Below are 60,817 nucleotides of genomic sequence, written 5' to 3'. Positions count from 1 at the left end.
GCAAAGAAATATTTTGTCACATCAGCCCCACCAGGAAAAATTTTCACCAGCCGCCACTGGCTCCTGTCAAAGAAAAATATCAAAATTGAATTGAAAGGATAACAATGAGCAGCAGAGCTGAGTAACAAGCCAGGTAGGGGCTCTTCTTACAGTCATATAAAAAAGTTAGAACCTCCTGTTTTAATTCTGTGTTTTTGTCTGAAGGCATATAAACCTCAGATAAACAACATATAACTTTTTTCCACAGTGCAATTTTAAAAGAAATTTTAAAAGAAATTAAGGCAAAAAGAAAAACAAAACAAAACAGTTGGCACTACGAAGTACCACCTTACTGCTAAGTTGCTGCTAATCATCAACCCTTGTTTAATTGATCATTAGCAGGTGTGCAGACAGGTTTTACAACCATAGGACCTAGGGACCTTGCAGATCACAAGCTCCTCTGTATTCCAGAGTATTCTAGAGGCAAATGTGAGGCCAACTGTTTAAGAGCTAAGGCTTGGTTGAAATTGGGTCATATAACAGCACAATGGTCTGAAACAAACCAGTAAATCTACATCAGAATGAAAAAAATTAAATAATCAAGGTTTTTGCATGGCCTAGTCCAGACCTCAACCTAATTGAAATGCTGTGGCGGGACCTTAAGAGAGCTGTGCATTAGCAAATGCCCCCCCAAAAACGTAAATGAACTGTAGCAATGTTGTGACAAAGAATGGGCCAGAATTCTTCCAAAGGGGTTACTTGGTATTGTCCACATGTTTTTTGTTCCCTTTGTTAAATGAATAATGGTACAGTAAAAAAAGTAATCTGTTGTTCATCTGAGGTTGTATTTGCATAATGCTAAACCTTGTTACAATTAGATGTTTATGTTGTTTTTACACATTAAAAAATAGAATTAAAATGAGGAACTAATAGAGGGAAAATCTAATTAGCTTGGTCAAGCCACAGCTCATACAAATTAGAAAAAGCACAAAAAGCAGTATTTTAAAAAAATAATTTTGGTTGGTATACACACACTGAAGATCTATCTGAATGTCAAAAAATGAGTAAAAAGTGCATTTGTATGGTGCCCTTTAAGGTATTGTGAGGCATTGTGACCTTGCACAGCTGTTAAAAAATATCTGGCAATAAAATTTATTGAATTCTTAGAGTTTGATTATGTTAGTCTGGAGCAGAACATGTGATAAAAGATTAGGATAGGAAAAAAAGAATAAAAATGTTAATGAACAGAAGAATATCCTTAAGCTCACGTTGAAACATATGTTTCAAATACTGTATATGCTATATATATATATGTATATATACCATACTTTTATGCAACCCCATCTTCTGCATGAACCCAGATCCTGCTGATTTATAACTTAAGTGCGATCTAATAATTGGTTTTAAATGCGGGTCTATCATTCAAGGATCTCCATTGTATAATCTGACCTGAAGAACATGTTATTGCACAGTCTGTTGTAGAAATCAGCCAACTGATCAACTGACATCATCTCACACAGTGTGACAAGCAATAATCTTACAAGACTTCTGTGATTACACAGTGCAAAATTGGCGTGACTCATGAAGACAGCATACTGCATATTTTTTACCGAGGCTCTCAGCATATTTGCAAAGCAAATATTTCTGTTTTTGCAACAAAAACACTGACCTGGAAAATATGGTACATGATGTTTTCTCTTTTAAAAGCATGACTCTAATGTTCGCCTGTGTGCAAGTAGGAAGAATGTCAAGCAGGTTAAATATATGTTTGCATTGTTGTTGATTTTATCGTGGTCAAAAAGTTGAAGCGGATATGAAGCTTGTAGGGAGGTGGAAATAGATCCTGGGTGGGATTCAAAGCCATTGCAATTCAGTTAATTTGGAATCCGATATTAAGCTTAAAGAATTTTGTGTATGCAAATGATGTTTTTTTCCCTTCCCCCCATCTGCAACCAGTTTACTCCACCTTCAATCAATAGCGTTAACCAATCAACAGATAAACGAATGATGTTGATATTATTTTCACTCGAAAATTCATGCTTTAAATGAACCATGTCTGCACGCTCAACAAGTGGCACTTAAACTGTCAGGATCAGTCCACTCTCGATTAGTTACATGGCGGGTCGGATGATGCTTTATGGCCAATGATGACAGCTGAACACTCATAGATTTTTCCCATCTTAAAACAGGATATATGGATGCTGAGACTTGTCTCTATCCCCACCCTCTGTCGCTCCACCGCCTACGCAAACACATGCCACTTGTTTTTTTCCCTGTCCACCCTGCGAGCCGGCCACCTGCTCTAGAACATGCTGCACAGCTGCCAGCCTGCAACAACAAATGAACACGAGCGTGAACTAGGAAAAGAGGGAGAGAAAGCAAATGAGATGTCTTCCTCATGACTGCTGTCGCTTCTGTCTTTTCAGAGGAACTAAAGATGACATGAATAGTGCAAAGCAAGACAATTTAATTTAAAGAATGATTCAATTACATAAATGTACTATACTACTATTCCCCATATGACATTACTATTATTCTCTTTTGTCACAGATTTCTTGCATGAAATAGAGGCTTTGGTTATACAATATGTAGTAAATAATAGCTTAGCCAATGTTACCACAAATGTTTAATGTTATGAGCTAACACAGTTCACTAGAAAAATGCTAAGCTAATTGTATTTTGTAATAGAAAGCAGACCTATTCCCATCATTAGAATGTTCTATGATGATGGTATTATTATAATAATAATTATTATTATTACTATTATATTATACTATATATATACTCAGCAAAAAAAGAAACGTCCCTTTTTCAGGACTGTGTATTTCAACAATAATGTTGTAAAAATGCAAATAACTTTACAGATCTTCATTGTAAAGGGTTTAAACAATGTTTTCCATGCATGTTCAATTAACCATAATCAATTAATTAACATGCACCTGTGGAATGGTTGTTAAGACCTTAACAGCTTACAGAAAGTAGGCATTTAAGGTCACAGTTCTAAAAACGCAGGACACTAAAGAGACTTGTCTACCGACTGCTCATCTGCGTGAACGTGCATTAGGCATGCTGCAGGGAGGCATGAGGACTGCTGATGTGGCTAGAGCAATAAATTGCCATGTCCGCACTGTGAGATGCCTAAGACAGCGCTACAGGGAGACAGGAAGGACAGCCGATCATCCTCGCAGTGGAAGACCACGTGTAACAACACCTGCACAGGATCGGTACATCCGAATATCACACCTGCGTGACAGGTACAGGATGGCCACAACAACTGCCCGAGTCACACCAGGAACACACAATCCCTCCATCAGTGCTCAGACTGTCCGCAATAGGCAGTCCATGAGGAGGAGATGCACTGCAGTACTTCAAGCAGCTGGTGGCCACACCACATACTGTAGCTGGTGGCCACACCACATACTGACTGGTACTTTTGATTTGATTTGAGCCTCCCTTCATTCAGGGACACACTGTGAAACATTTTTAGTTTTTGTCTTATGGTGTTGACTCTTTTAGTGTTCATACAAATATTTACACATTAATTTTACATATATATATATAAAAGAATAAAATTTCATTTTACAAACAAATTTGAAGGAAGTCGTTCGTCATTCTGCCTATGAATATAACATATGACACTTAGGGTTGCCTTTTGTGATGATAATTTTTAACGGACAAATTAAACAGAAAGCTTGCCCGACAGAGAGAGAGAGAGACAGAGATGTGTGTGTTATATTAACAAAGAGGGCCATAAATTGGACAGCATGGCAGAAGTCACCCTGGTGATGTGACTCGTGGCAGTGTGCAAGTGTGTGTGTGTGTGTGTGTGTGTGTGTGTAGGTCTGCGTGTTTGTGTGCATGCACATGCTTGTGTTTATTTGACAGCTGCGATTCTCTCTCTGAATGTGAGTCTTTTGTCACTGGCCTTTGTAGTGTACCAGCAGGTCTGTCACTGAGCAACAGCTTGAGTGTGACCCAGGCATGCGCCACACACACTCACACATTCTCAGTGACCTGACTGTGCCTGTACTGTTCCTCCATGATAACAATGCCAAAGGCCTCCATCCATCCTCCCCCACTTCTCTTGCTCTCCTGCTGTTCATTATACCCGAAGCTCATCAGTGCGTGTCTGTGTGTGTCCATGTGTGTGTGTGTTATATGTGTACCTGCTGTTCTTTCGACCACTTCAGTATGAAGCAAAAGGTCCGGGGTCAATGAGGTCAGCCGGCAGACGCCTGGTTAAACCTCCAGAGTAAAGCCATCTACGCAGACATACACACACGCATACACACACACACCCGGCACGTTGCCATGTCCAGACAGATAAACAGAAAGATTATATATGGCCAGATGGAAACTGAAAATTGCTCATCATCTGTTAGCATAATGCAGGCCACAGCCCCATCAATCAAACACAGACATATATTTACATTTATATTACGCCTCCTATATATGCAAAGTAAAGCAGAAATGGGACAGTTCTTTTTTTAACAATGGAATAAAATTGTGCAAACAACTGCATTAAAAAAGAACAAAAACTCCTAGTATTATCTTTTTGTAAGTTGTAAATAGGTGTGGAAGTTGATGGCTGTGCCATGTCCTAGAACACATCATAGGAATATAAAAGTTATTATACTTATGACCAGAAAATCTGTGTGAGTCCTGAGTGGATGCAAAATAACAGGAAAGGAAATATAGCAAGTGCAAAGAAACACCTTGGTAAGATAGTCAAACTGGATCATCATTAGCAAAAAAAAAAAGTGTAATAAAAATTATATATATATATATATATATATATATATATATATACACACACACACACACACACACATATATATATATATATATATATATATATATATATATATACAATATATATATACTGAACAAAAATATAAACGCAACACTTTTGTTTTTGCTCCCATTTTTTATGAGATGAACTCAAAGATCTGAAACATTTTCTACATACACAAAATAACCATATCTTTCAAATATTGTTCACAAATCTGTCAAAATCTGTGACAGTGAGCACTTCTCCTTTGCCGAGATAATCCGTCCCACCTCACAGGTGTGCCATATCAAGATGCTGATTAGACAGCATGATTATTGCACAGGTGTGCCTTAGACTGGCCACCTGTAAAAGGCCACTTTGAAAGGTTCAGTTGAATCACACAGCACAATGCCACAGATGTCGCAAGTTTTGAGGGAGCATGCAATTGGCATGCTGACAGCAGGGATGTCCCCCAGAGCTGTTGCTCGTGAATTGAATGTTCATTTCAAAGGTGTTTTAGAGGATTTGGCAGTACATCCAACCAGCCTCACAACCGCAGACCACGTGTAACCACACCAGCCCAGGTCCTCCACATTCAGCAGGTTCACCTCCATAATCATTTGAGACCAGCCACTCGGATAGCTGCTGAAACAATCGGAGTGCGTAACCAAAGAATTTCTGCACAAACTGTCAGAAACAGTCTCAGGGAAGCTTATCTGCATGCTCGTCGTCCTCATTGGGGTCTCGACTTGACTCCAGTTCTTCATCGTAACGGATTTTGACAGATTTGTGAAAAATATTTGAAAGATATGGTTATTTTTTTTTATGTAGAAAACCTTTCAGATCTTTGAGTTCCTCTCATTAAAAATGGGAGCAAAAACAAAAGTGTTGCGTTTTTATTTTTGTTCAGTATATCTATATACTGTATATATATGAAATACATATAATAAATAAAATTATACATTATAAGGGTACAAAAAAGAAAAATATCTGGAATTTTCATTTTTATCTGCTGCTCAACTACGTTACAAGTTTATCTCAGTACATCGTGTGTGTGTGTGTTTGTGTGTGTGTGTGTGTGTGTGTGTAAGTAAATGTCAGACAGAAACATTATACAGGATCCACATAGTTCCTCTTCCATATGGGAACTCAGTAGAAGCCAGGATTAGATACAACAGTTGACCAACTGGCTATTGTTTTTTTGGAGATAAGCTCTCGGTATGGGTTCAACAGCCAATTAGGAGTCTTTTACAGTCTTTGTAGTGACATCTACAGGGCACCATAACAAAGCAACCATGCAAGCAGTACAGAAGGGTATATTTTTCATACAGTTTAGTTATAATAAAAACATAACATTTTATGTTTCAATCTCATCTATTGTTAACCCTGATAGAATCTTTTAACACCTAGTGGTAATTGGATATTTTTAGGATTAGAATGAAATTGATTGAACCCTAATCGCTCTTCATAGACCAATATGTTAATAGAGTTTATATCAAAATGAAGGTCAAACAGTCCAAAATTCAGTTTACTGCTAAACAGTAATAACAAAGGTCAAATATCACTGGGGAATAAAATCAGAAGCAAATGAGTCAAGCAGCTTCAAAGACAGTAATCTAAGACTAAATCATGTCATAAACAGGGATGACATAAAAAGAGAATTTATAATACAGCCTATCTAACAGGCAGATTAAATAGAATAAAATATAAACTAAAAAATAATAGAAATTAATACATTGACATAAATAGAAACTAAATGACATAATTTTTTTAACAGGCCTGCAATTCTTTTTGCACCTTGGACAAAGACCTCTTGTGATCATCAGGACAAGAGCAATTAGTTACTGTAGCTCTTTAATCCTTTTGCAACATTGTATCCTTATTATGCATCACTGTTCAGTGGTAGTCGCCATCATCATCATTGTCATATTTTCATTTTCTTGATTTCCATGTTTTATTTGGTTAAATACAGATTATTTTAAGGAAGTGTTAGTCCTCAAAAGATTATCACAGTCCAATCTTGGAAAGCCATTGTCCCTCAGACCTAATCCTAAATAATCTCATAAGGTCACTGTTAGCTAGCAATGCACTGTCAAGAATATAGTTATTCTATTAAAAGCCAACATACAGCTCTAGAAACAAAATAAGAGACCACTGCGATTTACTCCAGAAAACTTCTGTAATGTCATCAAAAGAAAGATGGATGGTCACAAGCCATCAAGCAAAGCTAAACTATTTGCTTTTTTGCAAAAAGAGTGGTATAAAGTTACTCAATAGCAATGTGAGGAACTGGTGGAGAGCATGCCATAACGCATGTAAGCTGTAATTGCAAATTTGGGTTATTTTACCAAATATTGATTTCTTAATGTTATTTAGCCAAAACATTAACACAATTTGTTTACAAATTATTTGCATTTTGTTTTATTTGAGTTATTAGTAATTAGCAAATACTGCTTGACCTTGAAATTTTTAATTGTGCTGTGATGTCATTTCATTTAAATATACACTCTAAATAACAATAGTTATATTTTAAATTTAGGATAAATTTTGTCAGAAGTTCACAAAAAAATGAAACAAAACTTCATATAAGTGCGAATTTGATGCAATTTCACACAATTTTGTTATAATAGATAAATTCCTCTTCACTTGTGTTTGTGGATAAGTATGCAGTTTATTATCAATGATATGTTGGTTGAGCTTAAATATTTAAAAAATACAGCAAAATCATGCTTTAATGGTGATCATGCTTTAATGGTGAATAGTGAGTCAGTTAATATTGAGTCAAACAGAAAGTAGGGGTAACAATTTAGATTTTTTTTTTTTTGCACAGTCCTTTTTTTCTTTTTTACAAAGAATGACAAAAACTTTACAGAATTATCAGGCTGCTCCATCAGTTTTAGTTGCACTACAGTAAATGACGATACTCATGCATCCCATGTCTTTTGTACACACAGTCTGTACATAACAGGGTGCTCGAACAACATCCAGATAGCATAATGTCCTATTTTACAGAACATGGCAGAATTTACCTGAAACACATTTACACCACTTGTGAGACCTAGTATTGCACATAACGTATATTAACTTCACTAATCATAGATGGTTAGATAGATAGAGTACTTTATTAATCCCAAAGGGAAATTGTATCGTTCCAGCAGGCAGTTCACATAAAATACAACATTTAGGCAGCAAACAAGAATTGCAAAAATTGCAATGAACAAAAAGTTACAATTATAAATATAAATGTTAAATAAATTAATACTGTATTGTTGGCCGAACTTCTTCAAACTGCACCAAAGAGGTGAAGAGGCCGTTTTTTGGACTTCTTGTTCGTTTGGTAAGTATTTATTGAGTATTTATTAATTTAATAAAATATGATTTAGTTAGCCTACAGGTATTTTAGACTGTTAACGTTATATACGTGAGCCCGGTGTGTTTCCGGTTATCGTTATACTAAGGCACCCTGACATGAGGTGAGCTTGGCTAACATTAGGTACACTGTACAGGAGCTAGGGAGCTAAACATTATTAACCGTATCTAGCTTTTTCAGCACTTTGCTCTGACTTCCACAACAGTACACGCAGCCAACTTGCCCGCCCACGTTCTATGTCGCGAACAAATTGCCCGCCACCTTACAATTAACATTACCCTACTCTTGTAATGGGATAATGGAGGAACAGCGCTGCCGTTATTTGTTTGGAGGAGATAAGAAAATAGATCATTTTCTTTCTAAGATTTTTAAATCCGATTATCTTTCACTGGACATATTCCCCGGACTTCTTACCCTCCGTCATCGGCCTCTCGGACTTCATTAACCCCCATGAGAACGAACCATACACATACCGTATATTATATGTAGTTTGTAAATATTGTTTATATCTTTGTTTGGTTGTGGTGCACCTTTTTTGTTAACTTTTATTTATTTTGTATAATACACGTTTGCTTTATCTACTTTAGCTCACCGGCCTTTAACGCAACACCAACACAAAGATAAAAGACCTCTCAATTTTTGTAGCCACAGTTAATATAAAATTAGCTGGTCGTTACACGGTAAAACCGACGCCATCTTTTCTATGTATTGACGGGTCTCCAGAGCCGTCGTTCAGTTATGGTAATGGGCGTTTTTTGTTTTCCGACACACGCTGTAGCGGTAGACCAGTCATAAATCACCGTGCAATCTGACCAGAATCTGTTTAGACAGACAGAATCTTTGAACTGCTTCACACAAATCGTTTGTGAATCATTTAGAAATGAAATTAAAATTAAATCTATTTTTAAAGAAAACTAAAGTGTTTTTCGATCTTGCATACATGTAAACCTGTTTTAAGAGACTCATTAAGCAATATTAGCAACCTTAAAATGGCATAATAGGAGCACTTTAAGGAATATAAAAATGCCCGTGTTAGTTTGGCTTCACAGTAGCTAGTGCTCATCTACAAGTGTTCTATCGGTTCACTTATCTGCATGAAAACCGAATTGGGTAAATACCGGGTCACTTCAAAACATGTAGTTACTCCTGAGAATAGCAAAGTAAAACCCTTAAAAAATATAAAACCCTTTTTAATATAAAACAATGCATTGCTTTAAAACATCATTAGACTTCCAGAAACAGTGTTTTGACACAACAATGCAGCAACTTTAGGAGTGATGGTCTGGTCTGTGCTCTTAACATTGAATTCCAAAACGACTGGACTCACATGTTGAGAAACAAACTCTTGTTGCCATAGAGACTCTTTATTTGTGTCTGATGCATTGGAAAAAGTTGACTTAAAAAGTCAAATCTTTGCTAAATTTATAAAATGGTTATGATGGTCTCTAGGTATTTTATTGACATTTTAAGCAAAATCGAACTGTATTCTACTGTTTTATGCAGTTTACTGTTTTAACTTTGACTGGTTTTAGTCAAATACATTTTTTATACATTTAAAATATTTTTTAATACATTTAAAACATTTTTTAAAGCAATGTTTGTGTGTTATAATTGTCTGAGTTTTTTTTGACCAACCTGTTTTTATAGAAAAACAATCACTTTAACATACTGCATCTATGGGAGACAATATACCTTTTTGAATAGATGAAAAGCTGGACTAAGCTAACCCTAAAGAAATTTTATTAATTGAGCTCACAAACAATACTACTTGTGCTAACTTGAATATTTGTGTTACTAGTTGAGTTAACTTAATATTTTGAACTCTGTACACAATGTGTCAACTAAACAGCAATGTAAAATATTTAGTTTGGCCAAAAAAAAATTAAAACTTAAAAAAGCTGTGCAACTTGTTACTAAACTTTTTTATGTTGAGAAGGCCTGTTTTTTTGTTTTTATTTTTTTTTACAGTGCAGGTGGGAATGAAAATGTACATAAAGTGCCCAAGGTGCCCCAGCAAGTAGTAAAGAATGAACCAGCAAGTATGCAATATACAAATACTAATAAAAAAGGATTATGATAGGAATGGGTAAAGAATGAAGGATGTTACCATAGTGCCATTAGAACAATATGTATATGAACATATTTATTGTGATGTTAGAGAAGGATATCCCTCTCCTGACACAGAGTTATTGTAAAGTCTAATTGCAGTTGGCAGAAAAGACTTCCTGTACCGTTCTTTGTCACAGCGGAGCTAAAGCATTGTCTTACTAAAAGTGCTCTGCTGTTTAGCCAGTATGTTGTGGAGGGGATGTGAAGTGTTCTCCATGATGGTTAACAGTTTGTTTAACATCTTTTCCACCACAATCAGCTCCAAACATTCCAAGGGAATGGCCAGTGTTGAGCTAGCCTTCCTGATGAGTTTATTGATTTTTTAGAGTCACTGATTCTGATGCTACTGCCCCAGCAGATGGAAGCAAAGAATATTGCACTTGCCACAACATACTGGTAAAAGATTTGCAACATTTTGCTGCAGAAATTAAAGGACCTGAGTTTTCTCAAGAAGTAGAGACTGCTCTGTCCTTTTCTGTAGACAGAATCTGTGTTGCATTTCCAAGAAAATTCAATGTGAATTCCAAGATATCTGTAGTTCTCCACCTCCTTGCCCAGAATGTGGACTATGCTTGGGGTAGACTTGGTCCTCCTGAGATTCACCTCCTTGGTCTTAGTCACATTCAGGATGAGATGGTTCTTCTCACACCAATTCACAAAGCTGTCCACTAGGTCTCTGTAATTATTATTACTATTAACGCATTCCACAACTGCAAAATCATTCGAGAACTTTTGCAAGTGACAGGTTTCTGAGTTGTACTGGAAGTCTGAAGTGTCAAATGTAAAAAGGAAAGGATAGAGGTGCTCCGGCACTGCTGATCACTTTTTCTGACATACATTCCTGCAAACTGTGGTCTGTCCAGTTGGTGATCCAGGAGGTTGTGGAGAAGTCGATATGCATCTTCTCCAGCTTCTTTTGTAGCAGTGTAGGTTAAATTGTGTTGAAGGCACTGAAGAAATCAAAGAACATATTTCTCATGGTGCTACCTGCTTTGAGAATTATGTTCTTTGATTTCTCCAAAACTATAATAGTTGACATATTTATATTTACATTTACTTTTAGCCATTTGGCAGACGCTCTTATCCAGAGCGACTTACAAAAAGTGCTTTTAAGTTTATATCACTAGATACATACTTACACTGGGTTAACTAGGTTATTAACTTAGTGCCATTAGGCCATTAGTCAAACACAACTGAGAAGAGGTTTTTTTTTTTTTTTTTTGGAGTTGTGATTAGTCCAAGTACTGCAGAAACAGATACGTCTTGAGTCGTTGTTTAAAGATAGTCAAAGTCTCTGCTGTATGGACATCTATAGGAAGTTCGTTCCACCACCTAGGTGCCAGAACAGAAAAGAGTCTGGATGAATGCCGCCCTTGATCCCTAAGAGATGGTGGGATGAGGCGAGCAGTGCTGGAGGATCGGAGGGAACTTGGTGCAGTGCTTGGTGTGATTAAAGCAGAGAGGTAAGTGGGTACTGGGCCATTTTTAGCTTTATAGGCAAGCATCAGCATTTGGAATTTGATGCGGGCAGCTACAGAAAGTCAGTGCAGGGAGCGGAGGAGTGGGGTGGTGTGGGAAAACTTGGGACGGTTAGTTGCCGAGGACGAATCGTGGACAGAGGCAGGCCTGCCAGGAGTAAGTGGCAGTAGTCCAGTCTTGAAATATCAAGGGACTGCACAAGCACCTGAGTAGCCTGTAAAGAAAGAAATGGGCGGATTCGTCTGATATTGTGAAGAAGAAATCTACAAGATTGAGTTAGGTTAGCGATGTGTGGGGAAAATGAAAAAATGATTGTCCATGGTTACCCCAAGATTGCAGGTGGTGGCTGAAAGAGTGATTTGGTTGTTGTCTAGTAATATCACAAGGTCTTGACCTGGGGATGAGTCACAAGGGATGAACAACAGTTCGGTTTTACACAGATTGAGCTTCAGCTAATGAGCTGCCATCCAGGATGAGATGTCTGCCAGACATGCTAAGATCTGGGTGGAAACCTGAGTGTCAGAGGGAGGAAAGGAGAAAGTAAGTTGGGTCATCTGCATAACAATGGTATGAAAATCCGTGCGATGTTATGACCTTACCAAGAGGGAGAACAGAAGAGGACAAAGTACTGAGCCCTGCGGGACACCAGTAGAGAGTCTACATAGGGCAGATGTATATCCCCTCCATGTTATCTTCTAGGTAAGAAGCAAACCATTGCCACGCTGTTCCACAAATTCCAAGGCTAGTAAGAATAGATAATAGAATCTTGTGGTTCACCGTGTCAAATGCAGCTGACAGGTCCAGGAGGATAAGGACAGATGACAGTTAATCAGATCTAGCAACATAGAGATTCTCAGTGACTGACAGAGGGGCAGTCTCTCTGGAATGTGTCACTTTGAATCCAGATTGGTTGGGATCATTAAGGTTGTTCTGTGAGAGATAAAGAGACATTTGGTTATAAAAAGTCCTTTCAAGAATTTTGGAAATAATAGAGAGAAGTGATACTGGGTGATAGTTGTTAACTTCTGATGGGTCCAGGCAGGGTTTCTTGAGGATGGGAATAACCCTTGCCTTCTTAAAAGCAGCAGGAACATGACCAGATGATATGGAATGGTTGATGATGGTTGTGGTAAAGGGAAGGAGGTCTCGTGAGGTGGCCTGAAGCATTGTGGAAGGGATTAGGTCTAATGAACAGGTGATGGGGTTAGATGACGAGATGATCTGCTGAATCTCATCAGATGACAGGTTGGAGAATTCTGCTAAGGGAGGGAAAGAAAGGTCCTGAGGTTCTGCTGTAGGAGTTTGGTTGGGAACGAAGGACTGGCGGATTGCTGCAATTTTCCCATCGTAGAATGAGTCAAAATCGTCAGCAGTCAGAGAGGAAGGGGCAGGAGGAGTCGGTGGGTTGAGAAGTGAGGACATGTTATGGAGTTTGCCAGGATCATGTGCAAAGGCTTCCAGCTTTTCTCTGTACAAGGTAGTTTTGGAAGAAGTCACATCACATGAGAATTTGAAGAGAAGAGTCTGGTAAGAGACGAGGATCTTCTCTCTGCAGTTCTTAATTCTCTCCTGTTGTTGCGTAGTACATCAGATAGCCAAGGAGCAGGACAAGTCGTCTTCCTTGGTTAAGATGACAGCGGACAAAGGAGATCTATGGATAAGAAGAGAGAGGAGAGGAAAGTTTCAGTCGCAGTCTTTAGTGGTAGAGAGGAGAAGGAGTCTGGGTCTGGGAGGGATGATAGGGTGCATGAAGACACAGAGGAAGGGAATACAGAGTGAAGGTTTCTGCGGGTAAAAGAGACATTTTGGTAGTGAGGTTTACATAGAATAGGGAGGGTTATGGTGAAGGATACCAGGTAATGATCAGATTTATGAAGAGGAATAGTAGTGATATCTGTGACTGGGGAAAGGCAAAAACGAGGTTGAGAGAATTCCATGCCTTGAATGCCAGCTGTTTAGAGTTAAAGAGAAGGAGTTAAGGAGAGGGAGAAGGAAAGAGGATTGGAGTTCGTCAGATGGAAGGTTGAAATCTCATAGAACAGTGAGAGGAGTGTTAGCAAAAGGAGAAAGACTAAGAAGCATGTCCATTTCATCTAGAAAGTTTCCCAGAGACCCAGGAGGGCGGTAAATACCTTAACTGAATGAAATTCAAGTGTGGAAAAACTGAGGATAGGCGGATAGGCGAGAAGGACCATCTCTTAGACAACAGGAGACCCGTACCACCACCTCTGCCAGTTTCTCGTGGAGAGTGAGGGAATACATAGGCATGTGGTATTTACAGTACATCATGTTATATATCTTTAACTTAGTGTTGAGAACACCTTCCCAATATTCCATGTAAGGATTTAGATTTCTTTGTTTTTCATGTATCCTCAATACAACTTCATTAGCTTTCACTATTAGCAAGCACCTTTGTTGTCCGTAAAAAGTGATAACTATGACCGCAATGTAATGAAATCAAGATATCAAATAGATGAGGCATGGCATAGCACCCTATTTTTCATAAAAGCAATGTTAATTTTTCGTGTTAATTCCTGACTTCTATTTGGACTTAACCTCATTTTGGCAAATTTTTCTGACATGCACAATTGTCTGTAACAAAGGTTTCATTTTAGCTCAAGCTATTTTAACGCTTACAACGTTCACGTTTTGAGCAGAGTACTACCAGATCGAGCGTTGTGACAATTAACCAATAGCATCACTTGTTTTTGTCACATAATGAAATCAATAATAATGATAGCAATATTTAGTTTTTCATCTCTGTTCATATAGTTTTGTTATAAATAGTTGTAACTTCAACTCATCAAAACATTTCTGTAATAAGTTTGTCTCACCTAAATAATTACTATTAATAGTATTTAAATATTTTTCTGTTAAGAACATGGGACATTCTATTGGAATATTGGAGAAGCTAATAATAATACTTTGAAAGTCCTATTTATTAAAACCAAGGTTTGTGGAACTGTTTCTTTTCTAATCATTATTTAGGTGAGACAAAATTATTCCAGAAATGTTTTGACAAGTCAAACTCTATTTTAAGTTACAACTAATTTAAATAGATAAGAAAACCTAAATGTTTTTATTATTATTATTATTATTATTATTATTATTATGTTAAGTAGTTGGGCTGTAGGCATGGCATATAAGCAGATGTGAAGACTTTAATGACAAATATAAAAAAAACTAAACAGGAACAGGAACAAAACACCAAACAGCAAAGAAAACAGTAATCAGAAGAGGAGATCAACATTAACAAGACCGGCAACAAACAGAACAGGAAACCACTGGATGCCGAGCAGGAAATATACAGTTGCAAGACAGCCAAATAACTGAAACTTAGGTTATATATATAGACAAAACTAAACAAGGTTCAGATGAGGCCAATTAGAATAACGTGACTGAGGTACATTCTGGGAACTGAAGGCTGTGACAATGTTAACTCCATGCATTACCCTTGACATTATTATTACTATTATAAATTAACATAACATTGAATGTTTAAGGAATGTACATAAGGCAGCCATTTGGATAAACATTTTTTTACAAAAAGTGAGATTTTCTTTTCTTATTATAAGAATATAAATGATCATAACTAATATTACCATACCTAATCATAACTTCTTGATGTTCTAGTAATTGGCAAAACATTCAGCATGATCAGAAAATATTCATTAACATAATAACATGAACAAAATATGTTAATTATACATGTTAATTATGCAACATTCTGATATGTAAAATACTGTTCCCCATACAATCAAAATCTCTACATAAGGCAGTAAAAAAACAAAAAACTAATTATTACTCAATGAAAAAAAATGGTGCCATGTTACCTTTAAGTTTAGACCCAGCTACAACTAATTCATGCTTTGATAGTTTGTAAAGCTGTCTTAGGTTGTACTCGATTTTTGATGATGACTATGGACACCCACTTAAGTTAAATCCCTATTTTAAGACAATTCAAATCAGAACATTTGGGTGAATGGAAGTTAAGACATCTTTAGTAAAAGCAGTTTGACTAATGTTTTAATCATTTTAGAAAAGCTACTGAATTCAAGTCATAACTGCGGGCAGCTATGGAGAGAACTGTACTGTATTCTTCACACTGACAAATATAAGGGTGTTAATTTTTTTCTTAAATTCCTAATAGGATAAAACCAATGCATACAAAAAAATATGATCAAATCAAAGTGTGTCCTCACCCTCTATGCAAATAGACCTACATTGTGTGGGAGTGCAGATTTCCTTTGGAGTGATTATGTTGTGAATGTCATTTGTCAGGTAAAATGCTGAAATGTCAAATTAAACAAATGTAATGTGAAAGACCACCGCTTGATGCAGGCATATGAGAGTTTATAACATATCAAGGACTGTACATTATTTTCAACTAATAGTAAATTCCTAGTAATTTCTTAAACTAAGTGTTGAGTTAAAGTTTTATTTTCTTTCGTATTTCTTTTTTTAAATAATATTTATTCCTTATATATAGTTTTTATTTTCTTTTTAAGGTCACTGGCGGTCGTACAAGCATTTCACTGCATATCGTACTGTGTACTGTATGACTGTGTATGTGACAAATAAAAATTTGAATTTGAGAATAAAGCTAAATCAAATGATGATGTGATGAGATAAAAAGCTGCTTGTGTGCTAATAGCTCCTTCTTGTGGAGAAAATTAATCCTCCGCGATGTAAGTAAATGAGTTATAAAAGCAATTTCATAATTTCATATGGTTATGGTTATTAAGACTATATAATGCACGAGGGTAAGTCAAAAATTATTTGCGCTCTGGCTCTAAAATTTATTTTAATTAACATTTAGAAAAGACAAATACATCATTTTTCAATATAATATATTTGCTTTTGAATAAACCCTGTTCATTTGTCAACAAACATTCGTAATTTCTCATTAAGGCTGAGTTGCAAGCCACAAATGCACTTCTGCCTTCATTTCTTCATCAGCAGTCAATCTTCGTCCAAACAGGTGAAAGTTACAGTGCATCCGGAAAGTATTCACAGCGCATCACTTTTTCCACACTTTGTTGTCACAACCTTATATTAAAATGAAGTAAATTCATTTTTTTCCTCAGAATTCTACACACAACACCCCATAATGACAACATGAAAAAAGTTTACTTGAGATTTTTGCAAATTTATTAAAAGTAAAAAAAGTGAGAAAGCACATGTACATAAGTATTCACAGCCTTTGCCATGGAGCTCAAGATAGAGCTCAGGCGCATCCTGTTTCCCCTGATCATCCTTGAGATGTTTCTGCAGCTTTTGAAGGGCCCTAGTCAGGGAGGTGATCAAGAACCCGATGGTCACTCTGTCAGAGCTCCAGAGGTCCTCTGTGGAGAGGACTTTCAGAAGGACAACCATCTCTGCAGCAATCCACCAATCAGGTCTATATGGTAGAGTGGCCAGATGGAAGCCACTCCTTAGTAAAAGGCACATGGCACACCCGCCTGGAGTTTGAATAAAGGCACCTGAAGGACTCTTAGACCATAAGAAACAAAATTCTCAGGTCTGATAAAAATCTCTGGCCACTTTGCCATATAGGCCTGATTGGCGGATTGCTGCAGAGTTGTGTGCAGAATTCCGAGGGATTTTTTTTTAATCCATTTTAGAATAAGGCTGTGACATACAGTAACAAAATGTGAAACAAGTGATGTTCTGTGAATACTTTCCGGATGCACTGTAGATAGAGCAAGATCAGAACTACAGGGAGGATGCTTTAATAACCTCAAAAAGAAGTTATGGAGAAGTGTCAACAGTGTGCGCAGAAGTGTGCGGCAGCGCCTTGTCAATGCAACGCACTTGGATAGCAGTCCTGTGCATTTAATCAGAATTTTAGGTTTCAGCTCTTTAATAAATAAATAGCTTATTAACTTGTGATAATGTTCCAATACTGACCCTTAATTATCAGCATTCAGACCACAAAAATAAACCACTGCATGCTGTTTATTTCCTGAGCAAATCACTAATGCGGCATCCATTGTTGCTCCCACCGCAGTTACAAATGAACTGATGTAGTACATTCACACCTGCACAGCAGTAACTGGGGAGTCACATTTCACAATACTAGTACAATGTAATCAGTGGCGGCTGGTGCAAAATTTGGGTCGCAAACAAAATTTTAATAATCGCCAGTAAATAGAAATAAGAAGTGCTGAAAAAGCACCGAGTTTCACTTGACCGCTGCTTATTTAGAAAAAGAGGTCGATCTGGTCCAAGATCTTTAACTTTTTTTTCTTTCGACCGCCTTGTGAAGGATTATTTTAACAAAGAAATTACAAAATTTCCCCCTGAAGCTGGCTTCCACGTCAATCACTATTCAATAGACTTGTTGAGAATGGTCCAATCACATGAGCCCAAATATACAAAAACAATATTGATTCGCTAAGAACAAAAGTGGGAGGGTTCAAGGCGCACAGTGCTGCGCTCCAAGGATGATTTGTAAAAAATCTAATTAGAGCTCAGCCTTAAATCACATGCTTTTCAAAAATGTACGTGCCTAAATAGACACTCGTTTGTCCGGCGCCCCGCGTACATGAACACAAATGAACGTAATACAGTTTGGATTTTTTTTTTGTAAATAAATTATATTAAGAAATACAGAGCGGAATGTTGTGACTAAATGACTTTATTTCATTCTTAAAATAAATAATAATTATGTTAAATAAAGTAGCATTTTTCTTTGCCTAACTTCAAGGTGGCGGCGCCCCTGCGCCCCTTATTGACCAGCCGCCACTGAATATAATGTGCAAAATTTGCACGGCAAATAGTTGTTAAGTTGGGTTAAAAATAACCCATGCGTTTCATACATGATTGATCCGTCTCTGTCACTATACCACTGTCCATTAGGGGACGACAAAGACCAAAAAAGACCTTAAAACTGAGCAATGAAGCCGCTTAAAGTTTTTAAACACAACTTTATGAAGCCCAACCATAATGTACTACAGTTAGCTACAATATTCCCCCAAAGTTTTTAAAGTTTTTGAACAATGTTGTAAAGTTTCATGTTTTTGCTCATGATGGCTAATAATTATTGATTGGTATCAATTACATGTTTACACATAAGCTAGTAAATTACACAAGGCTGATATTCATCACAGCTATTTTAAGTGATTTTTAACAATGGTTGTCTGAATAGACACTGATAAATAAAATGGCAGTTTTATTTATTTATACACATTTATTTAGATTCTAAATGAAATGGCTTTACTCGTAATAAGCTTGTAAGATGTGAAATAATAATAAATAGTACCTCAAACATGAGGGTATGATGGATGAAAATAATAATACTAAACCACTGGGGGGGGGGGGGGGGGAATATAGACAAATTTTAATTAATTTAGCTTATAACTGCTAGCATATAAACAGTTATAAATGTTAGTATAGATGGATGATTACCTTAATGTACTGTACTCACTGACACACAGCATACCTCCAAATAAAACAATCATCCAGTCACATCTGGAACATGAACAATCTCATTACCACACATTTTTAAGTCTTAAGTATATATATAGCCTATAGTAAGATACACTTTAGTAAGTTGTGGTCACAGCGTATGATCTCGTTCCCATATCTTACCTACCGTATCGTAAGTTATTGCCACAACATTGTATCTTCATCCCATACCTTATAAGGTTGTGGCCACAGTATACTGTACTTTCTCATTCCTACACCTAAGTAAGTAGCGGTCACATCACGACATACTATTTCATTCCCACACATTTCTAAGTCAGGACTACAACATAGTATCTCGTTTCCACACCTAAGTAGGTCATGGCCACTAAATAGTATTTCATTCGCTCACCTTAACAAGTCGTGGCCACAATATACTATCTTGTTCCCACTCCTTATTAAGTCGTGGCCACAATATAGTATCTCGTTCCCACACTTTAGTAAGTCCCCCCCAATGTCACCAGTAGGGCTCGGTGAGTTATATAACACTAGAAGATCAACAGGTATCAGTCACAGATCCAGAAAGAAAGGAATAAATACAGAAAGAATGAAAGAAAGAAAGTTCCACTCAGTTACAGCCAGTTAATCCGAACTCAAACGAGGGGAAAGTGTGTGTGTGTGTGTGTGTGAGAGAGAGAGAGAGAGAGAGAGAGGAGCAGTTGGAGGAGGTGGAGTGGGGGTTGTTTGTTCCTGCTCTCTCTCTCTCTCTCTCTCTCCACCCCTATCTCTTTACGGGACTCTGGCAGGCCGGTATTCCAGGAATGTGTGGAACATGGCGGCCGCAGCGAAGGCTCCGAAAAGCGGACTGCTCGAGGTTCGCCTGGCCGCGGAGCGCTGGAGCCGGGTGTTAGCGACACTCAGCGGGGACACGCTCACTCTGAGCCCGGGGGATGTGAGCGCTGAGGCGGCTAAAAGCGCGCCGGCCACCGGTGGCACTGTGAATGGAGAGCCGGGCAACCTGAGCTCTCCTGCTGTCCCGGACTCCATCAGCAACGTGAAGAGAACCGTGCGAGTTACCAAGCAGGACGTGGGAGGACTCGGCATCAGCATTAAAGGTAGCAGATAAGTCACACTTATTTAACTCCTACAATCAAAACCTACTTAATTTCAATCAAACAGAAGAGCATAAAAGTTTATGCACATACATTACTTTTTTTTTTCCAGCTACAGTAATTGACATATAAAGTGCTGAAAAAAGTTACAATCTATACAAATCAATATTATTTTCCTTCTGTATGTTTGTTATCTGCATGTTTTTAACCTAATCACTGTGGACACTAGATTAGAGAGCTGATTAGACTGACTTATGTTAATGAAGAAGGTCGAATAAAGCTTAACACTAGTTAAAACGTATGAAACGAGCCGTAACAGAATCATAATAGCTTTTGTTAGATTGTCATTCTTATAATGGAATGACAAAAACTACTTATGCACACTGATTCCTACTGCAGAATTACCCAGATGTCCAAATCAGCACTCTCTCAAGTCCTCTTGATTTTAAGTAAAGATCACAAAAGTCATTCAGTTCTGTCTGTACTCATAGATGTTTGAGAATCAGCAAGCATTAAGAGCTCGCTCTTTTACACCCACAATGGGAACAGCCTCATTCAGTAGATTTATTGATAACATCTTTAAGCGGGTAGTTTAATGGCTGAGTTATTGGCATATTAGAGCAGCTATGTAGTCCAGCTTGTTGTAGTCCTGGCTATAAAATTGGTTTCTTTCTCAACCCACATACTTGTACGCTCTGTGCATGAATGAGCAGACTGCATAGACTGATAACATAATCCCTCCCCTCACACACACTTAGGAATTATATATGTGTGTCTCCCCTCATACACCCACCGGCACGTAGGAGTTGTATGTCTATATTTAATGCAGCGCCTTGAGTAGGTCTCAGGATTGCAGCTGTTTCAGTCACGTCTGAAAAAAGAAAGAGTAACTCCAAGTACTTGAAGAATTGTTCAGTTTTGTTAGTTGTTGTCCGGTCTTACATAAACACTATGAGTCAGACTGTCCACTATATTAAGTTCAGATCTTATCAGTTATTAATGAAGTGGCCTGTCCTCTGAGAGCAGTCGTTTGTGTCAGTAATTGAGGAGGTCACAGTGAGGGTTGAGGCACAGTGTGTACAAGGGGGATGGGAGTTGCACCCCAATGCCAACAGCTGACATGAGAATTACCCATAATGCTCAGCGTTGTCACTGGCTGGAAATGAAAGCAATGAGACGAGACCAAGGAGGAGTGGTTGGATTGGTGCTATTTATTTTAGGTATAGAGAGAGTGAGAGAGAGAGAGAAAGAGAGAGAGGGAGAAATGACCTTGCATTGAGTCCAAAGTGCAGCTGTATTTTTATATTTACTGTAGTGCCAAATGTAAGTAGATCTGCTGTTATTTTTCTTATGGAAACCCCAAGTGTGACCAAGAAAGATTTCTATGATCTTTATTTTCCACTCACAAGTATTTCCATTGGGTTGTAAAAGGCCTACCTTTGCCAGCGCTCAGTGATTCTGGGTTGCACTTTCTTTATGTGTTGTTAAATTATGGTGTGTTTTCCAGTGCTAACCAGGCAGAGGCTTATTAGATGTTCATTGCTTTTTTTCGCTGCCTTTTTGCAGACCTCACCAGGGAGTAACTTAGCAGAATAAAAAGTTACGTAACTGACTCAGATATTTGGGCAAACCATGACTCTTTTAATCCAGCTCTGCCTCGTGCTTTTCTCTCAATGACAGATTCTTAATCTGCCATTTCATGCATGTCATGTAATTTTCCTTAAGACCAAATGAAGAAAATAAGCTAAGAATTTACCTCTGCTCTTCATCAGCAGGTTAAATGTCAACCTTTCTTCATATTACATATATAAATTACTAGTATGTCCCTGTTCTTCTCCTTTAAGGTCCGAGTACATTATAAAAAAGTTATGCAGCAGTGCAGAAGAATATCACTAGTACAAAAATACAAAAGACTGTTCATATTTCCATTAATGGATGGAGATAATCCTTGTTTATAGCAAATTTTTAAGATATTACACTCGACAGCATAGAATACACTAGGATGATATGGTACATATACCATAAATCAGGAACATATTTGTAGATGAATTAAGGCAAAATTTTAGCATAAATAGATCATGTAAGGTCACAGTATGTTGAAAGTAGCATGATTTCTTAGCACACTGGTTTTCACAGAGGCGAATTAATGATTGGTAGAATGGCAGTGGCACAGTTCCAAACCTCCATCAGTTTTGGTATTAAGCCAATGGTATTTAGGGCAATGACAAACCACATAGAAGGTTGAAGCAGTCCTTGAAGGTCAAAGACCTTCAATAGGAGGCAGTAGTTATGACCAAAAAGGTTTACCTAAGATTATAGTACAATAAAAGTGCTTTATTTCTTAAGCACTTAGGCTTTCGTTTATGTTTAAGATCATTGTGGATCAGTCAGAAGGGTTAAAACCAGTGGCGGCTGCTAGCTTTGAAACAGGGGAAGCTCATATTAGGCCTATATCATAAAATTCATTACGTTTTTTGCACTTTTCATGCCTTTTGTATGGCCTGTCAAAGTTACCCAGATCCTCAAAACCCACGTTTGACCAAACACATCCCATTCCCTGAGAAGGTTTTGTCAAGAGGCATGGCCAACAGTACATTTTCTTTGTCACAGGACTTTCAGTCAGCCAGTTCACCTTGTCATACCAGGAGAGCTGAAAAGACCTGTTATTTTTTCCTGATTTTTGCACCAGATCAATCTTGGGCATTGGTCTGCCCTGCCGTTTAATTCTGAGTCTCTCCTCGTAAGGAAGACTACTAAATGGTTTTGCCAAAAGCAGGTCAACAATATTAGCACCGTCTGCGTCTGCCATTATGCACAGCTTGCTAGCTGGCTCGTTTCCCCTTCTACGAGCTACTTTAATTATATGAACGAACTAACTTTACAATGCTGAAACAAGGAGCAAAGTCAGAAACGCTAAAAATATGTTTTTTTTTTCGTACCACTTCACCTGCAAATCCGCATGGGACTAAACTCGAATCTCTGTAGACATGCTGTCAATCAAAAAAGGGGTTCCACCCTTTAAACAGCTCCTCCAGCTCGTTTCTCTGAAAGCGACGATTTTGGTGCATTTATCCAATTACCGTTCAGCTTTTCTGCAGTGAAAAAAGCTCCACTGTGCTTGCCCACAGAGCTCCAGTGAAGCTGGGCTTCAGGAGGGTTTAACGCGCTGTGCTGCACGGAAATGTATGACAAGAAAATCGCATCAAACAATCTACAATAAATATCTAATTCTGAACGAGCTAGTCATGAAGTTGAACGCGTTCTAGCACACTTTTATTAAAACCAATATAAATACGACAGTGCATATATGAGCATTTATTCTTCTGACAGTAGAAGGAAGCAGAGTCTTAGAGCAGCCGCCACTGGTTAAAACATATGATGACAGTTGCACATTTTCAAACTTCCAACTATATTAATGCTACCCAGATAAAGCCAGATGTTGTGTCGAAATATTTTTTGTGATATCATCTTTACATTATATTACCAAACCTTCCACAAGAGCTTTAGTTAATGTTCACATAAGAATGAAGAAAACATGATTTCTGTGACAAATGTGGCGTGGTCGTGAGGTGCCAAGCGGCTTGGTTTATGTACAAGGGTGAGTGAAAAATGATTTGCACTCGGGCTGTATAATTTGTTTTAATTAATATTTAAAAATGACAATTAGATAATTGTCAACATAATCTCTTTGCTTTTGAATACACTTTGTCCATTTGACAGCAAGCTTTAGCATTTCCTCATTAAAAATGTTTTACGCTAAGCTGTGAGCTATGAATGCACCACTGTCTTCTAAACTTATTTAGGAGTGAATTTTTGTTCTTGTATGGCTGTTTTATGGGACCAAACAGAATGTTCCAATACTGGCCCCTGAAAATCCCAGAAAACTGTAAGCATCAATTTTCCATCTGATGTGGAACTTTTTCTTGGTCGGCGATTGAGAATGTTTCCATTCCATACCATGCTGTTTACTCTCAGGCTCGTAGTGATGAATCCATGTCTCATCACAGGGTTTGCAGATATCCGAACGCTTTCAATTTGGCTTTACCGTGTGTTGTTTCAGCACAAGATCCACCCACGGACCACAAAAAACGAATCACTGCAGGCTGCTCTTCTTTCTTGCAAAGCACAAGTGGAGCATCCATTGTTGCTTACACCGCAGCTACAAATGAACTGATGTAATGTGTTCACACCTGCAGAGCAGTGACTGGGGAACCAGTATCCTTAAATGGAAAGTGCAGAAGTACATTAAAACAGAAGTTTTAATGTAACTGTAGTGTGGATAATTTTTGACTCACTCTCATATTTCAAAAATTCAACATATAACAGTAACAATAGAAAACATCCTGTGAATGATGGAGCTGAAAACTGTTGAAAAACTAACTGTTGGGAGGGAAATAATTCTGTAGTAGGAAGTCTGTAGTAACTCAAATAAGCACCCGGTAATCGTGGTGAACAGAAACGTATCTTAGCATGTACAACACATGAACCCTTGAAGTGGATGACAGATGGGGATTCTGAAATGGTCTTCAGCTGTTATAGTCTATCTACTTGATTGCTGAGATGCTTTTCTGCTCGCCATGGTCGTAAAGATTGCTTATTTGAGTTACTACATCCTTTGTGACAGCTGACTATTGCCCTCTGAGGTTTCCTGTTCAAGGCAGAACTGTTTTTTTTGTACACACCTATCTCTGGAGTGGTGTGTGCAAGAAGATCAGCAGTTTCTTATATACTCAAATTAGCCCATCTGGCACCAACAACCATGTCACACACAAAGTCACAAAATCTTTTTCTTCTTCTTTTTCTGCTGTTTGATGTGTGAGATACGTGAAGCTCTTGCTCTTTATCTGCATGTTTATATACAGTTGGAACCTTGGATTGCGAGTTATGTGGTTTGCGAGTGTTCCACAAGACGAGCCAAGATTTTTAATAAATTTAGCCTTGAAAAACGAGCAAGTCTTGGTTTACGAGTACTGAGTATCATGTATCACGCATGCGCTTCTTGTTTTGACGCTGAGCGTCACATGGTCACAACTCAGCCAAAGGGTTTTCTCTCTCTTGCGCTGCGGAATTGTGGGTAATCGTCTCCCCTGCTGATTCTAAGCGCGTGTCTCTGGTATAATCAGCATCTTTGCACGTATGTACTGTTTATTATAACACTGTCAACACGTGTGTGCGTGTAAAACATTTTTTGTTTATAAGTGCGTGTGTACAACGCGCATATACTGTTTCTTATAACACTTGTATGCACGTGTAAAGCAAAAGAAAGTCTAATTAGAGACTGTCTTAATTTTTTTTTAAAGGTAAAGTGCAGGTTAATTTGTTTTATTTTTACTTAAAATTTTGCATTAAATATTTCCATGTATTTATTTTTTTGGGCTGTGGAACGAATCCTTTGAGTTTCCATTATTCTTATACGAAAATTTGCTCTCATTTACGAGTGTTTTGGAATACGAGCCCGCCTCTGAAACGAATTATGCCCATAATCCAAAGTTCCACTGTACCTTGTCCTGCTGCCACATGCCTGGCTGCTTAATGACCTGCAAAAATAAGCAGGTATACAGGTGCTCCTATTAAAGTAACCATTATGTCTGAGGTATACCAAAACCATTAACTAAATCACACTATTTCACCCACAGTGTGTCACTCTCAATGTAATTATGATGCTTTAAACTGTAAAAGCTTAATTTATTTGTTTAAAATATTAAACTCTTAACAGGAACCAAAATGATGGAATATATTGTAATCCGATGTACAGTATTTTTTTCAACATTAAGCACATTTTCTCAAGTATCTTTGTTGCTTGAGTGTGTAAAATGTGTAATGTAGTGTTTCATAGGGCAAGATCAAGGGCATTACTTTGCTTCCTTTAGCTTCTCCAGATGGATGTCTGATATTCAGAAACCCTTGAGACCAGTTGCAATGGCTACCCAGTGTTCAGTGAAAATGATTTAGAGGCACTTCCTTTTGAAGATATACTGCAGGCATAACCTTCCTGTACAAAAGAAGATATATGTGTTTTGGAGCATGCTCCAGTGCAAGGATCGAGCCAAGTATAATTCTTATTGTCAGAGCGTTCAGCGTAATTCACAAAGAGGTAGAGGACATCTGATCTAGGACAGCGGTCAGTGTAATGAAATTACGTATTCTGAGCTGTATTTTTCACCTTACAGAACATACGAAGATCAGCCATAACATTAAAACCATTAACATAAAACCAATTAGGTTTTTAGTTAATTCTTTTATTTTGATGTAGCAGTTTAAACAACAGTGGGCGGCACGGTGGTGTAGTGGGTAGCACTGTAGCCTTGCACCTCCAGGATTCGGGTTCGATTCCCGGCCAGGCTCGATTCCCGGCTCTGTGTGCATGGAGTTTGCATGTTCTCCCCTGCTTGGTTCCCCGGTTTCCTCCCACAGTCCAAAGATATGCAGGTTAGGATAATTGGCGTTCCCAAAATTGCCCATAGTGTGTGAATGAGTGTGTGAGTGTGTATATGTCTGTGTGCCCTGCGATGGATTGGCACCCTGTCCAGGGTATACCCCGCCTCACGGGTTAGGCTCCAGGTCCCTGTGGCCCTGAATTAGGGTTCGCCAGATCTTATGTGATTTTGGGTCCAATTCCTGATTGAGTGTCTGTTGCTAGAACGCCGTGTTAGTTTCCCCGCTTAATTTTGTCGTTTCTCGCAGCAGCGCAACAGCCTGTTAATTCATGCCCATGCAGTGATGAGAAAGACAAACGAGTCGATGCATGTCCATTCTTTTATTTTTTTGCGTTGTCAGGCGATATTACAAACTTCCGGTGGATTCCGTATTTAAATCAAACCAAAAACTAATAAAAGAAAACAGGTTCAGGCTCTATATATTAGCTCATCTCACATTTCCGCGTTCACGCACATTGGACTGCATTACCCACAAAGCATTGCCCGCACTGGACTACACTTCCGTAAACAGCTGCCGTAAAATCAACAAACGGTGTAAAAGATAAGAGAGAGAGTTTAAACAACAATACATTGCAGTATTTCCAAACAAATGTAATGACATTGTTCTCTGCCAATCAGTTTTCTTTTTTAACATAATACAAAACTAAATAAACAAAATAAAATTAAATTCAAATAAAATTGTAAATAACAATAATCATTTGTACAATTCGGGGGAGGTCAGATATAAACCTAACATTATTCTGTACAGCGTATGATTATTAAGTCATGGTTCCTGGTCTACTTTGGAAACTATTGAAAAAGTCTGCTGGCTTCCGACAAGAAAAAGGCATTCCATAGAAATTATGATGTCATTTTCCATTCAGAAAAGCAAAATCAATTGTTTTATAATTCCACATAGTCTGGCTGTACTGGTTTTATATGTTTGACCCACTTGGACCAGAATTTTCTAAACACATTCTTTTGTAGACGAAGAAAAAGTAATCTTTTCCATAAAGTTAATATCGTTTACTATTATCCATCCACTCTTGTATTGTTCAGGAAATAACCAACATCTTGTAAGTGTTTTTTTTTACCAGCAGTTGTTAAAATGCCAAAGAGGTATCTCTTGGAGGATTCTATCGGGAAGTCAACACTTCCTAAAAATAATGTGGAAAAGTGCAAGGACATTGAAGTGTTAAGTATGCTTTCCACTTCTTTATGAAGGTCTGCCCAGAAAAGTTTTATCACTGGGCACTCCCAAAATATATGCCAGTAATTGGCTTCCCGAAATCCACACTGTTTTCAGCATTTGGTGTCCTCTCCCTCAATATGTGCTTTCGGTTTTGGTGTAATTAAGAATCTGATAAGGCATTTCTATCCAAATTCCCGCTATATGTAAAATTGGTACAGTAGGTTTCCATGGGAATTTACATACATCAAGCCATTCCTCATTTGATATAAAAATTACCCTCTTTCCCCCATTTTTCTTTAATAAATTCTGTAGGGTAATTTTTTTAATCCTAGGAATTTTATAAAATTTGGATATGACACCTTTAATGGAATCACCTTGATAAGCACCTATAAATATCTTTACAATTGGGTCGTCAAAGTCTGTTTTACTTTTGTGATTGCATAGCTGGAGATATCTATAAAAATCATCAAATTTTCGTGAGAGAGTAGAATGTTGTTATTCCTTTTGAGACCCATGACTTGAATCTATAATCCATTCTGTTGGTTTAAAATTAGGGTCATAAGCACACCATTGAATTATTTGTAATTTACAATGCAAGTTATACTCTTCTTTTATTGTATTCAAGATTTTTAGGTGGGCCTTAATCCATGAGGTTTGCACCATATTTATAAATCTTCCCAAGTTTTTATGTGCCAATACTGCTTGAATTGGGGGATCATTCATTATTGTGAGTTCAATATCTTTCCATCTAACTTTATATGCCGGATTACATATGTGAATTAAACATTCCCTAAAATGGGGTAATGCCATACTTTTTTTGAAAGCTGTAATTTTAAATTTAATTCTGTTTTTTCCCCCTTGCCAAATAAACCTGGAAATGATCTTATCTAATTCAGACCAGTGTTTTAAGGGAATTTCTACAGGGAGAACTTGAAACAGATAGAGATACGGTGGAAGGATGTTCATCTTGATTGAGTCAATTCTATGACTGAGGTAAAGGAAAGAGATGGCATTCCATCTATGAATATCATCTTTGATTTTTGTTAACAGTGGGTCAAGATTTGCCTCTGGTAGCGTTGAAATTTCTTTTGTTAAGTGTATTCCCAAATATTTCAGTACATTCTGATGCCAGTTAAGTAGGAATTTATCTCTAATATATTTTGGAGGTGTATAATTCAAAGTCAGTTCATTTTTTGTATATTTAATTTATTTCCTGCATATCTGCCAAATTTTTCTAGAAGATTTATTAATTCTGGAAATTAGTTATTGGTTTTACTTAAATACTTATGGAATCAAAAGCCTTTCCGCATCTAAACTAATTAAAAGAGCTTCCAGTCCGTCTTGTTGAATATGACTTAATATCTGCAGAGATCATCTAATATTATCATGAGTTTGTCTTTGAGAGATAAACCCAGTCCGATTGGTATGTATTAATTGTGGGAGAATCTTTTCTAGTCTTCCAGCAATGATGCTTGTATATAGATTCTAATCGATGTTCAGGATCGAAATTAGTCTGTATGAATTGCATTCTAATTTATCTTTTCCCTCTTTTGGGACAACTGAGGTGACTGCCTCACTCCATGATGGATGCATTTTGGCCTCCAGTAAAGATGTATTAAAAGCCCGAAGAAGACTTGGTATTAATTCAGGTCGAAAAGTCTTATACCAGTTGTGTATACAGTTACTTGTAATATTAAAAAAAAAAAACTTTTTTTGTATTTTAATTTGTTTATATTGCATGTTTTTAGAGTTTAATTCCCTTATTTTATATATTGTATTATCCGTTTCTTGTTTCTGTAGCGTCCTTGCCAACAGTCTAGTTGATTTAAAGTCTAATTCATAAAATTTCTGTTTCGTAAATATCATCTTTTTTTCAATTTCTTGAGAGTATATATATATATTTTTTTTTTTTTTTTTTTATCTAAAACATAAGGTTTAATTTTTGTTTCTTTCTGTGTTGTCTCTCAAGATCTTTTAGTTTGTTATTGAGATTTGTTAGTCCTAATTGCTTTAATTTCTTTTCATAGTTTACTAAAGGATATAATTTTGCCCCTAATGACTGCTTTTAAAGCATCCCTTTCTATAGCTGAGTTAACTTCTCCATTATCGTTTTCTTCAAGGAATATTCTTCTATCTTCTTTCATTTGAATTCCAGACAAATTATTTTAATTTGCTTCCACTGGTATTCACCTTATACATTAACAGTACCCAAACTACAAACATTAAACAAGAACCAAACTAGAACAATTTTAAACAACAAACCGCCACCATAACAACATTGCCAATTAACAAGTCTGACTACTTTAATTATTTAAATAATAAGCCGTAGGACTTACACTAAATAGAAGTCGGTAGCAATCAAAATACTAAGTAATTCTGTAAAAGTCACCTAGAACTTATCTGCATTTCTGACTCAAGTGGACTTTTCGTGGGTGATCATTTCCTGAACTTCTGGAGTTTTTCTTTATATTGAGAGCGGGCAGTTTTATTGGGTTGTGTGCAACCTTCTGCTGCTCCAGATTCCTGATCCTTGCCTCGGTCGATAATAGCGCGACTTGCTCCTCATACATATTAGTGGATGACTTCATCAATGTAACAGAGAATCCTTGTGAAACCATGTCCCTCGTTGCCTCCGTAGCAGGCAACCCTCCATCGGGGAGCTCGAAAATTAGGCTCTCATCCTCTTGGTGGCGTTACCGGAACCCCATCATTTGTAAATTTGATTTAACATGGTCCAATTTTCTGTCCAGTTTTCTTTTTAAAATGTATTTTTTGGAACTCTGCGGCTGAGACACACTCAACAAGACACATGTATTTTATTACATGGAATATTTATTGAAAATATCTGAAACCCTTTTGTAGTTAAACTCAGCCATTGATAGACATAGATAAAGACATTAGCAGCTAACCTTTCTTTCACCCTTGTAAATCCTTGCTAGGAGCTTGCCGGTGAGACAGAGGCTGAGCGTTAACATGATTTAATCTGCTGTTATCAACATTATTATTTTCCTGTCCGGATTCTGAAATGATTCCCAAAAAACTCCCTCTTTGTTAAAATGCTATGGAGGTATGTAGAGAAATATTGTGGAATCAGCTTATGCTCTGGCCATCTTACCTAGCGCCAAGAAATCAAGTGCCAAATGCAGAAAAAAGCAAGCTGGTGTGAAATGACTTAAATAAATATTTAGCTTTTCGTTAGGTTATTGCATAACGAAATATAGACCTGGTGTGCAAACAGATTTTACCTTGGTAATTTTTAGATTAATTATACAATATGGTGGGTGAAAAGCATCAGCTTGTAAATTACCGTTCCTTTTCTTTGCAGTATTATCACTCATTAGTCACTTGTTTCGCATTATAGTCTAAATTTTTTAATCATGATTGTACCTTAAATGAATGCATTTCCCTTCATCTTAGGGCTTTTTCAGTCTCCTGGGCCAATATCACATTCTGCCAGAACACTGCTTTTGCACTCTTGGACCGTCTGTGATTTTCCTCAGATTGTTTTTTACTCACTTCCTCTTCAGCAATAGGGAGGCATTTGCTGAAAGCAGACATCTTCCACAAAATTGGGATCATGACATCTTTCTGTTCATTACATCACCTGAAACTGTCTGCCACAGTCTTGACAGGAACAAAAGGAGTCAGGCAGACAGTTAAAAGTAAACTACACTATTTAAGAAATTGCCTTCAAGGCTGTGTTTTATTCTATCAACCACCTTAACAGCAATCATACATAACACTTTTCTTTCACCGAATTGGGTAGACATTCTTCCTGTAGCTGGAGGAGTGATGGCTCAGTGGATATCGAACAAGACTCTTGCAAACAAGTCCCTTAACCTTTTCTGTCTTCAGCCTCTGACCCTTGATCTGACCTTAGCTTCCCAATATGCTGGGATATGCAAAGAAAAGAATTGCACAGTTCTGTATTTTAGTGTTTATATGATTTTTTCTTTACACCCTAAACATTGCTGGAAAAGAACATTGGTTCAAAACCATTTAAACACTAACCTAAATAAATTAACTTCTGACACATGACTGCTTAAATATGTACTATGAACATTCTCTTAAAATTGTACCATATTTATTTATTCATTCATTCATCTTCTATACCGCTTATCTTGTACAGGGGGCAGGGGGCCTGGAGCCTATCCCAAAAGACTTTGGGCAGGGTACACCATGGGCATGATGCAAATCCATCATAGGGCACACACATTACAGGCAATTTGGGAACGCCAATTAAACTAATCTGCACATCTTGAGACTGTGGAAGGAAACCGTAGTACAGAAGGAAACCCACCAAGCACAGGATTTACATGCAAAGTTTACATACACACAGATCTGAGGGGGGAATCAAACCCTCAACCATGGAGGTGCAAGGCACAGTGCTCGCCACTACAACATGCAAAGATAAATTTGAATTCATTGCTAAAGAATTCCATGCTCATCTTGCTAATATTTGGGGAAAACTACTTCTTTAAATTAGTCATAATTTTGATATATTGTATGAGAGAAAGCTCAAATGATACCTGATTAAAATTCTTTCCAACACACACTGCAATTCCTTAGACTAACCACAGACATCATTGTTTCATTTAGAAAATACTGTAGGGTATAAGCTGATCTCATATGTATGGTTGTTTTCCTGTTGTTAAAACTAATTAACTAGATATATTGAGGGAATGCCCTGAGAATAAGGAGGTATCTCAGCAGTTGTTTTGTTAGTTAGCAAGCTGACATTATTGTGTGCTCCTGAAAGTCTTAGAGCTTGTGAAAGCCTATTTTTTCCTCACGCTCAGCATCACAAGATGTGGGATTCACAAAAGTGTCAAAGGGAGAGTTTATGGGACTGTTCCTTCATAAAGTCTACTGAAAGTAAATCAACTGTTTTTTCCTTTCGTTCACCTTGGTAATGCTTACCTTTAGCCAAACTCCTAAACTCCTGGAAAACCACGCAAGATAGAGGATTTAAGACCATGAGTGAAAGTAGGCCAGTACAGTCTGCTACAACGTATCACAAAAGATTCCGGATAGGAGGGAGAGTGGCTGCCTGACAAAACCTATATTCAAAACCAGCCACTGAAGCTCTTTCAGCAGGAAAGACGTCATTTTATCTTAAACAACACTTTGTCGGGCCTCCGAGTTGCTCGCCCTATCATCCGGAGATCGCTCAAGTTCAATTCCTGGGTGATGCTGTATCCTCTTGCAGCCAGAGGTCTAGAAAGAGCTGATTGGCCAAGCTCTCTCAGCGGGGAGTGTTGAGAGGTACTTAGTGCCCCCACATTAATCACGGCTCTACAGCCAATCAGGGGCGTCTGTGCGTCCGCGCAAATGGAAGGAGCGGATAGCGCTGTCCTCTGAGTGTGTTACGCCGCCCCCAACATTGCGTGAGCAAGCAGTTTGAAAAGATGTCGTCGGCTGGTGTCATGTAGCTCGGAGGAAACAGGTGATAGTCTTCGGCCCTCCTGACTGAGTGGTAGTCGGAGTCTTAATGTGGGAGCCCTCCAGTGATGGGGAGGAATTGGACATGGCTAAATTATGGAAAAAATTGGGGGAAATCAGTTCCATCTTGTTATTAAGATTTTTTTTTGATTAATTGTGCAGCATTAATTTCAATCTTTAATTATTTTTAGTTAACGTGAGTGCAGGCTGCTGCCAACACACTGATAGGTTCATGACTCACCTCACCGCTTTGTTCACGACTAACGTGAGGTACAAAGCTGACTAGCTTCTAACACAAGGCTGAATCCAAAATCCATCTCTAACCCCTGAAGAAGGGTACTCCTTGATGTGTGGAACAAGGGATTTTACACCCTACATAGTGCACTATATTTCCATTTTACAGAAAATATAGGCCACTTGGCATTCAACCTCAGTTATTCAGTTATTACCTAAGGCTATTCTAAAGTGGAATATTTGGAGTCAGTTATAGGACTGTCCACTACCTCCATGGTTCATTCTCATCACTTTTTGTTCACATATCACTGGTACAAATTTAAAACTACTTTCACCTTTGCCTAAGATTTACCTGAGTGCATTATAACTGAAAATATTATAATAGTCTTTTACTGTTTACTGGCTATCTAAATCTGCCCTAAATTCCACTGAAATCGTTTCGTTCATGGGATCCTACAGGAAACAATAAAAAGTAGTGCAAGCAGGCGTGTTTTTTCCTTTTACACTAGGCAGAGCAGGAAGTCAGGTATGAAGCTTTCAGGATAATGAACGGACACGTTTATTACCATGGGAGTACAGAGGATGTGCGGAGGGTGTTTGTGCTACATTTACTGAATTTGTTCATTCAATCATTTTCAGTAAATGAGTTACCCTGGTCATGGTTGTTGTGATATAAATTACTTTTTCATTTGTACTTTGTAATTTCATTCGAACCAACACAGTTCATTAGAAAATATTACAGGCATGTACAGAGAAAAGTAATAATAATATCCCATGCACATGGTTGTGTAACTGTGCTACATCATTCATGTATTAGTCAGTCATTTTAAATTATGGAAATAAAGGTCAAATGTCTAGTAACACGACCCTTTCTACCATTAATGAAATATTTCAAAAATACCAAAATATTATAATATAATATAATAATATATAACAAAATATTTATATAATACAATTTTTTCGGTAATTAGTGGAAGCAGATTCGTGTGTCATGACTACAAGGTGTACCAAAATTATGCTATGATACAGGATTTGGGCCTGTTTCTTTGACCAGCCTTAGTTCTGACGTTTATTTAAACACACTGCCAGACAATATCATGCCATCCTTGCTAAACAAGAATGTAGAATTAATTTCCCCTATGTACAGAGACTTTTGGGATACCCTGTACATCAATTAAGTAGGAGAAAGAGCAGAATGTCTCGTGAGTGAAGTCTGGCAAAGTGAAGTGAGATGTAATAATGGAATCAATCTCCATGCAGACAATGTGGAAGTCTGAGTTCAGACATATACGCTAGGGGTGTAAACCTGAGGCTTCCACACAATACATTATCATTTCAATTCATAAGGCAACAAATTGATAGTCATGGTATGAGTGCCATTACAGGGTTGGGTAAGAAAGTTATTATAGAAATTTGGAGTTGTGAGTTGATGCATATTATGTGAATCATTGTAAAAAATATTTTCACAACATAATTATTAACATAATTATTACAATTATTGTTGCAAATATTTTTGTATTTGATGATTTTTATATACTAATGACATACAGTCTGTCAAAATTGAGGTGAATATATATACAATACAATAGGTCTGAGTTGATAAAAAGTTTAGCATGAAGTTTGTCACCTGTAATTGGAGGCAATATCGTACAATGCAAAAGTGCATCTCAAAGCTTAGCTGAGACTCTTATAAGGATTCTTCAAAGTTCTGTTGTATTTAGTACAAATGTAACTCTTTTATTTTCTTTCTTAACTAGACATACGGCTAACCAGAATAAGGGTTGTGGAATTTGCCTCCGATTTATTACATTGTACTTGCATTCCAGATGACAAACTTTACAGTCCCTGTGCAGAGTAGGAAAATGTATAACAACCAAGACCTACTGTAATATGGCCAGTGGTAGCTCAGAGGGTTAAGGCACTGGGTTACTGATCGGAAGATCGGCGGTTCGATCCCCAGCTCCACCAGGTTGTCACTGCTGGGCCCTTGAGCAAGGCCCTTAACCCTATCTGCTCCAGGGTCACTGTATCATGGCTGACCCTGCGCTCTGACCCCAGTTACGCTGGGATATGCAAAGAAGGAATTTCACTGTGCTGTAATGTATATGTGACAAATAAAGGCTTAACTTAACTTAATCCTTATACGCACCTCAAATTTGATTTAAGGCGGACTTGAAAAAACTTGAACTATCTCTTAAAGCTTGCTTTAAGTTAATACTTTTATGAATGTATAAATATATATACTGTATATGTTATGCTAGCAAAAAAATGCTGTTAACTGTAAATTTAATGTAAACTTACGTTAATTAATTTATATTTTAATAGAATTGTAATAGAATTAACAAACATAAAATATTTCATCTTTTGAAATATAATTGTTCTAATTTGCTTATTTTTCAGGTGGGAAAGAGAATAAGATGCCCATCCTGATTTCAAAGATCTTCAAAGGACTTGCAGCAGATCAGACTGAGGCTCTGTATGTCGGTGATGCCATTTTATCTGTCAATGGATGCGACCTGCGAGAAGCTACTCATGATGAAGCTGTACAAGCTCTGAAAAAGACAGGGAAAGAGGTCATCTTGGAGGGTAAGAACTTACCTTTTTGCAACTGCCTGTACATAAATGACTTGGTCAGTTTATAAAAAATACAGTCATACAGTTTAATCTAATGTTTCATTCGGGTCTTTACACCCTGACATCTGTCTGCCATGGTGCTGACCACGTCTGGAAGGAAAAAGGGACGTTACTTCCTGGATGCCAGTGTAAAATCCTCTTTCAAAACTGGTCATGGAAGCACTTTCATCAAGAAAACACGTCACCCTAAAACAAAACTTTATCTCCCTAGTGATATTGCTTCTAAGTCTGTCTTGTTTCACAGATAATGTGTGTTATAAAGCCAACTAGCTGACAACATGCTTTTTTTTTTATGATTTTGCTGAATCCCAAATCCCTTTTTAAAGCCTGCTCAAGGTCACTGATTGGTGTGTGGAACAAGGGATAATACACCCTACATACCCCACTAGCTTTCCATTTTAAGCTATTTGGGATTCAATACAAAACAGTTAGCTAGCTATTAATTAAAAAGTTTGAAATGTCAGTATTAGTAACCTGCACCTCATTTTTTGATGTGTAAAGCACAGCATATTTCATAGCATCATCTCACTTGCAACAAGCACTGACTAAGCTAATGCTAATGCTACAAATGCCACAAAATACAGGAGGAATCACTAACTAGTGCACCATCTGCGCTAACTGTTAATTGTTAATAGGTTCTGAGTCCACCACTACACAGAAGCTCTCACTCGCTAGGTTTATATGATGACATCTCCAGGGGAAAAAAAATCCAGGTTTTTGTTTCACTCCCCCATCAGCGATAACTACCAATGCTGGGAAGGCTCAGGCTAACATGTGCTTCCTCCAAAACATATAATCGTGCTAATCATTTCTTTTTTAACTTTTTCATTTTCTTGCATGAGCTCACAGAGGCCCATAATTAGCTAGAATTGACGTAGGAGTATGGGTATACCACCCTTCCACCCGGGGAGATAACACTAAAATGGTCCTGACTGCAGGTGGCTGTAGCAACACCCGGGAATCAGACTTGCAATTTTCAGATGATAGGGCAAACACATTTCTCTTGTGCCACTTGAGAGCCTTGTGTTCCTCTGTTCTCTGGCACGCTGTGGCTCGGCAGTAGTTAATTTACATAGACACTGGAATGAGATGTAAAACAGAGTTTGCGGTATGCGTTATCTGAGGGTTATTTTAGCCGAAGCATTAACAGACATACTTTGCAGCACCTCTAAGAAAGACGTTTACTTGTTAAAGAAACAAAGTAAAACATGGCACCTTTAAATGGGTTATTCTGTATGTGACAATATAAAAATTATTTATCATATAGACATATTAGCTTGTTAAATCTATAACATTAACTATACAGTTTGATGTTTTGATTAGATAACATTAGATAAACCTTTATTAGTCCCACAAGTGGGAAATTTGTTAATTTATACATAAATATATACATTAATTTGATACATCAAGTATACAACACTCATCATAGTCACCTGGCTTCTTGCTGACAAAAAGTTTTTTTTTTTCCCCCCAACTTTGTATCTTGAACACTCAAAGGGTTAAAAATAAAATAAAGTGCCAACATACTGGGTAGGCCGAGTGCAGCAGAAGAGTAATGTGACCTCAGGTAAGGTAAAAAAAAAAAGAAAATTGTGCATGCACACAAAAACACACCGTTATAAAAAAAAAAAAGAAAAAAAAAACATAAAGCAGGGATTAGTATGGAATCTAGCAAACAGTGAGATCAGCATGCAGTCAGGATGTTGCCTGACTTGAGAGTTAAGAAGGCTTTAGGTGAAACTGCTGATCAGCAGCCCATGGCTCTTTCTCAGTTCGCACGACATTAATGTTGTCCAAGATTTTCAAAGAGCGCCATCATACTGTATCTAAGAGTAAATAAGATGAGAGAGGTGCAATACTGGGCAGTTGTCCCTTCACAGTCAGTCGTCCTTTATGATATACTGCAGTCTGAAATTGGTGAACTGTTTCGTCATCATGTTTTTAACCTACTTGGAAGGCCGCTGAGCTTTGCATTCCATTACCCTGTCTATGGAAAGCATGCTTTGTAAAAAAATATAGTTTTATGTGGCAAAAGATAATAAAGCTAAAGGAGTACAGAACAAAAGTGATTACATTTTGCCGGAGTCATGAAAAAATGAGAAAGCGCTCATGACGTTCTGTGATAAATCACAGAGCGAGAGAATTCTTTCATATAAACAGAGCCTGAGGTTCACTTTTATTTTGAGAGCAAATTTAAGGTTCCTTGTGAGAAATGTTCTGCCACCGTGGCCAAGGAATCTCAACAGGTGACACACAGGAAGGTCATATCCCCATAAAACACTGCAGATGAAGCTAGATCGGCTCTCAGGTGATGATCTCATCCCAGCCTCGCCCTCGCACACACATGAAAAAAAATAGACTCCCACATTCTCCCACACATACACACACACAAGCAGTATACGCAAGCTCTATTACGCTCCATACTGTATTCTTACCACTTTTATTATGCGCAGACATGTGGCCATGCATATGGTCATGCAACAATCTGTCATTGTCCTCAGGGCAAAATAAATGAAACACTTTGTACAGTGTGAGGAGTGTGTGCCGTGTCCTAAACACTGCTGACTGCTTTCTCAGTTTTGCTTTATATCCCACCCAGCAGACATCATGCTCAGACATGGGATCAGTGAATAAATCAATGTGAGAAGCATAACACACTAGAGCTGTGGATTTGCGGCCAAGGCTGTTTGCCAGATCATAGCGCAACATTTGTTCTATAATAAATCATTGAGAAATGCTTGGACCACATAGGATGTGTTAATGATCGTTGTTTGATAGCGTGTCATGTTAGTTCGGTGTAGGTGTGAGGAAGTTCAAAATGGAAAGTAGATGCATTTAGAGGCTGTGGGAGAGAAACAGACAAATAAATGGAAAGAGAGAAGGAAGATTGAGGAGTTATTGGATATGATAAGTGCTGTAAAGTGCCATATCAGCATTTTACCTTGGGTAATAGGACTCTTAGGAATGGAATAGTGCAACTATGAAGGTGTGTGTGTGTTTGGGGGTGCATGTGTGGACATTCTCTCCCTCTCTTTCTCCCTCTCTCTCTCTCTCTCTCTCTCTCTGTTCTCTTTTTTCCAAAACTGATAGAGGGAACAGGGGAAAACAATTATTGTATTCCCCTACTGAGGAATAAAGATACAGAGTCCTATAATTGATTAATTAAGTAGGAACAGTGTTGCGGAAAGGAGCAATGAGGAATTAGGTGGGGGAGGGGGTATTTTGGGGAGAGAGAGTGATGTAGAGAAAGAGAGAGAGTGAAATTGAAATAGAAGAAATGAGGTGGAAGATAAGCCAGAATGAAGCAGACTCAGTTGCAGTAACAAGTAAACTATATAAACTCACACAGACAGGAACAGCCAAACACTGCCAGTTTGGTGTGTTCATGTGTGTGTGTTTGTGTGTGTGTGTGTGATTATGAATTATTGTCTTTCTCACCCTTGTATAGATGAGAAAAGCTGCGATGGATAGCAGCAATTTTCACGCATCCTAAACTCCATTACTCTCGAACAAATGCTCCCGTAGGCTTCTGTTTCCACTCATGTCCTACACACTGGTCCTTCTTGGCATCATATATAAGCCAGAGTCTGTTACTGAAATACAAGCCAGTCAAGCTTAGTTCTGCTTTCAGTGCAGTAAAAAAAAAATCAACGATTTTAAAGCATTCTGTATGTTAAACAAGACTTACAGGACATTTTATTGTTACATTTTGCGGACCATAATAGCTCAGACACATTGTTTCAGTGTTAGAATAGATAAGAGCATTTCAGTTTTGTATGTAAACTCTTTATGAGAAAGACCTGTACTACTCATTTGTGCAGTTATCTAATCATCCAATCAGGTAGCAGCATCGCGGTGCATAAAGTCATGCAGACGTGGGTCAGTAACTTTAGATAAAGTTCACATCAACTATAAGAATAGGAGATGTCATTATGAGATGTCAGTGACTTTAACCGTGGCATGCTTGTTGGTGCCGGACAGGCTGATTTAAGTATTTCTGTAACTGACTAAAGTTTACTCAGCAGTAAAGAAAAACCATTCAGGAAGTGCCAGTTCTGTGGATTGAAACCTTGTTGGTGAAAGATACATAACTCAGATAACCACTCTGTGCAATTGTAGTAAGCAGAAAAGCATCTCAGAATGCACATGTCAAACCACAAGGGGATGGGAAACAACAGTAGTAGACCACAATGGACCTTCTCAAAGGGCTGCAGTAGGCGCAGGCTCACCAAAACTGAACAGTCGAAGAATAGAAAAGCACAGACTGGTCTGATGAATCATTATTTTCCCTGAGGCATACGAATGGAAGGATCCGAATTTGCCACCAGCAACATAAATCCATGGATCCAACCTTCTAACTAGTGGAGGTGGTGTAAAGATGTTAGGAATGTTTTCTTAGCACACTTCAGGCTCGGTATTGCTAATCAGTGATCTATGCTTCAATAACTGCTATAGTCTATTTAATGATTGTAGCTGAGCGTCTAATGACTAATCTATGACCAACATGATAATGCACTTTGTCACAAATCAAAAGTCACTTCAAACTGGTTTTGTGAACTTGACAATGAGTTCAGTGTTGTGCTGTGGCTTTCCAGATGTGAATCCAGGAGAATTCCTTTTGGATGTTGTATAGAACAGTAGATTTGCACTATGAAAGGGCATCTGAAAAAAAATTTAAGGAGTTGCGTGTAATCATGTCAAAATGGACCAGAATCCCAAAGGGTTGTTTCCAATATCTTGTAATCCAAGCCATGAAAAATTGAGGTCGTTTTGAGAGCAAAGGGAAGCCCTACCCATGATTAGTACTGTATAGCATTCATAATTATGTGCTTATTAACTCAATGATAATTGTTCTGTTAAGATATAAGATATAACAAACTGTTTATAGTTGAAATCAACAGTATACATGTTACTATGAGTTTCGTATGTTTTCCGCTGTGTTTGTGTGGGTTTCCACAGGTTCTCCACTTTCTTTCCACTATCCAAAATAATTCTGGTAGACAGATTGGTTATGGAATATTGCTCCTAGGTGTGAATGAGTGTGTGAAAGTGCGTGTACATGCTGCCAGAAACAGAATGCATTCAGGGTGCATTTCTGCCTTGTGCCCAGTGTTTGCAGGAAAAGATCTGGATCCATAACCATGAACAGGACAAAGCATTAAATTAATAAATTGCATTTTTAATATATAGTATGCATAGGGTAAGGTTTATAAGATATATGCCATTACAGAGTAATTTTTAAGTAAAATCTAAATAATTTTTTACAAAATGACTCTAAGTACCAAATGATATTAATACCACAAATTTTCGAGACAGCTACCTTGGTGATGCAAAATAAAATAAAAAAATCACCCGCTCTAAGATTTTGTTCGACCACCCTTTAGCATGTGATTGTGCACAATACATGTGGTGACCAACACACGTGTGAAAACGATTACTTATTATTATTATTAATTTGAGTTCTGGAATATGTCCAGAAGAAAAATTCCATTTATGAAGTACCCTTGTCATTTAGATCAACAGATGACTTTATTTTATTGCCACATGACGTTGCTAACAAGTCTAGACCTGACCAACTGAAGCAACCCCAGATCATAACACTGCCTCCAGAGGCCTGTAAAGTGGGCGCTATGCATGATGGGTACACCGGTTCATGTGCTTCTCTTCCTACACTGATGCACCCATTGCTCTGGAATAAGGTCAATCTGGACTCATCAGACCACATTACCTGTTTCCATTGACCTAAAGTCCAATCTTTATGCTTCTTAGCAAGTTGAAGCTTTTTTAAAATTGGTATCATTAACAAGTGGATGCTCTACAGCCGCACTGCTGTTTAGTCTTAATCCTGTAAGCTTTCATTACATTGTGAGCATGGAAAGGCTTTCTTTAATTATTGTTTTATTATATTAGTGTTGTGATTTCTATAATATGTTGGACAGTTCTTACTCCAGTTCCAGTTCAAGTTGTTTGCTTGATGCAGTCCACTAAGGTGACCCTTAGTGACCCACCTAAGGTGACTTTTTTTTTTTTTTTTTTTGCTGGGCAGGCTATATTAGCTATTAGAAAGCCTGCACTTTAAAGTGATAAAACAAGTAACAAAAATTCACACATGTAAAAACATAAAAAATTTGCTGGTAAAGTTGGTAAATTTCTTTTTTTTTTTTAAAGTACTGACTTCCAACTAGCTAGTAGACAGCACAGAGCTGCAAAGGAAAGAGGAATATTATGTTGTTATACAGTATGAAAATGAGGAAATAAAAATGTTTCTGTAATTACACCAGGAACAAGGAAAGGCTTAACAGTATTAGGAAATTAAAATAGTAACAATCATGAAGGGGCTTGCATTTTACTTCACAACCATACAGTATTAGAAGTAAAAATTCCATTTGGCTGAGCTAAGCTGTGTCATTTATTCTTAATTCATCCCCAGCATGTTGAAGCTCATATTGTACCACCCTGCACTGAGAAAAAACAGTCAATCTAAAATGCAAGAATTATCTCCACACATAAAAGTATTTCACCATGCAGCCTGCTGAAGTCAGGTTTAATGCAGTATTGCTTTAATCCTGCCAGTTTCGCACAGACACACGACATCCAATTTGCCCAATCGTTAGACAAATGCCGATTAGAGTTTTAGTGGAGCTTGCTGAAAAGTAATGTGTGGCAATAATTTACTTTAACTGACCTTGACAAACATTATGTACTTTTGTGCTGTTTTTTTGTGTGACTTATAATTAAGCAATATCGCATGTGAGAGATGTGAGCATGGTTAAAATGTTTAAGTATGAGGGCACCGCCTGACCATAATTTAAACAACAGTACAACCTCGAGCATAATATTGCTTTTACACAACAGTTCCACAAACAGCATTTATTATTAACAGATTATAATTTGCTGGGTTATTGCCCAGATGGTTTTGCTTCTCCTACACATATTCTTCAATGCCTGGTGTAACTAACTAGCCATGACTGGTGGAGCTGGAAACCAACAGTTTATACACATGCGTGTCTCATCCCATTGCTTTTAGGATTCATGTTCCCACAGAGCCGGTCATGATGGAATAGTCTGTCCACAATATGGATTCAGCAGATTTTGACTAGATGAGGTCGGCCTGGGAGAACCAAGGCGTCTTCATTGTAACGCATCACCAAGAGCTCCCCACAGCAAATCAGGCACTTGCTAACGTCCCAGCCTACAGTATCTGCAACAGCTTCAAGGAGCACCGTCTTCTCTTTATGGAAGCCATGCTTACCTGCACCACCAACTTACGACATCCTTATCTTTTCCTTGCAGCCTGGAGGAGCATCATCTTCATATTTGTCGAGTCCCCCAGAGACTTCTTAAAAATAATTTGTATGCCAAGGCTGAAAAGTACGACTTTCGCAAGAAATCCACCACATTCCTCTGCTTGGTAATTTCACCATCAAGGAGGCGCTGGCTGGAAGGAGCTAAGATTCCGTTTCTGGTATAGACTGACCACAAGAATCTTTAGTATTTTGAACCGCCAAAAGGCTCAACCATCTTCAAGCCAGAGGGTCCTTATTCTTCTCAAGATTCAATTGCATTCTCTCCTACAGGCCAGGGTCGAGGAACACCAAGCTGGATGCTCTACTACATCAGTTTTCTCCTCCCCAAGATCCCACACCATGTGAGAGTATTCTGCCACTTCGCTGTCTGATCACCACTGCCAAACTGGATATTAAGACACAAGTCAAGCAGGCCCTATTCCATGAATCTGATGATAGTAATATTGCCCATATTAACTCTTTCTTCCCCTTGCCTTATGCTCTCAAGTCATGGCTTTATGCTTTCATGTCACCCAGGCCCTACGCAAACCCTGGGTTTTCTCATGGCCCACGTTCCAGGAAGACATGATCAAGTATGTGGCACCATGCAACATTTGCACATATCTCCCGCTGGTTTCCTTAGACACTTACCTGTTCCACATTGCCTCTGGTCAAACATCTCCCTGGACTTTACATGCTGCAACTTACCTCTGCTTCATTTAGAGTTACCAGCCTCAAAAATCATAATTAACAGCACCTCAGATTAGAGTCGTGATAACAAATAGCATTGTTTAACTTGTAAAACTGGTTTGTAAATACACTACTGCTCAACAGTTTGGGATCATTTTTTAACTCTATGGTCGTTCTTGATTTTTATTTCTTTCTTTAAAGAGTTGATATTAAGATATATCTGCGACTCATGATCTGTAAAGCCTTCATAACGGCTCTAATCTGAAGTTATTGGTGATTTTTGAGGCTGGTAACTCTAAATTAACTTTTCCTCTGCAGCAGAGGTACAGTAAGTTTTCGTCTAGTCTTCCTGGAAAGGTCTTCATGAGAGCCAGTTTCATTATGGTGCTTAATGGGTTTTACAAATGCACTTGACAATACTGTTCTTGCAAGAACTGTTCCAAAAAGCCTGACCTCCGTGTCTTTAAATAACAACTGACTGTTGTTGCTGTTACATAATTACCTAATTCCATATGTGTTATTTTAGTTTTGAAATTTCCAGTATTGTTGTAGAATGTAAAAAATAAATCACTAAACAAAAACAAAGAAATTTGCAAGTGATCCCAAACTTTTGAAAAGTAGTTTAGGGCAACATAAGCCTCTAATTACTAATATTGTGACAACAGTTTTGGTCCAGTTACAGACTAGACCAGTTACAATATCAGCATTCATGTCTGTATTTGCTACATAAGATTCCAGTTCTAACAAAAGTTCATTACATTACTACACTACCAAGCTGTTAACCACTCTGCATTGGCATGGCAACATGCAAGACTATTTCCATCTGGGGCTTTTGGGGGGGAGACCAGTTTTCTTTGGTGGAGCAAAAATAAGCAAAATGTTACGATGTGAAGCTCTCCATAGTGGCTAAGTCAAATAAATTTACACTCTACGTAATAAATGCTGAGACTAATGGTCAAGTAAAGCCTATCTATTCTTAACAAATTAGGTATGTGTGTGTTCTTGGCTTGCTTAAAAAAGGAAGCATATCGAATAATGAATAATTCCACATGTAGTTGTAAATAATAAACAGCTTATGAATAATGAAAAAGGGAAGTGTTTTTTTAAGTTTCTATAATATGTCTCATTATTAACAAACAAAGTAACCATCAAATAACCACTAGTTCATTTTTATCGGATCCCATTAAACACACTGTTTATTTCCTTTTGTTGTATAAAAGCTGTCCTGGATTACAAAGTGGCATGTTGTTCTTCCCATGTTTAATACTAACAGAAGTTCTTTACTTCTTTCAAAAGTACTGATCGGTATCCAAGGCAGGACTTCAGTTAAATGAGAAAAAAAATCAAGTTTCACACTTAACTAAATTAACACCATTAGGCATTATGGCCTTTTGTGCTACATCATCAGAAAGTGCTAGCTTCTACCTATGATGAATGATCCAAAGAGCCGATTTCCAAAAGCATGGTTCTCACTGGCAGTGGGCCACTCATTTAACGAGCTCATGTGAGACTTTGCAGATAAGGGGATCTTACGTAAATTAAGTTCTGCTAGTTATTCTGCTAATTTCCGCGCCTGTTCTCCGGAGGCTGCAGCAAACCGAGACACATAAGCTCTCATTCCCCCTAAAGCTATAGCATCAGTTTAAATGTAAAATTATATGCAGACACACACCCACAAATGCACACAAGCTCCTACTTCCACACAATGTTTAGACAAGCTCACGTTTTTATAGATTGTTTCATATTGTTGCTTCTTGCAAATGGGATCCAAGCTGTTCAGAAGCCATTATCTGTGTAAGTGAGAAACAGTGCATAATTTGTACCCTTGTCAGCTGTGATGTTGTTGCTGCTGTCTTTGTGTGTGTGTCGTCTTATTGGTACATTTTTCGCGGGGGCATTTTGAGGGACATTCCTGGCCTAACAGAGCTTTTACAGAGCCAAGCATGCTTCAAGAGTCATATTGTAGCCAATCAGGCACATTCCTGCTACTCCCACAGCAACGGGGAGCCGAAGAACACTGGGATAGGATGCCTTTGACTTGTGATTTTCAACCCAGTCTTATGTTTGCCCAACGAGGCAGCAAGATAAACAACTCCAACAGAAAGATTGACCAATAAGAAGAATCTGAAGAATCACTGTTCCTCCTAGAATTCTCACATATCACAATTTACTTTCTTTGTGTTTAGAAGTTTAGCAATTTAACGTCCAGAAGATTAATGAAAGCCTGAAACCTTTAGGTGAATGTTTAAAGTTCAAAGAGGCGTCTCTCATTCTCTTGCTCTCACTGCAGTAGTAATTCAGTTTAAATGAAAAGAGGTTCAGTGGTTTACTTTAGTGTATCCTATTATCAGTTAAATTTGGTCTCAGGGTTAAAGGGGTATTTCTCACCGCAGATTTTTCTTCCTGCATAGTTTTCCCACTGCAAAGTTCCAACATTATTTACTTGCAGAGAAATAAAACATTTATTTAGTAAATTTTAATTTATAAAAATGCCCTGTTCTAGTGATAAAGAGCCTGTTCCCACGTTACAAAATTTCCCTAAATATTTAATTCTAAAACACATATCTTATACACTAATCATTACTATCTACAGTATTATAAGTTTGATACCTTGACCTTAAACAAAAAAGAATGTATACATTTACTAACGTGCTAAAACCTTTGTTAAACCAAAGATGTTTTCCAATTTTTTAAGTTTTATTAAAATTATACACTTTTGAGGTTTATAAGTTTTATAATGAAATAAAAAAAATTGTTCCAACTTAAATGTTGTAATTGTTTCACAGGAAACAATGACAGGTTGCATAACTTAAGCTTAATCAAGCTTAGCATGGTGGTATTAGATTAGTTTATTATACAACACAGTAAATCTGTGCTTAATGAATGAAAAATAACAAGTGTTGTGTTAATGTAAAGTTTTTACAGAAGATAATTAATAACTAAAAATTCATAAAGTTAATTAGCCTTAAATTATAAATTTTTACGGAAGCCTTCATTCATGACATTACTTAAGAGAAACAAGTCAGAGACCTTGAGTAACTCTATAGGCAAATCAAATTCTGAAGCTGTTCACAGGCTTAAAGAAAGCCATTAATGAAGAAGACTGAAGCATTACCCTACTAAAGCATGGTGGTGGAAGCATGGAGTTGGGAAGAAGCTTTTTGTGTTGCTTACCTGCGAAGCATAAGCAACACATAGGGATCACTATCTCCTGTCTAGCGTCTTCATCCATCATCGTCGTCATCACAGTTTTCATCCTAAACTATTCATGGGAATTTGACCAAACCATCACAGAACCTTCATTAAGATGCATCGATGTGCATTATATATTGAATTTTTCACTTTTTTAAAAATCTTATACCATCCAAAAACCTGTAACAGTCAGAAGTTTAGAAATGTAGCTACAAGATAACACCAAAAAGGTTGTGAGAATATAGGAAAATGACATGACAATCCTCGTTCACATTTTATGTATGTAATTTGAAAAGATAATATCACTGTGTGTTTTGAAAGAGGACAGAGTAATCCTTGTTGTGTCTCCTGCCTGTAAAGCATATGTGACACATAGAGATCACTATCCGATCACTATTCTCCTATTTGCATCATCGTTGTCTGTCATCTGTTATCATCACGCTTTTCTCCTATCCGCAGCTCCTCCTAAACCATTCATGGGAATTTGACCAGACTTTCAGGGAGCATGATGGAAACATGGGGACAGTTGTAAAATACATTTTATTCTCTAGGTATTAAGTACAAATTCTTATTTTTGATCTATCAATGTGATTAGTAACAATTTAGTTATTAATATTGTGTGTTTTTTAAATATAAGTAACAGTATTTTTTATTATAACAAAGCTGTAAAAGATTCAGCTCAGAATTTGCTGAGGACTGTCTATTTTATAATATAATTATTATTATTAATAATAATAATAATAATAATAATAATAATAAACAGTTGACATGAATGTCATATTCCTTTATAGAACATGCAGAAATAAACCACCCAGTCAGTTTTATCGTTTTTTAGATCAAACAAGTTGTGTTCACTAAAACAAATCCCGGACATAGGAAGGGCATTTCTGGCAGAATGCCCCTTGTATAAAACCCAAATGAAATGTATGCAAGGTGGGAACAGGTACATGCACAGACACGCAGTAACAAAGTAGTACCAGTATCTTAGTCTTATCAATCTTACACATACATCTCAGAGGACATGAGCTAGTTTGGAGAACAAAATGGCTCCACTTGCATTGTACAGTAGACTGTGTGAACTCCCAAAAACTGTTCTTATACATAAAAAAAAAGCTTTAATACTAGTTTATTCAATGTGTTTTTTCGTTTGTTTTGTTTCCCGGACCTTACAGTAAGCTTTAATAATATCTCTCTCTCTCTCTCTCTCTCTCTCTCTCTCTCTCTCTCTCATTGAATAGGATAGAGTGTGCTTTCTCATCTTGTGGCATTGCCTGGTCTTTTTTTAATTTCACAAAAGGTCATTTAATATCACGTCCTAAGAGGCTTTTGTACAGACAAAATCCCTGTTTCTAAAAATACACTCAGAAATACTCTATACCTCTCTGGCCATGTTTGGGACCATTAGAACTCCGTTGTTGGATATGATTACTGTTTACTAAGAGATTACCACCAAGCAGAAATTTCATTACTGGCATACTTATGGAGATTTCTGGCTCTATGTGAAGTAGCGGTTTGAGCTATATATCTAAGTGCTGCATGGGTGTGGGTGCGATTAACTTATCGCATGGGTGTGTGTCGTGTGCAATCACAACAGAGCAGTGCGTGCCTCAATGGTTAGTGTATGTGCTGACTCTGTGAGATGTGCGCGTGTGAGTTCGAGGCTAAGTATTTCATGTGCCGAGGAAGCCCTGTTCACAGATACACACCCATAGACCTCAACTCCAACACTGACTGAAACCTGAGCTTCTGTGGCTCTTAGTGGCGCCTGCTATTTATATTTACTCGCTATGTGTGTGTGTGTGCATCTGTGCATCACAGAAAGAGAGAGAGAGAGATAAAAGTAATTGGTCCTGAGAGACTCGTGTAGACTTTGCAGTGGATCAGAGGAATGAAATGTAGGGTTGAGGTACTGAGTGTTCAGTGTTCCTGCCCACTAGTGTTTGCTTGTGTTTGTCACCGACGGATATTACATGTGCAGCAGGCAGCATTTATGTGGGTTTCTGTGTATATGCAGCGGTTCAGTTGTGGTAAAGTGTTTGATGAACAGTGGAACTGCACAGTGGTCATGGATACCGAATGTTGTTACCACGTTGCAATAATTTGAATCATTTTTATTTCTGGGAATTCTGATCTTTTTTATTTAGGAAGAAAAATAGCAGAATGTTGTACTTAGAAAATTAATTATATTTGCAAAATCAACAGCAACGGTAATAACCAAGTTGGTTGCATATACTGTACTGTATAAAAAAAAACGCCCCAAAAACAGCAAGAACAATTATTCTCCTCGTTATTAAAATACTCCATTCTTACAAATGTTCTATTTTTATTCCACCTTTCATCCCCTGTCTCTTATTATAAAAACGCCACCCTTGCACCACCACTCACCAGATATTATTTGAATGCTGGAGCGTTCTAAAAAAAACTTACAGTAGTAAGGTACCAGTGTATCAACATCTGCAGCGTACACTGACCAAAATCCCCAACTAACATCAGTCCCGTAGTCAGAAACCAAATCACTGAGAATGGGTTCAGGATAATAAACACATGTGCATGGAAAAAGATCAACTTTCACATACAGCATAGACCAAAAGGGCCATAAAGGAATGCATAGTGCTTAAAAACCCAGCAGTTTATACACTTTTAGCCACTACCATAGGGGTCCGCCACTCAAATAACATCTGGTCAGCAATAACGAAAGATGAGCTCCAGTCAGTGTGTGTTTATCTGGAAAGAGTATTATTTTAGAAATATTTAGAATTTTGCTGTTTGGAAATGCTTTCAGTCATGGACCATTATCTAAATAATAACTGGCCTGCTGTGCTCATGTGGTGCTCACATTTCACTCAAGGTTGAGGTAGATGGCGTGTGTGCTTTTTTTTTTTTTTCAATTTGAATGAAATGCATGGTGTTAAAATGATACGCTGTTCTGCAATTCCATTAATCTCTCTCCCTCTCTATTTCTCTCTGTGCATCTCTCTCTCTTGCTCTATCTCTCTATCACTCCACAGTAAAATACATAAAAGAGATGTCTGCGTTTTTCAAGAATTCGTCTTCAGGCACTCCCTCTCTTCTGGACTCTCCTCCCTCCACACCACAGAGGCAGGTCGACCCAGTCATGAAGGAAACCAGAAGCATTCCGCTGAAAATGTGCTATGTTACCCGCAGGCAGTGTCCACCAGACACGGAGGACAGGTACTGCCGCGTGCACACAAACCCACGTCTTTCTTTCTTTCTTTCTTTAAACCATGGTGTGAATTACAGATGAAGGAGGATATGTACAAAATATTATTAAAAACTAACCCTAAAGCTTGTGTCTTCATTTACAAAGACACCTCTCCCCACTCCTCTGCTTCACATCTTTATGTTATTTGTTCTTTCCTTTCATCTCTCCCTCTGTCTCTGTCTGTGTGTGTAGATATTTTGAGGTGGTGTCAGCAGACAGGAAGCAGTCTGCGTTTTTAAGGGCAAAGGATCCAGCGATGGCCCAGTCCTGGTATAATGCTATCCAAGCAGGCTGCGCTGCGCTGCTCTCTTCGGCTAAAGACAGTCTCAGAGCCCTGCAGCCAGGCATGGACATCACACACATCGGCTGGATCATAGAGCAGGTGTGCACACGTGTGTGTTTAGTTTTAGTACAGTTTGTAATTATTTATTCAAATAAAACTTGTGCGCATAAAGTGAATACTCTAGCTGAGTTAAGTGTTTGTGTGCGTACAGGGATCCGAGAGGCCGATCCTGGCGGTGCTGACAGACAGAGATCTGTTGTTGTATAGCTCTTTGCCTGAGAGCAGAGAGAGCCTTAATAGCCCAGACAAGAGCCATCCACTCATTACCACCAGGTATGTACACACACACACTCACACACACACACACACACACACACACACATATACCAAATTCTGCAAAGCCCTATTGGTGACATTCATCTTTATCAAAAAAATAAAACAAACATAGACAATTTATTTATATGTGGAAATGCGATCCTAATGCATCTCCAAAGTCTAGGGTTGGGAATGAGATCGTTACGTCATAGGAACGTAATCATTATTCCACTGCCACCATTTAGTAACTCAAGTGAAAAGAGATGAACAAGTGCCAGGGGGTAGCTCAGTGGTTAAGGCATTGGACTACGGTTCAGAAGATCCCAGGTTCAAACCCCACAACCACCAAGTTGCTACTGTTGGGCCCTTGAGCAAGGCCCTTAACCCTCAACTGCTCAGATGTATAATGAGATAAAAATGTAAGTCGCTCTGGATAAGAGCGTCTGCCAAAATGCCTTAATGTAAGTGGTCATGACTATGTGTTTAACCTGCTGTGCGTGTGTATGTGTTTACTGTGTGTAAGGCTCTACAGAAACCACCACATACTTAGGAAATTTACACAAACAATTTGCTACTGTATGTATTATTGGACATAACATTTTATTTTCCAAAATAGATTGCTCGTTTGCATAGAATCGTTCAGTTAAAATAAATTTTTTTAATGTAAAACCAACCTTGGGTAACGGTTTATACCGATACCTATCTGGTATTGTTTTCTCTAAAAAAATATTTTCATAAAGCACTTCACATTTAAAGTCTTTTTACACTAAATCATGTGCATTTTAAAATATATAAATATTTATATGAATAATGATGAATAGACAAGGGCGTTTCAGCGTGAATGGGGGTGTAAAACCAAGTGACATTTACAGAAGACCAAAACACAGTATGTTGATGAGATTGTTAGCTGTAGCAAAACATTTAAATGGTGCAAAGTTTTAATAAAGGCAATGCTTCCACAAATGATGACGTGCCGCGGAGCCTTTCCTGTGAACATTCAGCGAGTGAAACACCTGATCCTTAAAAATCGACAGATAACTTGCGGTGGGAAGTGTACACACAGTCATTCACGAACACCACTTGCACATTACTGTACAGAAACTCAGTTAGAAGTTATTGCCACATCCCCTGTTCAGTCCTGATATCTGTACCACGCACTTTCCATATGTTTGGGCTATGAAAGGAGTTCCTTGGAGGCCATTGTTTCAGCCATAAAGCAGGCAGCGTACTGAGAAGCTTGATGGTATCCAAGCACTAGTGAAACACCCGGACAAGTGTAGTAGTAAGGCAGGGGTTTTATATAATGAAATAAATCTAGTTTGTACTCTGATGAATGCACAATGAAAAGCTGTGATTCGACTTGAATGACCCTTGTTTGTTGGTCAGCCACTGACAGTTAAAATTTCCCATCAGAGATCAAATGCATCCATACGGTATATTGTCTATATTTCTTGGTGTTTCTAAATGATGTATGATTTAATGCAGAATAAAACACATGGGTTTACTATATAAATATAAAGCCCTTAAAAGGTAGTGAGAATCTAAGACTAATTGAAACAGATGGGTTGCATATCACCAGCCCGACCCTTCTGGCTGCAACTCATTGTTGAGGCACGCTGCCAGTGAACAGTTCCCGAGCTCCCTACAGTACAGTATATCTGAGTATTATAAATATTTTCCACTGACAATTGTTCGTGCCTCGTACTTCCACTTGTATTTCCACTTAGATGCAGAGAGTGAGATCTTTGATGGAACAAAGGCCTGATTCTTTGCATTTACTTTATTTAATGATCAGTCTCTAGCTTTCAGTTTTGTCTGTGGCACTAATAGTCCTTAAACTGTAATAAAACCCCGAAACAAGTGTTTAAAAACTTCTGACTGACAAAGGGGTTCTTTCATGTGGTTACAGGGGTAATTAGACTATCCACAGCACACCCTGCCATTAAGAGACAACATAAGCACTCTTTAAATGAGATGGTGAGCTGCAAATCTGGGAATCTGGGAGTTTCTTCTTCTGAACTACAGCACAGAACAGCCTTCCTAGTTCCTCGTAAGACGCACACTGAAACCGAATTTATCACCTTCTATTTTGCCACTGAACACTAATACTCCGGCTAATGAATTTTGATGTCATTCTTTTCTCCTGAGGGCAAAAATCCCTCTTCAGCGAGGCTTCTAATAGACAGGCAGTCAAATCTAATTCCGTTTCTCACATACCTAATAATGTATACGATTTAATCTTTTTATCGGAATCAATCATTTCCCGGCAGCCTGTGAAAATATGAAATAAAAAAGAAAATCACATTTAGACTTATTTATTGATACCACCTTACAGTTTAAATGAAAATTTCAATCACGTAAGGCACCAAAGTTGTCAGAGCACGCAGTGCATCGCAGCTTGCTGTGTATGGTGCTCTGTACCTGTAGCCAAGCCAGGGTGTCCATGCCGCACCAAGTCCAATGCCAAAATTGCCTAAAATGCATGTGCATCAGAGGTGGACAATGGCGCAATGGAAGAAGGTGGTCTGGTCTGATGAATCACATTTTCTTTTGCATCATATGGATGGTTCAGTATGTGTTCTTCACTTACCTGGGGAAGAAATGTCGCTAGCATGCATTATGGAACCTTGGCTCCTGTCATTCATGTGGATGTTACTTTGATGAGTACCACACCATACCTACCTAAACATTTCTGCTGACCAAGTAGAACGCTTTAAGACAAGTGTATTCCCTAATGTCAGTGGTCTCTTTGTGCAGGATGATACATTCTGTCACACTGCAAAAATTGTCCCGGAATGGACTGAGATATATAATAAAGAGGTCGGTATAATTTTTATTAAGCATCTTTGGGATGTGCTGTGAAAAACGAGTCCAAACCATACATCCCCCACCTCACAACTTAAAGATGACTTAAAGAATCTGCCGTTATTGTCTTGGTGCCAGATTCCACAGTGCAACTTCAGAGGTCTTGTGGAGTCCCTGCCTCGACATGTCAGAGCTGTTTTGGCAGCTTTGTTTCTTTGGCACCTACACAATATTAGACAGTTGGTTTTAATGTCAGGGTTACTGGTTATAGAAGGAAAGTTGCAGTGGAATGGTTGACCTGATGAACTTGTCACTAAATCTTAGTATTGCCAAGCACCCATTACTAATTACCAAACGCATTCTAAGCATAACACTCGGGGCCATCTTCTGCAGCGAGCCTGAGGCCTCCATGTAACAAGAACTCCAACCAAAAGCAGGTCATCAATATGTGTCAGACAGGTCGTAAGGGAAAAGGGGGTGTGGATCACTGGCACCTCAGGAGTGCCATGTGTAGTTTGACAGAATAAAAGAGAAAGAGAGAGAAAACAGCTAGATATACTAACAGTCACATGATTTATGAGGTCAATTAATATTTTGTGCAGAGTGCTAGCTCTAAGCACAATCTCAGTTCTACTGTATATTTTTACAATAACTAGATGATCTATACCACTTATACTGTACAGTGTTGTGGGAGCCGGGAGCACATCCCGGGGGACTTTGTGCACAAGGCAGGGTGCAGCCTGGACAGGGTGCCAATCCACCACAGAGCACACACACACACACACACACACACACACACACACACACACACACACAAACTGCGGGCAAATTGGGAACGCCTGATCTGACGGTGGACAGAGCAAACTCCATGCACGCCGCCCCCAAGCAGGAATCAGACCCTCAACCCTGGAGGTGTGAGGCCACGATGCCAACCACTACATCACCGGCTGCCCCATTAGATCATATACTGTAGATATTGTAGTTATAGTTAAAGCTCTACTCTGTTGGGCTTTATTATCAAACAAGGTCTTAGTGACTGTTCTGATAATTTTGCAAGCCGAAAACAAAAATATGATTATATCAGATTAATCAGTTTATATTATTTCACATCCATTCTTCTCTGCCCGTAAATAAAAAATATCAGACCTGATGTCCAGCTATAATACAGTATGTTGTCTTTATGGCATTACTGCCTCATTACTGTGAGATGTTAGAAAGGTGCATTTTTTGTGTGTGTGTGTGAAACTAGAGATACCAGGCTACTCGGAGGCCTATTTGTCAATGTGGACCCATTTCTGCCCCTCATTATAATGTAGTTTGAATCCCTAGTTTTATTTTCTCCTCATCTTTTCTATTTAATTTATTATTTTATATGTTGATCAGTTTGATTGAATGATTCCAAATTTTTGTGGATTTTTTGCCTCTGTTAGGTTTTGCTATAGCGAATAACAATCAGACAAAAATGAAAACTGAAAAACAGGAGTATTGTGTAACATTCCTTAAAGGATCAGAGTGTCTAGTGTCTTCTGAAAGATGGGAGACTCTTTCTTTCTTTGATTTTGTTTACAGTCAACATACACAAGTTTTAAAGGTTTAGTCTCAGGTTAATCACGCTGGCTTGCTTTGTCTGTCTCGTTCAGGCTCGTCCATTCTGGGCCTGGAAAGAATTCGTCAGGACAGGATTCCGATTTAACATTCGGCCTGCGTTTGGGCACGAAGCATGGTGTGGAGACTCACCTGTATCGAGTGGACACTGCAAAGGAACTGTCCACTTGGAGCCACCTCCTGGTGGAGGGCTGTCACAATGCTGCTGAACTCGTTCAGGAAGTTACTACAGGTACAGGCATTGTTTAGCACACTAAATTATGATGAAGTCATTAACAGAGAACTTTATATTGTGCTCATGTCAGTATAAATCAAGCAAGTGCTCTGATTCCTAGGAGCACAATCTTAGGACACAGAGATTTAGGATTCTAGAGGGATTTTATGGACATATTGCTAGAGTTAGAGATAAGTAATGTGTGTTAATAAAGGTCTTAAGTATACCAAGAGGTGACTACAGTTCTTGTTTGGCCCATAGTGGTTGAGTTGCAGGAGTGTGTAGAGCTGTAGCACCATTGTGGCTCAGAATTGAATACAGCATGATGTCGCCCTCTGCTGGTTATCCTGTATGTTGCACCTTTTCTAGACTATTTAGTAATAGTCTATCACTAATGTGTAATAACTAAAATAATATACATTATATTTCACTGTATTGATAGTCGCTGTTCATCAGTTTTGTAAAATTGTGGATAATTTGACTGGAAATGTTTCTGTTTTGGTGGTTTGTTACCTCCAATGAAAGAAAGATTGGGTCTAGATGTTTATATAACATTCCACGTTTCTCACTATATTTATAATCCATCATTATATAAGACACTTTATAAAAAAAATATATATATATAAACCGCTAAGCAAAAAGAATTGATGCAAAGTTTTAGTGAGGTCAGGTTAGCATGACATTATTACAGGTCACACAGATTTATTAATTGAGTTAGAGTGTCAAACATTCTTATTGCTAAATAGTGAATCAGATGAAATGATGTAATATGTCAAACATGAAAATGTGTCAGTTGTGAGTTTTTAATGATTGAGTCAGTTAGTGACAGATGATTGCTAACCCCCGCCCCCCTTTCTCTTGGTCTTTCTCTCTCCATCCTGCAGCATGCAGTTGGAACGGTCAGTCATGCATGCTCAGTGTTCACATAGAGAGCGGTTTCACTTTATTCACCGAGGAGGCAGGTGTGAGGAGACATATTCTTCTGCAGCAGCCTTTTGAGCGCCTGCGCATGTCCTCTGACGACGGAGTGCGCATGATCTTTCTTGACTTTGGAGGCCCGGAGGCTGAGATTGTAAGCACTTTCTCTCTTTGTCATTTCTCACTGTCTTGGTTCTGCCTCCCCTATATTCACACTCCTTTTGTTCTACGTTCTGACTTTTCTCCTGAACATAACTTTTCATACTTTCATACTAATAAATGGATGTCTTTTCTTCTCACTCAATTGTTCTTTTATGCTCACTCAATACATGTAGTCTTTCCGTTTTACTTTCATCTCAGGTCTGTATAAACAGTGAGCTCATAATTGTTCTGTTTTGACTTTTTTCTGTAGAATTCAGCCTAGTTTCTTTAAACTAAGACTCACCTAAGACTAAGACTTTATGATCGTATCCTACCTTTACTTCTTTTTTTTCATTCCTTCGTTCACTTTTTTTTCTCTTGTCTTTTACCAGCAACTGGATCTTCATGCCTGTCCTAAGACCATCGTCTTCATCATTCACTCTTTTCTCTCAGCCAAGGTGAAGCGTTTAGGCCTGCTTGCATGAGCGCCGATGTTTCTAAACTCCACACGATGACATGAGGCACAACTGGATAGTTGGAAGGTGGACCAGACAGATTTAATACCAGGGACTGCCATTGGTGGACTCTTACCACTGTTGTCCAACAAACAATATAAAGCCATGTATCAAAATGTGTTTATCTTATTTTACATGTTTTATAGAGAATATTTTGTGTGCCATATGAATTTCTATGAAACAATTGTTGGCGGCAGAAAAACAAAGCAAATATTTGCAGGAAATACTTATTGAAAAAAAGAAAATCATGGCAAGAAAATGGTTCGAATCCAACGGAGAAAGTGGTGTAATCTGGTCTAATGGCGTTGATACTAGCTGACGTACTGCAAAGAGGAATTTCACATCAGAGATCAAATGTAAACATACAGTATATATATATATATATATATATATATATATATATATATATATATATATATATATATATTTCTTGGGGCTTCTGAATGATGAGATTTAATGCAGAACAAACACATGGGTTTACTATATAAATTTAAAGCCCTTAAAAGGTAGTGAGAGCCTAAGACTAATTGAAACAGATGGGTTGCATATCACCAGCCCGGACCCTTCTGGCTTCAACTCATTGTTAGTCACATTAAGAGGCACGCTGCCAGCGAACAGTTACCGAGCACCCTACAGTACAGTATATCTGCGTGTTTTAGTATTTTAAATATTTTCCACTGAGAATTGTTTGTGACTTGATACATTCACTGTCAGAGATTGCCATGAAAAGAAAACCATAGTTGTGAGTGCTATTGGGATTTGAGATCTTTCCACTTAATACATCAAGTTAAATGCAGAGAGTGAGATCTTTGATGGAACAAAGGCCTGATTCTTTGCATTTACTTTATTTAATGATCAGTCTCTAGCTTTCAGTTTTGTCTGTGGCACTAATAGTCCTTAAACTGTAATAAAACCCCGAAACAAGTGTTTAAAAACTTCTGACTGACAAAGGGGTTCTTTCATGTGGTTACAGGGGTAATTAGACTATCCACAGCACACCCTGCCATTAAGAGACAACATAAGCACTCTTTAAATGAGATGGTGAGCTGCAAATCTGGGAATCTGGGAGTTTCTTCTTCTGAACTACAGCACAGAACAGCCTTCCTAGTTCCTCGTAAGACGCACACTGAAACCGAATTTATCACCTTCTATTTTGCCACTGAAGACTAATGAATTTTGATGTCATTCTTTTCTCCTGAGGGAAAAAAAATCCCTCTTCAGCGAGGCTTCTAATAGACAGGCAGTCAAATCTAATTCCGTTTCTCACATACCTAATAATGTATACGATTTAATCTTTTATCATTATTATTGTTTAATTCAGAGTCAATCATTTCCCGGCAGCTTATCAAAATATGAAATACAAACAAAATCACATTTAGACTTATTTATTGATACAACCTTACAGTTTTAAATTGAAGTTGAACTCATGTAAGGCACCTTTTTCTAATTATGCTATCTAAGTCTGCGATATTAGTTCTTTGACTTTTTAATATTTTTATTATTGTTGTTTTTAAATATTTACATAACAGTAATGAAATGTTCTTGCACTGCGCCATAATACTGAGGATAACTCGGCCGCCTGAGCTGACCTTTATGAAAATATACATATATTTCTACATACAAAATGTAAACCCTTAATTGTTCATTGTTTTACCGGATAAACCTTTTTTTTTTCTTCATAACCTTTTTTTTTTCATTTTTTTCTTATGAGATGGCATGCCAAACTGCAGAGTATTATAATACTTTAAGGAACCATGACACAATTTGAAACAATCTTGTCAAAACTTTTTAATTTCAGATCTTTACAAGTATGTTTTTTTTTTTTTTTTTTGTAATTATGTAACCAGCATTTTCGAAATGACCGAACAGTTTGAAGGAAACAAAAGAAAAAAGCATTTGTAACAAATTTTTCCTAAAATGTAAGCTTATTTAACCAACACTCCTATGTATCTTTAAAGTTAGTGGTCAAACCCAGGAACAAATTTACTCTTCCCTAAATAACTAGACTAGTGCTTAAGGACTCTTATCTGCAGTGTGAGAATTGTTGAATTGCTTTGCTTCATTATTTTAAAATTTGTCTTTAACACATGCAAAAAAAAAAAAAGAAAAGAAAAAGAAATTTAACTACAACATGTTAAAACCATAACAGTTTTGTGCTTGGTGGATAAGTACTGTAGGTATCGTTTATGATGTGGCCTTTCAGAAAACAAATTAATATATACTTAAAACAAGAAATCTGTTAGCTCTTAAAACTGAGACAAAATTTTATTGTACATGCTTATTTAAACAAGAGTGTGCCTTACAGGGTTTGTACATAAAATAAAATTTAATAAACTTGACTTGTTGACTTACCTGTTTCTAGTGAGCAGTTCACTGTGAATTAGAAAAAAAGTTTGAGGTACAAGGCTATGTCTGAAATCATACTATTCAGTGTAAAACTAAATTTTATTCTCAGGCAGCATGGTGTCATAGCGGTTAGCATTGCCGTGCTCACACATCAGGTTTGGGGCGTGAATCATGTCTTCACTGCTGTGTGTGTGGAGTTTGTATGTTCTCTATGTTCTTAGTGGGTTTCCTCATGGTTTCCTCCCAAAGTCCAAAGACATGCAGTGTAGGCTATTTGCCATTCCCAAATTGCCCATGTGTGTACTGTATGTGTGTGCTTGTGCCCTGCGATGAGCTGGAAACCCATCCAGGGTGTACCCCACCTTGTGCCCTGAGTTCCCTCCAATATGTTCCAGGTCCTGTAATTATACACACGGTAAGTGGTTTGGATAATGGATGGATGTGTGTTATTTGTCCTCATTAGACTCGAGCATTATTGCAGTCTATGCAGTACAATGCAGTTGGAGATGAGAATGTTATTGTAAGGCACTGATTGATGGAAGTGAAATTTAAACTTCATTCAGAAAGACTATTTGGACAAACACACCTAAGAGATCCAGTTGCTTACAAATGACCTGATGATCCATGTCATTGTTGCTAAGGTAACAGGTGATATCATTTGGTTTGGTCGAGTCGGGTTCCGAGGTTTGACTTTGGCCTTTGTGTCAGATTGTGTTTAAAATCTCAGAGGCAATTAAAGATCCCAAAGAAAAGCAGAGTGGAAAATATCTACCACCCTCATAAGGCAGAGAATGGCAATGTGTTGATGTGAATCACACACTGTGCATTAGTGTGCTCTATAGTGCTCCAGTATGAGGAACATTACTGACACACCTCTCACTCAGGATAAGGGTGGCCATTAGTGAAATGGACAGCTCGAAATCGAATCATACACAACCTTGATAAATCCCGACAGTATCGGGGGAAAAAAGAATGAAGAAAAACAAGTGAAAAACAATGTGCAAAAACAACACTGTGATTATTGCCGAAAGCTGTAAACAGACAGTTATTAGAAGCAATGGTGATGTGCTTTGTCTGACAAAAGCATGGTGAATAATGGAAAATAATAACATGTGGCATCAGCCTTCCAAAAAAAAAAA

The 60,817-nt window shown here is 37.9% G+C and overlaps 1 protein-coding gene across 1 annotated transcript; it reads left to right on the top strand.

Annotated features, from left to right (window-relative positions):
• Positions 1–19,859: 19,859 nt before the first annotated feature.
• snta1 (syntrophin, alpha 1) lies at positions 19,860–59,695 on the top strand. The gene is made up of 8 exons (XM_053499535.1): positions 19,860–20,230; positions 35,912–36,097; positions 50,322–50,505; positions 50,729–50,918; positions 51,031–51,152; positions 55,580–55,776; positions 56,643–56,830; positions 57,210–59,695. The coding sequence occupies exons 1-8, from the start codon at positions 19,948–19,950 to the stop codon at positions 57,300–57,302; spliced, it is 1,443 nt and encodes a 480-aa protein (XP_053355510.1). The 5' UTR covers positions 19,860–19,947; the 3' UTR covers positions 57,303–59,695.
• The last annotated feature ends 1,122 nt before the right edge of the window (positions 59,696–60,817 follow it).

The sequence above is a fragment of the Clarias gariepinus genome, chromosome 6 (assembly GCF_024256425.1).
Source record: "Clarias gariepinus isolate MV-2021 ecotype Netherlands chromosome 6, CGAR_prim_01v2, whole genome shotgun sequence".
NCBI lineage: Eukaryota > Metazoa > Chordata > Actinopteri > Siluriformes > Clariidae > Clarias > Clarias gariepinus.
Note: the sequence above shows the minus strand (reverse complement) of the source record. Positions and strands in the feature narration are given on the sequence as shown.

What these genes read in the sequence shown, in the direction of transcription:
- snta1 (XM_053499535.1), top strand. Translation starts at nt 19,948, where the DNA reads ATGGCGGCCGCAGCGAAGGCTCCGAAAAGCGGACTGCTCGAGGTTCGC. An exon ending in CATCCACTCATTACCACCAG is followed by an intron (nt 51,153 to 55,579) that starts GTATGTACACAC and finishes TGTCTCGTTCAG; the next exon opens with GCTCGTCCATTCTGGGCCTG. An exon ending in GAGGCCCGGAGGCTGAGATT is followed by an intron (nt 56,831 to 57,209) that starts GTAAGCACTTTC and finishes GTCTTTTACCAG; the next exon opens with CAACTGGATCTTCATGCCTG.